This window comes from Eucalyptus grandis, chromosome 9, assembly GCF_016545825.1.
Source record: "Eucalyptus grandis isolate ANBG69807.140 chromosome 9, ASM1654582v1, whole genome shotgun sequence".
Taxonomy (NCBI): Eukaryota; Viridiplantae; Streptophyta; class Magnoliopsida; order Myrtales; family Myrtaceae; genus Eucalyptus; species Eucalyptus grandis.
Window position 1 is genome coordinate 2,894,490 of NC_052620.1, and position 72,089 is coordinate 2,966,578.

The 72,089-nt window shown below is 37.8% G+C and overlaps 2 protein-coding genes and 1 pseudogene across 2 annotated transcripts; all 3 read left to right on the plus strand.

Annotated features, from left to right (window-relative positions):
* Positions 1–2,217: 2,217 nt before the first annotated feature.
* Positions 2,218–6,243, plus strand: LOC104418082 (putative proline-rich receptor-like protein kinase PERK11). The gene is made up of 10 exons (XM_010029305.3): positions 2,218–2,576; positions 2,668–2,747; positions 2,951–3,197; positions 3,297–3,911; positions 4,001–4,249; positions 4,330–4,493; positions 4,569–4,648; positions 4,764–4,911; positions 5,295–5,444; positions 5,533–6,243. The coding sequence occupies exons 1-10, from the start codon at positions 2,396–2,398 to the stop codon at positions 5,770–5,772; spliced, it is 2,154 nt and encodes a 717-aa protein (XP_010027607.2). The 5' UTR covers positions 2,218–2,395; the 3' UTR covers positions 5,773–6,243.
* Positions 6,244–29,500: 23,257 nt separating this feature from the next.
* On the plus strand, positions 29,501–30,013 carry LOC104420108 (disease resistance protein RUN1-like). The gene has a single exon (XM_039301905.1). It carries the CDS (start codon positions 29,501–29,503, stop codon positions 30,011–30,013), a length of 513 nt encoding a protein of 170 aa, XP_039157839.1.
* A 6,402-nt stretch (positions 30,014–36,415) lies between these two features.
* On the plus strand, positions 36,416–39,540 carry LOC120286182 (annotated as a pseudogene).
* The last annotated feature ends 32,549 nt before the right edge of the window (positions 39,541–72,089 follow it).

The window sequence follows — 72,089 nt, forward strand, 5'->3', positions numbered from 1 at the left end:
GTTAATGAAGAGTTGATTTCTCTAAGCCTCTATGCTTTGTTGACTTTTGGATAATCCTTGGCTTACCTCATGCCCTCGTTACCCTTTTATTTTTCTAAATTATATTGGTTGTTATGACCTTTTATTTTTCTTTATTAGGGAGACAATGAGGAAATCGGTTGTTTTGACTTGATTTGGATAGTCAACGACACGAAATAAAAGGATCGAGCAAAAAAATTTATAACTGGGTTGTTGTAGGAGGATTGAGGTGGGTTGGAACATTTTCCATGACCTATTGTGTGTTATAGGCTATGCCAATACTGTGCTATTCTATATTAATAAATAATGCTCAGAAAAAAAATTCTTGTAAAAAAGAAATCTTTAGTTTGGTGGGAAATGCAACCTGCTTTTTTGGACATTTTTGTCATGATCAGCTTACACGGTATGGCTATAAATTGACTATAGAAGCATTTATAGTTAATGAGTAACTTTGAGATCTTTTCTTTTCAAACATTTGACTCAACTTACCATCCTAAAGTGAAGACATTAAGGTTTATTGATCAAACCTTCAATGAAAAGGAAATCTCGATGTGCTTGTTTGCACGATAAGTAGGAAGGTGCATGTGGGCAAGAGGAGAAATTGAGATACAAAAAGTAGAAAAAGTGAATTTAAAGAAAAAAAAACCCATCTATACATAATTGTTTATGTTTGATTTCTATGATGTCCATCGGGCCCGAATGGAAAGACAAATTGATAGAAAATTTCGGGACAAAGAGTGATTAATGGTGAACTTAAATGCATAACTTGTCGATCGAAAATCACGGTAATCGATTAAGGTGAGTTCATCATCATGATTCACTAATGTTGCGAACTAGCAATTGTTAATTTAAAATGGATAGCTTTACAAAGCAAAGAGAATAACTAGGCAAAGAGAATAAGGAGGAAGCTTTACACGAAAGCCACACCTTGTCATGATTATGTCCAAAGTGCAATATCATGCCCAAGCATCTTTGTCCTTTGCCTTTGCAAAGAGGGGGGGATTAGGTAACTTGAAAAGCGCTTTAAGAACATATACAAAAGGGAGAATATTGGTGTAGCCTAGGCAAGGAATCAAAGGGAGCAAAGAAAATGGGTTTGGGTCTAGAGAAATCACTTTGACCATGTGAGCCTCCAAATGCTGGCCATTGATTCACAACATTATCTCAATTGGACCACTTTTTGCTATAGGATTACTTTTGGGTCAATTTCTGCCTTTTGTTTTTAGGTAGACAATCAGATCTCAGTGATTTTTAAGAATAAAGACCACCCAAGGGGTAATTAATAAAATAAATTACTTTAATTAATTGGTCCTTTATTTATTTATTTTTCTAAAAAAATCTTGGTAGGTGAATTGGCCGAGGCTTTGTTGGGAAAGCAAAGGGAGCACAAAGCTGTCAAAGATCCCTCCTTTGTTAATCATTAAACTTTTGGCTAATAATCATGGGTTTATACATTAATTAAATCGATGAAAGCTGTCATTTTTCTTTTTCACTAGTTGTCGAAAAAAGAGCCCTCACATTAATTACAACATTAATTTACAATTAGTCAATTAATCACAACTATGGTTCGCAAGGAGGGAAATCTAAGTATGATATCATTCTCTTGATCTCACGTTGGTTTACTGCAATTTTAGTCTTAGATCCCATAAATTAATTTCTATTCCTATGTCATGTAGCAAATAAAATCTGAGTAATTTTCACATCATAAATAAATGTCACAGACGCTAATAAGAATATATAATCTTATTAAAAAGTGAAACGAAATCAGAGCACTACAATCAATTCCCGAATTAAAATTCAAGCATGTAAACAAATTTACCGACAAATCCTAAGGGAGAAAAATCAGATTATGCACCCCGAAAATTCGATATGCAATAAATGACAACAACATTAAAAGTTCACGAAATTCCTAAATTTGATCTATGGCTCGCTTGCTCTTGCTGGTCCGGCTGGACCCCACACCTAAGCGCCTCCACAATCCAGCCGAGCGGTCGATGTCCCGACCGAACCCGACCGGACTTAACGGTCAAGATCAGCCCGGTTTGCCTTCGACGCCACACGGTCATCCGTACGGAAATCCTAACCGCGGGCGCACCGCGGGGATTCACACGCGCGAAGCACCGGATCGCCGCCCGGGGGAAGCAGTTAACAGTTCTCCTCTCCCCCGTCTTAAAAACGTGACGGAAGATTCGCCTTTCACTTTCCCCGAGGCGCAGAACCGGCGGACTGCAAGTGTCAGAGCCAGCGACATTAAGAGAGAGAAATAGAAAGAGAAAGAGAAAGAGAGAGAACACAGAGAGAGAGAGAGAGAGAGAGAGAGAGAGAGCGCGGCGGAGACGACGGCGGCCGTTGGTGGTGGTGGTGGCGCGAAGGGGAGATGCAGTTGACGGAGGAGGGCGGCCCCGCCGCCGCCGCTGGGGAGTCGCCGGAGGTGGTGGTCGTCGGAGTGAGGATGGACGCGGCGAGCCGGGAACTGCTGACCTGGGCTCTGGTCAAGGCGGCTCAGCCCGGCGATCGCGTCGTCGCTCTGCACGTCATCGAGGATACATCCTCCATTGGTACGGCTTCTCCCTCCGTCCTCTCTCTCTCTCTCTGTGAGTTTGAGTTTGCTTTGACTTCTTACGGCGGCGTGCGGTGTTTCGGAAGCAGGGACGGCGTCGTTTCTCTCTCTGGTGAAGGCGTTCGATTCCGTGCTGGCGGTGTATGAAGGTTTCTGCCACTTGAAGCAGGTACAGTTTCCATTTCCGTTCGAATTCGAGGAAAATCTTGCTCAATTTATCTGCTTGTTCTGCTTGGGGGCTCGGAAAGTGAGAGCTTGGGTTTGGGTCTCTCTGCTTTGCTTTGTGTAATGCTAAGATATGGCGGTCGCTTTGGACTGTGAGAGTGCTTTTTCACTGCTTCGGTTTACGTTGTCTTCCCCCTATTTTTGTAGGTGGATTTGAAGCTTAAGGTATGTAGAGGACCGTCGGTGAGGAAAGTTTTAGTACAGGAAGCGAAATCGTACCCTTCGGCTAAGGTGGTCGTCGGAACCTCCAAGAGTAATCATACTATCCGGTCACCGGCGTCGGTTGCTAAGTACTGCGCGAGGAATTTGCCCAAGAGTTTCTGGGTTTTCGCTGTGGACAATGGCAAATTCATATTCAAGAGAGATGCAGTAACAGATGCACAATGCAGACAAGGTGTGAATTTTCCTTCCCTTTCCCCTGTTATTTGTTCTTGATCAAAGTGGTTGATTGGGATGCTGATACGTTCGGTAACTTCCACGTGTCTTGAAACAGATAATAACCAGCGCAAGTGTTATGGTCCTGCGAGTCATTGGTCGCTGAGCAGGAAAATATCCGATAAAGACGATCAAGGAAGTCACTGTTGTTTGCAGGAGTGTAATTTTTGTTGTGAGAAGAAAGCCTCTGAACAAAACTCTGCAAATTCGGCTGTAGAAGCTATTGGAGATAGCGACACGGAAGTTGACAATTCGATGGCGCTGGTGCCGTTTCAACCAAATGAAGCAGTTTCAAGGTCTAATTCTTCACATGGCCTCAAAAGTGGATGGATGTTCGTTCGGCGCATACTCTTAGGAGGGCAGCGTATAGAGGAATCTGGTGGCAAAAAGATGCCTGTTCAACAGGTATTGAGACGATCAACCACACATTCTTCTGCTATAGTCCATCCAGATCAAAAGCAGAGCTGTTCTGCTCAAAATCATACTTGCAATTTGGATGGAGAGAATGGAGCAATTGTACCAGATGGGGAGGCAGCTGCCAGTCCTCCTTCCCCTTGCAGTAGCTCTAAAGAGTTTCCTGAAGAACTTGAGGGCCTTCATGAGAAATATTCGTCTACTTGTAGATTGTTTAACTATGAGGAGCTTCTGGTGGCAACCTCTAACTTCATTCCAGGTACTTCTTTCCCCAAATACTAAAATACTGTGCAAGATTTGATGTGTTCAAATTATGAGCCGTGGATTGACCTACTTTCTTGATTTCAGAGAATATGGTTGGCAAAGGCGGTTGTAGTAAAGTCTATAGAGGATGTCTTCCTGATGGCAAGGAGCTGGCAGTGAAAATGTTGAAGCCATCTGATGGTGTAGTGAAAGATTTTGTCTCAGAGATTGATATCATTACTGATTTGCATCACAACAACATAGTATCCTTATTTGGATTTTGCTTTGAGAGCAACAAATTTGTTCTGGTCTATGATTTTGTACACAGAGGAAGCTTAGAAGAGAACCTCCATGGTATCTATCTGATCCTTCCATCAGTTACAAAATTTCACCTTAGCAACTTTTCTTGACTGCTGGCTGTGTCTTGTTTTAAGGCAATAAGAAGGATCTGCATGCATTTGGTTGGCGAGAGAGGTACAAGGTGGCTGTTGGTGTGGCTGAGGCTCTGGACTATATGCATAATGGCTGTGGTCAACCAATAATCCACAAAGATGTGAAATCATCAAACATTCTTCTTTCTGATGATTTTGAGCCTCAGGTGGTGGATGCAGACTTCTTCATTCTGTCCTATTTTGTATTATTGTCCTCACTAATGTCTGCTTTGGCCTTTCAGTTGTCAGATTTTGGAATGGCCATTAGGGTTCAAGATCTTTCTACCCAAGTAATCAGCAACGATGTTGCAGGAACTTTTGGGTGTGTATTATGTCCTCTATCCAGCTTCAGCAGTTCCTTTGTCAGTTTTTGTTACCACAATACCTGCAACTTTAGTCATGCTTCCACATGTTGCTAACATATGCTTTTATGGCAGTTATTTGGCTCCAGAGTACTTCATGCACGGCAAAGTGAGTGACCTCATAGATGTTTATGCATTTGGTGTCGTAATCCTTGAGTTGATCTCTGGTAGAAGGCCAATTGATGGTGAATGTCCAAAAGGTCTGGAAAGCCTGGTTATGTGGGTAAGTTGTTATGGTCCAAATGTTGGGCAAGACACGTACATACACAAGCTGCTTTGCATTAAAATCCTTATGATTGTATATGGGAAAATATGTTTGAAGCCTTGAGTTATTACTATAAAGCATGAACGGATTGGAGCACTTTTATACTGACATTTATATAAGCAGGCCAGTACTCTGGTACTGGAAAAATTGAACTTCCACATCAGGCCCTTATTTGATGACATGTTGACATTTTGTGGAATGGCATTTTGTTAATATGAATATGTGCAACATATCCTTTGCTGAGTGCTTCAGTGGAAAGGATATATTATATTTGCGGTGCTTTTTATGAAAATGCCTGCCGGTAGCAATTATATGAGTGGAGGATTGTTTATGACATGCAGGCAAAGCCTATTTTGAAGGCTGGGAAGGTATCACAGTTGCTTGATCCAAGCTTGGACCGTGATTATGACCCTGAACAGATTGGCAGAATGGTTTTGGCGGCAACCCTTTGTATCAGACGTTCATCCAGATTTCGACCTCGAATAAGCCTTGTAAGCACGGTTATTGTTCTACTGTGACCCCTCCTTTTCTTCAATGTATTGATGACAATTTTCTAATTGGGGTTTAAATTAATTGCAGATCCTGAAGCTCCTACAAGGTGACGAGGAAGTACGTGAGTGGGCAAGGCAACAAATTAATTCCTCAGAAGAACTTGATGAAATGGAAGGGGAAGACTCTCCTGTTAGCATCCAATCACATTTGAATCTTGCATTTCAAGATTTGGAGGATGATTCTCTCTCTGTTAGCAGCACGGATCAAAGCATGTCATCGGAGGATTACTTGCAAAGCAGATGGAGTCGCTCATCTAGCTTTGACTGACCAGCGGTCGAAGGACATACTCCATTGAGCATGGTTTGGTTGCTGTGTGATTTGTCTTTGTAAATTGATTTGTGTAGTCCTGTTGTCTCAATTTTCCACTGTTAATTTCAGTTATTACTGGGTCTTGGAAGAGAGGATTTCGCAAGTTAGGCCCCCTCCTTGACACCAGTATCACTTTTTAGCTTCTAGTCCCTGTTTTGCCGGGCTGGTTTTGACCTGACCATTGGCCTTGGTTCGGTCCAGTTGCGTTGCTAAGATGTAGCATGAGTAAGGCATCATCTTTATTCTGGTCCTCCCCGTGGCTAAATGGCATATGCTGATCCTACAATGGATTATTTGGTCAGCTTTCTAAGTGTTTTTGTGCTAAGCTTCTAACGGCTAATGATGACACCCTGTTTCCTGTAATGTGGTCGGCTAACTAGAGTTGCTAAGGCCTTGTTTGTGGGCAATGGAATTTATTAACTCTCATCATATGCAAGACAGCGGGCCATATAATATGAGTTGCTTTGCTTCTTTGACAAGCATCATTCTTTACTTCCAAGCCTCTAGGATTCGTGTCCCGTTCCTTTTGAACGTCAAGCTAGGATTACCTCATTTTTTTAATTGTACCATTGGGGCCCGAGGGATAAGAGGTCATATGACAATACGTGAAGACAATCCTAGGTTCCACAGATTGTAAGCTTGACAATGGGAATCCTTGTTCGATGTTGAAATCTTAATCCTAGTCTTGTTTCGACTCTGAAATTCCGATGTAACTTGGCTTTGTACAGTAACTGAAAAGCTCCTGAAAGTGGGGTAGCTCAAATTTTGAACTTTTGGTGAGGGCATCATACTCTGTTTGATTTGCCAGCGGTAAAGGCCGATACAATTTGAGTGTAACGGTGGAGACCTTTCTCATTAATCTATCTCGCATCTAAGTTAACCACTTTATTTTGGACGAAACTCCTCGAGACTTTCATTATATTTTCTTCATTACAAAGTATTTGCTTATCCATGCCTTTTCTAGACCTAGACACTAGAAATCACCATTTTCACTTTCGTTATATTTTCTTTCTTTACCCGGTCTAATTCTAAATTTGAGAGTTTGAACTTTCTTAATCTAACTCTTGGACCTAGATGTTTCTCTCTCCCAATTTAGATTTGGGAGTTTAATAATGTTGATGGGAATTCGATACCTTGTGCCTATCCATGTACATGATCTACACCTTTAATTTCAATGAACAAAAAATTACTCTTCCAAAAGTTAGATCTATGTTTATTCAACCTATTTTAGTTATCTCCATATGGCGATGGTGTAGAGGAAGTTGAACTTAGACGCATAGCCCCGGCTAAAAATGCTATAGCTATTGGACAAGAATTTTCGGCGTATTTTCATCATTGACGATGATAAGAAATCTAGTTATTGGCTGCAAATTAATTTGCTTGATAGATCCATTCTTATGGAACAAGTATATATTTAATTCTCGGTACTCTGTTGATTTTCCTTGTTTTTAAAATTTTGTTTTGTTTTGTATTGCTTTGATTTGTTTTGCCATGAAAGCCTATATATTTCTCATGTATTATTTTAAGCAATGATTAAAATTTTCTTTCAAAAAAAAAAAAAAAAAAAAGGCTTCCGCCGGCCCATCCGGGGGCTGGAACTAGCTTTTTCTTTTTTATGCCCTGATATTTGGAAATCGTAGAAGAGAGTATTTCAAGTTACAGACTTTTATAGACACAAAGAAACTCATTTATTTCACGTATGGGCTTAGGAATGTTTCAGATATTTCATGCTAAAATGTCAATTTACGAGAACGCACGCTTGAAAGAAAGCCAAATTGGAGAGGTTGAGAAATAAATGCAATTCGACATTGTCGTTACGTTTGGACAGACATAAAATGCAAAAGCATACAAAACTGTCGGCCTATCATTAAGGTACAAATCAAAGATGGAACGAGTTCAGTTTTGGGCCGAACTTTGATCTTGTAAGGGCACGGATGACAAACTATCTAGCTAAAAATTAATTTTTGAAGAGAAATAGAAGAGAAATAGATTTTTTTATTTCCTGAACAAAAATTTGTATTTGATAACGATGCAAAATTTATATTATTGGAATATAATTTTGTTTGATAACAACACAAAATTTCTCCTTCTTAGGGCGATGGATGGCAGTGGACAGCGGAGGCGACAACCGACGGGCAATGATTGGTGGGTGGTAGGCGGATGGCCGATGAAAAGATTTTTTATTTCAAATTTTAGATTTCTATTCTAAACCTATTTCTGGAATAATAATAAAAATGAAATAGTTTTACTAAATGGATTTCTATTCGAGAAATAAATTTGAAGTAGAAAAATTATTTTTGAAACAGAAATTCTGATTTATCATGTATCCCTAAGTGTTCATTCGAAGAATCTGAGATTGCCGCCTAAAATGGGACAGCATCCACCACTGTTACGAAATAGGGCAGAGAGTGATGAAAAGCAGCAACGGCTCTAGTTGTCGCGCATAGACCACTTCTTCGAAAATTTAAACTAGAATTAAAACCTTCATTGGTTTGCTCAACCTCAAGTTCTAGGAAGTGTTTTGGTTCTCCAAACTCTTTCATCTGAAATCCTATAGAGAGATTTGCTCTGATTCGATATATCACGTATTCATTATCTTCAATAATGATTAGGTCATCATTATAGATTAGTATCATTGAAAGCCTTTTGCCTTCTTCCTTCACAAACTGGCTTACGTCTACTAGTGCTAGTAAGTGGTCACTTTGCACAAAAAAATCATGTGATGTCCCTATGCCTTGTTTTAAATAAAATGTTTTATTGAATTCGTAGAAATAACTTGGATGAGTCTTATTCTTAAAACCGTTCTACTGCTTCATATATATTTGTCAATTTAACTCTCTACATAGGAAGACATTTTTCACATCACCGTGTCATAACTATATGACTTATTGCCAATTAGACATGTTAAAATGGGCCATACATTCATTTCTTAACCCATATTCGATTGGTTGAATTATTATATTGATTAATTATATTCAACGAATGAGTCATAAGTGAATTTAGGATGGTAAAACTTAAAAAATATGAGTGTTAAATGGGTTTATAACTTATTTAGACCTAACCCACATTTATGATTCTTTCTTCACTCTCTCCCTCACTTCTTCTTATGCTTACTCACTCCACGCTCTCATCTAAGTTTGGATGTGGGTTTTCCTCGATAAGGTTAAATATAGAAGTATTTTAGCAATATGGGTTAAGTTGAATATGCTTTACAAAATTTATATTACATGGAAATAAGTATATTTGAGTTGGACTATTTTCGATCTAACCAACTTGTTTGACAGGTCTATTGCCAGTGCTAGTGAGATTTAAACTATAGTAACATTTGCCGCTAGACTAAAGGTTTTGCCATGTGGCGCAGAACACGCTGTCGGATAAAAAGAAATTTGAAAGAAGGGAAACCATGTGTTTCACTTTTATTTATTTATTTTTCGTTTTAATCCGTAGACGCTTCCTTTTTTAATTGGATTAAAGGAAAAGATGGAAAAACATATATAAAAAGAAAATATTATATAGGCCAGACGGCGTTGAGAAGATGCAAAAGTATTAGTAAAGATAAAGAAGTCGGATTCGACAAGAGTGGTTGGGAGGAGAACGACAATTGCTCCACTTAGCGGAGCATCCTGATCAAAGTCGTCTTTTGACTCTCTCCAGCTCGTGCCTCAAGCCGTAAGCATGAATTGAAGGCCCAACGAGGCGTCCCCACGAGCGATTTTAATATTTGGCCTTTTTAATGGGTAGGTTGTAGCATAAGGCATCATCTTTATTCTTGTCCTCCCCATGGCTACATAGTATATGCTGATCCTACATTGGATCATTTGGTCAGCTTTTTAAGTGTTTTTGTGCTAAGCTTCAAACGGTCAATGATGACACACTGATTCATGTAATGTAGTCAGCTAACTAGAGTTGCCAATGGAATTTATTAACTTTCATCATTTGCAAGTCAGTGGGGCATATGATATGCGTTGCTTTGCTTCTTTGACAAGCATTATTCTTTACTTCCAAGGGTCTAGAATTCGTGTCCCTCTCCTTTGGAATTCCTTCAAGTTATGATTACTTTCTGTTTTCCTGTACCATTGGAGCCTAAAGTATTGGAGGTCATGGCAATACGTGAAGACAATCCTTGGTTCCACAGATCGTAAGCATGACAATGCGAATCCTTGCTTGATGCTGAAATCTTAACCCAAGTCTCATTTGGACTTGGAAATTCGGATGCAACTCGGCTTCTTACAGTAACTAAAAAGCTCCTGGGACTAGGTTTGGTCAATTTTTGGGAGTAACAGTGGAGACCTTTCTCATTAATCCATCTCGATATAAGTTAACCACTTTATTTTTGGGGAAACTCATTAATATTTCATTTATTTTGTGAAAGATGAATGATTTGAAAAATATTTTTCTTAAAAATGATTGTTTAGATCCATCACAAAAATGAATGAACGAAAATATTCCCATTGTCCATGAAAATATTTAAACAAAAATTATTATCGATAATGAAAACTTTTTTAACTAAGAGATATAAAATTTTTGTTTAGAAAAATACTTTGCAAACGATTCATTTTTCATAAAATAGCGGAGTCTAGCACTTTAAAATATATTTTCTTTGTCAAAAGGTAGTATTTGCTTATCCATGCCTTTTCTAGACCTTGAGTCTTGACACTAGAAATTATCATTTTCCCTGGTGTTGAACAGAGGAAAAATTGCTTCTGCTGTCCCATCTGGAGCCTAAGTAGCACCGACACTAATGTGCGACACGTGACATGACACGACATAACACGCCGATACGTCGTTTTTAAAAAAACAGAGAATTCTAACACGTTGGAACACGTTATATGTTAAATATTTTTATATATACATAATAAATTATCATTTTTATGATTATTTCAATCAAATTAATTTGAATCAAATTCATAAATAAATAAATAAATAATTTTAAAAAAATCCTAGAATGAATTTATACTAAAAACATTAATCCGCAATTTGTTAATATCATTCATTGTTTCAATTTGACAAATTCAACTCTATTTCAGTATTCATAAAATTTGGAGAAAAAATAAGTGATCTATATTTTGGACTCGCATATTAGATATAGTGGAAGACAGGAAAAAAAAATTAAGGGGTGAATTGTGTATCACGAGAAGTGGGAGGCGGAAGAGAAGAGAAAGACTAGGTTTTTCTTCTTTCTCAATTTATTATTTTTATAATTGTGCTTTATTTTTTCACATATATATATTTTGACCTCTCATTTATTGAATTTTTAAAATCATGTGTCGGAAACTCGTATATCAGAATTCTGACTCGAGTGTCAAAGAGTCTCAAGGTGTCGGATTTTTCGACATGTGTTGACCGAGTGTCCAAGAATGTTAGACAAGACATGAAAGCTCTCGGAGGGTGTCGATACTTCATGGTCTGAAGCTAGCCTTTTCTTTTTATCCCCCAATATCTGGAAATCGAGAAAGGAAATTATTTTAAGTTACAAATGTTGGATGTATGCCCTAAAGCTACTATATAATAGTTACATGTTAGGGATTTCAGTTGTACTATTATTATTATTTTTTAATTAATGGCAATGACGTATTTATTTATTTATTTTTCCAATTATTTTATATTTATGAATGATTCCACAACTAGACCTATTCTTAAGACGTCAAGAATATATGTGACGAGTTCATAGTTAGACTGAATTTTTAAATTGTTTCTGGTCAATGGATTATTGAGTAGATATTTATAATCCTATCGAGACCAGTGTGTTTTTAACTTCACCATTAAGTATTGGATACTTAAGGGAATGATGAGTCACATGTCATTGGGTATTATGATGCTTGAGTTAGAACATATATGTTTGTATTAGACAAGTTCACTGAATGTGACGCATATGGAACGATTAGCGATATGGAAGCTTTTAGCATGGTCAATGTCTAATTGTTCATACTTTGGTCTTGTGTAGATAATCCTTAGATGTGAAGCACAACGTTAACTTTGTATGTCAAACAACTATGGTTTACAGGTGCATGTAATGCCGAGTCGTTGATTTGTCTTTATACCTGATGGTCATAGTTTGTTCATATACGAAGTTGCACATGTGCAAAATATGAAATCTGTCTCCTTATTACATTCAAGGTATAATAATAGTGTCCTATGCAATTTAATTATGATACTGCATTGAAATCCTTGTCTGAAGTTGTAATTGAGAATAAATTGTTTATGTCTCAAATAAAATGCATGTCAATTAGATTTGTACATATGATCGAATTGGTGACTTGACAAATATTTCATGATCTTTATTGATCAGGACATAGTAAGATAGAGGGATTAAATTACACTGTAACCAAAACTGACAGGTTTATTATGTTCTTAAAGCATTCATACTATCTGGGTAGCCATGACATATTGCTAGATGTCAATCATGGCTTGTAAGACCCAAAGATTAATCGGGATAATTAATTCTTTTGGGAGTACTAATGTGTTAGTACAAGTCATACTACCAGCTTAGTGATGAACTTAGGGATGTCACACACTATGATAACGTGGAACAAGAGAGAAATGATGTTGTAAATATGTTTGCAATTACTGCAATCGAATTGAGTCGATTTGAAATTAAATTAAATGAGATTTAATTTAATTTGTATTAAAGCCACGGGCCTACTTTCATATGATGCACACGCATGCCCAAAGTGGATACATGTTAATGTACCCCAAATGTACATATAAAGATTATGTCATTTTTATTTTTATTATTTTTAGTTTTCTTTAAGGGGATTGATTAATTAATTAATTAATTAATTAATTAATTAATCAATATATATATATATATATATATATATATATATATATATTTTTAATTGGGAAGCTTCATGCATGAACGATTGACCGTTCATGCATGAAGCATCATGCAAGATCGTGCTTTAAGAGATGGCCCACGATCAGCAATCGTTGCAGATTCGTAAAATACTATATGAAATTCCGCAAAAAGAGTTGCTAAAAAACAGAGAGAAAAACTGTGTGCGTGTTCTTGTGATTTTTGTGTGTTCTTGTGTTTTTCAAACGTGAGAAAAAGAGGGATTCTCTCTCGTTTGGGCCGCGACTAAAAACATCAAGGATACGACGGATTGTTTCCACGAGATTGTTAGCATAATCATAGTGGTGATTATCCGAAAGTTCTCTCTTCCGTTCGACGTCCATTGTTGGTATGTCTGAACTAGAGGTCCGACGTTGGTGGGGCTCGAACTGTAGAACATCCGAACCAATTCGTATAAAGCGCGCTTCGAGGGATAATTCGTTTAACTCCCATTTTATATTCATATTTTTTATTAAAACGCATGAACAACACCTTTGGAGAATCATGTATAAAATATATTATTTTTGTTTCTGCTGTATTTTTAAAGTTTTACCTATACATGATTTATGAAACCCCACAACAGACTACTATGGACACAAAAAGATCTCATATATTTCACGTATTGGCTAGGAATGATTCATATATTTCGTGCTAAAATGTCAAATTACGAGAACGCAAGCTTAAAAGAGATCCAAATTGCAAAGGTTGAAAATTAAATGCAATTCGACATTATTGTTACGTTGGACAGGCGTAAGGAAAAGAATGCAAAATCATATAAAACTGTTCGCCCATCATTAAAGTACAAATAAATAATGAAGCGAGTTTAGTGTTGGGCCGAACTTCAATCTTGTAAGTGTTCATTTGAAGAATCCGAGAAAGCAGCTCAAAATAGGACAACAACGACTACTGTTACGAAATAGGGCAGAGTTTGATAAAAAGCAGCAACAGCTAGGGGTGTGCAACGGAAACCGCCCGAACCGGGAACCGGCCAGACCGGACCGGACCGGTCGGTTTCGGGCGGTCCTAGAGGGTCTCGGTCTGGTCTCAGGTTCCTATTTTTGGAACCGGTGACCAGATTGGTCCGGTTCCCGGTTTCGGGTCGGAATCGAACCAGATCGGACCAGACCGACCATTTATATATATATGTATATTTTAATTTCTGAAAAAATTATAGTACCCATTACCATCATATTCATTTATTCTCTCATAACTCAAAGCTAATAATCCCTCCCATTTTTTGCGTTTCTGAACTATATTCAACAGTAACAACCATCACATCAGCTTTTATTTTCCAAATTTTTGCAATTCTCCTCACTTGCCTTTCCCTCTTGAAACCTAAATGGCTAAATCCCTCTCTTTTTTTTTTTTGTTAGTTTCTACTTTAATATACAGTAACCATCATATCAACTTCCATTTTCCCAATTTTTGTGATCCAACTCGGCGGTAATTCGATTCAACTTCCATTTTCCCAAACCCTTCCTCCGCGCAACATCATCATCTCTTCGCTCTTTCCCGTCTCCCGTCGCGGCCCGACGATTCCCAAGGCCCTCTCATTCTTTGAGGTGAGTCTCGAGTCCCATCCTCGATCAACTCTTTTGCTCTGTTTTCATTGCCGCGTGGCTTGGTTGTTTGATCATTTATACTCTGTAGTCCCATCTTCGTGTGTTTCCGACATGCGATTGTGCTGTATTGATGTCGCATTTGGGGGGGCGGTGGGTGATTGGATTTCGTCTCCTCTGCGCATTTTGGTGTGGGTGCACGCCTCGTTAGGGGATTTCAATCTCTTGGCTCTCTGTTGAGATTTAATTCTTCATGTCTTGATGAAAGATGGGTTGGTGTAACTCTATTATTTGTGTTGGTTGTGTTTTGTGGACAGTGTTGCTATATTAGGCGCCACCGTGACCTATATCTTCTGTTGTCGATGCTCAAGCGAGTTGCTGAACCACTGGATTTTGTCGAGCTGATTCGAAGAAGAGAGGGACAAAATTTATGCTTTGGATCAGTGTTTCTTCTTTATATGTTTTTTTTTTGTTTGTTGATTATTGATGTTTTGTTGAGTCCCTTTTCTATTTTAGGATTATGATGTGCGATTTTGGAATCCCATCGTTAAGATTTTGCAAAGCTTAGTGGGTTTTGTTGGATGTAATTGAATGACGTCTCCTGTTCTAGAACTTTTGCAAGTAATAAAGAGTGCATTTGTTTGTGCTTTTGGTTGGATGTTACGTGGTCGTTCAACTGGTCTCTGAACATGACCCATTTCTGTTTTTCATCTTTTGTAGTGAATAAGGCGAAATGTTCTTTCTTTGTGGTCTCTGAACATGACCCATTTCTGTTTTTCCATCTGTTGTAGTGAAAAGGCGAAATGTTCTTTCTTTGGAAGATCTCACCTTTCTTTCGATTCTTTGTAGCACGTGATTGTCTGGTGTGTCTTGTTTGTGATGGCTCTGGAGTGTCATTGCTGATGAGTAGAGTGAATGGATGTGTAGATTCCAGTGGGGGGTAGTCATAGTTGAGTGCTGGAATTCTTGGTCAGCTTGTCTACTGAATCGAATGGGATTGCTATGTGCGTGAGTATTGCTGGTGCATAGTCGTTTTCAAGTTCGTGCGCTCGATCTAGTGTCCCCCAATTTGCTTTCACTCGGTGATGAGGAGAACTATTGTTTTGCCGATGCTCGTTCGGCTAGTGTTGATCGAAGAGTAGCTATATTGCCTTGTGAGTTGTGAATGAATGGGCGTGCTTGTTGGTGTCCGCTTGCCATGAATTTTATCTGTTCCAAACTTGATTTTGTTAATTCTTATCTGGCATAAGACCGTGCCCCATTCTTTCTCTTCAAACGTGGAGTAGATATTGATATCCATTTTGTTGGCTTGGCTTAACATATCTTGACCTTGGTTTTGATCTTATTCCTTCCTCCCTTTTTGGAAGAAAAAGTATCACTTTGGCTATTGGAAATTTGCTCTTGCTCGAGGTGCGACTTAATATTTGCTTAATTTTTTAGTATCTATTTTGATAGGTATAGTTATATGATAAATATGGACATGGCATTAAGAAGTAAGGCTGCAATCATATCTTTAGTATCCCTATTGTTGTAAATGAATATGATGGTTTGATGGCTCATTATAATGTTTTGTTTGATTCGGGTGATCTATTTATATGTCAATGGAAGTGGATCAATCAAATGATGATATGAATCCTATGATGGACTCACTAGAACATAAAGGTAAAGAAATTGAAAACCTCGAAGTGGCATTCAACACAAACAAGGTATCTAATGCTTGTCTTTCTAGTGCAAAATTGAGAAGGAGAAAACTATGGTGATTTGCAATTATTATGGGGCCAAGTATATGTACTCTGTTGATAATGGTACTTCCGCTATGTTGAAGCATTTGAAAAAGTGCAATAATCATCCTCACAACATAGATAAGAAGCAAATTTTTTTCACCCCACATAGAGCACAAGGGATAACAATGGAGCATACTAGTACTGATAGTAGTGCAACTGTCTTATCAGCATGGGAATTTAATCAAAATCGTTGTAGACAAATGCTTGTTCGAATGATCATAACGGATTAACTACCTTTTTCGATGGTTGAGCGTGTTGGATTCCGAGATTTTATTAATCAGTTACAACCTCTCTTTCATCACATCTCACGATTTACAGTGGCTAGAGATTGCATAAATTTATATCTTTGTGAGAAAAAAAGTTTGAAGACTTTATTTGGCAAGCTTAAGTCTAGGATTGCACTCACAACTGATACATGGACTTCCATCCAAAATTTGAATTATTTATGTCTTACCGCACATTTTATTGATGACGACTGGAAACTGCACAAACAAATATTCAATTTTGTGGTGATGCCTAGTCATAAGGGCAAGGATATCGGGAAAATGATTAAGAAATGCATCTATGAATGGGGAATAGAGAAAAAAGTGTCCACAATCACTGTGGATAATTCTAGTTCTAATGATGTTGCAATTGGTTTTTTAAAAGGAAAATTATCAAGAGCTAGGCTATTGATCTTGGAAGGTGATGTTTTACACATGAGGTGCACGGCTCATATTTTAAACTTGATTGTGAAGGATGGATTGACTGAGGTACATGATTCTATTATACGTATTCAAAACGTGGTTAAGTATATGAGAAGTTCTCCCATGAGAGCTAAAACATTTCAAGGTTGCATTGAAAGTGCGAGGATCACTTATAAGGGTTCGGTTTGTCTTGATGTCACAACTAGGTGAAACTCTACTTATCTCATGTTGGATACTACTTTAAAATTTAGAAAAGCTTTTGAAATGATGGAAGAAGATGATCCTTCTTTCTTAAGTGAGCTTGACTATGACACTCCTACATATGAAGATTGTGAATATGCCAAAATTCTTTCAGTATTTTTAAAGAAGTTTTATGATGCCACCAACAAGATGTCCGGGACTCTATATATCACTGCGGATGATTGTTTCAATGAGATAGCAACTTTATATAAAACTTTGAAACAAGCGGAGAATGTTTCGGATCTTAGTTTGAAAGTTTTGGGTGCAAAGATGAAGGAGAAGTTTGACAAATACTATGGGAGTTTTGAAAAAGTGAATATGATGGTGTTGATCGCGGTGATATTTGATCCAAGAAGAAAGATGAGCTATGTGCGGTATTATTATAGATTAATCTATGATGATAGTGTGAAAGTTGATGAAATGTATGATAAGGTGAGAATTGCCCTGGAAAGATTGTTTCATTTTTATGAAAAATCTCATCTTAATTCTTGTGATAGAAATTTGGGTATTAATATTGATAGTAGTTGGGATCCTGATAACCATGAGGAGGGTAAGAAGGATGATCTTGATTTGGTTGAGGATTTCAATTCAGACAAGGCATTTGATATCTTTCTTCGCGAGGAGAAAAAAGTGTCGGCAAGTAAGCTATCTAAGCTCGATAAGTATCTTAAAGCCGAACGTGAAGAAAATCGTGATCTTGACCTATTGAAATCCTTTCTTTAATGGCTCGAGATATTTTATCTATTCTTGTAACAACCGTTGCTTCGGAGTCGACTTTCAGTACATCTGGTCATGTGCTTGATGGCTTTCGAAATTCTTTAACTCCTACAGCGGTTGAAGCTTTGATTTGAACTCAAGATTGGTTAAGAAATGCTACCATGCCGATTAATGTTGAAGAGAGTGCATTGAGAATGCGGAAAGATTTGAATGGGGTAAGTCATCAATGTATCTTTTTATCTTGTAATTCTTTTTTATATCTAATCAATGAATGCTCTATTTAATATTTTGTTTTGTTAGATATGAATGATGTTCATTCAGAGCTTACCGGTAAATAAAGTTTGCAAGTTCAAGTGGAAGAAATATATGTGGTGAGATTTTTTCGTTAATTATTTGAGTTCAATTAAAAGTAATTCTACTTTAAAACTAATGTTGAGTTATCATATATACTTATTGCAGGACTATTAACAAGTTTTGGGCTCTTGAATTTGATCATATTTTGCTTGCTTGAACAAAGAATCTATTCCCCTCGGGCCTTGCAACATTGAGTGATTCGGCGAGATGTATGGAGTTTGGTAATTTAATGTTGAATCTCTTGTGCTAATTTTGAAATTTGATTATGTTTCTTATTCCATGGAGGGTTTGTTCTAGATTAGTTATGACCACTAATGGATGGTATTGAACAATGGCCAAACTATGTGTTGAATTTTTGTTGAGTTCGGATTCTGTTTTTCTTTTGCTTTTTGCCTTTCTAATAATATTTATGTTCATGAGAATGGAGGTGAGTGTGAAATATGTTTGGAAATAAAAACTTCTCTGATATTTCAAATTTGTGTGGATCTTTAGCTTATTTTTTTGTTTCATAACAGTGCAAGGACATAGGGTATGATGCATGATATTAATTTTTGTTTCCACAAAGTTGACGTTTTAATTTAATAGGGCGTCACTTTGTTGGTCACAAAGTGAATAAAAAAACTTGACCAGATCATAATCTCATGCATTACTTTACTAGTAATTACTATTTATTTTTTTGTTAAATGAAATGAAAATAAGTGATGGTTCTCAGTTCCAAGACAGCTAGTCCAGTCCACGGTCCAGAAAAGTGGGAACCGGTCCGGTTCCTGGTTCTTGGGTGGAACTGACAACCGGAACCGATCACCCCTAGCAACAGCTCTGGCTGTTGCGCCCACATCACTTCTTCGAAAAATTAAAACTAGAATTAAAACCGGTTTTTAAAAATACTATTAAAAAATTTTAAAAATTTCTTTTGTTTGGCAATAAACGAAAAACCTGAGCAAGCTCTTTTTCCATCGTGTTTTTCCATATTGGTTCTTTAGGTTTTCATGAGCTGGCTCTTTATCAGTAATTCCATCTGATTTTACCTATTTGTGCGGCTTAAAGAATTTGGAGAACTAAAACACTTTTGGGGACTCATCCCAAATTTCTCTAAAAGATCTCGTGCATGCTTTCGTTGACATATGTATGAACCTTCATTGGTTTGCTCAACCTCGAGTCCAAGGAAGTGTTTTCGTTCTCCGAACTCCTTCATCTAAAACTGCACAAAGAGGTTGGCTCTAATTCAATATATCTCATTTTCATTATCTTCATTGATGATTAGGTCATCAACACATATTAGTATCATTGCAAGCCTTCTGCCTTCTTCCTTCACAAACTGGCTTGGGCCTACTGGCGCTAGTGAGTAGTCACTTTGCACCAGAATTCATGCGATGTTCTTGTACCTTATTTTAAATAAAGCATTTTATTGAATTTGTAGACATAACTTGGATGAGTCTTACTTTTAAAACCGTTTTGCTGCTTCATATATATTTCTCGATTTAAATCTCTACATAGGAAGACATTCTTTACATCCATGTGTCATAACTTTATGCCTTATTGCCAAGTAGATATGTTAAAATAGGTCATACACCCATTTCTTAATTCATATTTGATGGACCGAGTTATTATATGGGTTAATTATATTTAGTGGATAAGTCATAAATGAGTTTGGGATAGTAAAATTTAACATAACATGAATATTAAATGGGTTCACAACTTACTTAGACCTAATCCATATCTATGATTCTTTCGCTCTCTCTCTCCCTCACTTCATCTTGTGTTTGCTCACTCCACGCTCTTATTTTAGTTTGGATATGAGTTTTCTTAGATGAAGTTAAATATACAAGTATTTTAGTAATATGGGTGAGTTGTATATAATTTACTAAATTTGTATTACATGGAAATGAGTCCATTTGAGTTGGACCATTTTTGATCTGACCCACTTATTTGACAGATCAATTGCCAATCCTAGTAAGATTTAAATTATAGTAACCTTCGTCGCTAGACTAAATGTTTCGCCATACCCTAGCTTGCACAACTATGGCATAGAACACTCTGTCAGAGAAAAATAAATTTGAAAGAAGGGAAACTATGTATATAGTCTTTTTTTTCTTTTTTAAATCCATAGACGCTTTCTTTTTTAATTGGATCAGAAGAAAAGATGGAAAAAATATAAATATATAAAATCTTATATAGGTCAGAGGGTGTTAAGAATATGCAAAAGTATTAGTAGAGATGGAGAAGTCTGACTTGACGAGGATAGTTGGGAGGACAACGACAGTTGCTCCAATTAGCGGGGCATCCTGGTCAGAGTCGTCTTTTGACTCTCCAGCTTGTGCCTCAAGCCGTAAGCATGAATTGAAGGCGGCCCAATGAGGTGTCCCCAAGAGCGACCTTTCTTTTCGGCTTTTTTAACGGGTAAAAGGGACAAGAAGTATGGCCGGCCGAAAGATTCGATTGCAAGCGTTTCACACCTACGGCCAAAATGTTTGGATGAAGTCATAATTACTTTGTATTACTCGGACTCGAATGTTCAAGATTGAAGGATCCATATTGTTGCAGCCCTATTGAGATTTTAACAGTTGAAAAGTCTCTTAATACTAAAAATGCTATAATTGGGTAGAGCAACACAACATAATTTATTTATAAGTTCACTCATAATGCGATTTAAATTCCTAATCTCAGAGATAACACATTTGCCCTTAAACCAACCATCTTGATTTTTTTTTTTTTGGCATTTAGGACATCCAACTTGTTTTTGGAGAATGACACAGCGAAATGATGGGTTTTAACATATTTGATATAAGTTATTTTTGGCTATTTCTAGCATATATTTGTGCTATATTTGATCAAGGGAGAATGAAAAAGGAGAGAAAACACCTGAAATTTTAAAATTTTCCACTTAAATGTCCATTCGTGACATAGCCTTAGTGTCCATCAAGTGCATAAAATACCAAAAATAGGAAAATTTTGAAAATTAAATTAAATAAAGAAATGGCAGCATGAATTTCTAAACTTAATATTCAATTTAACAGGTATGTACGATAGAAAAATTAGAGAAAGAAGAGTTTGTAAATTATTTACATATTTGGAAATTTCATTTCATTTTTAGTTTAGAATATGCGAATATTCAAAAGTTCAATGTTCTTTAAGTATATTTTCAGTTGAACGTTTTCAATAATTAAGCTTTAACTTGAAACTATCTTTCCGAATCTATTGTTTGAGATTAGCTGTATGTTTGAGATAAATAGATATCAAAGTAAGAGTAACAACAAGAACCATAAAACTTAGTTAGCTCATTTAATTTTTTAAATTATATATAATCCTGAAGTATTAGGAAATATAACAAGATATTTTTCAAATAACTATATTTTTTTTCTAAATTAAGTGGGTTTGTTTGTCCATTTCATTATCTGTCCACTAAATGATTAAAATAATTTATATTTTAGTTTATCTAGGATAAAGCCAAATATCTTTAGTTTATTCCATTTCACTTTATTTTTGGTTGACATGAAAATCTTTTATCCGGTGCAACTTTCGCAGTTCGCATGATTATATTGCTTATGCGAAGTTAGAAAAATCAAAATCTTTTATCTATAAAGCAAAACCTAGTTTTTTAAAATATATTTTTAAGATATGTCTTATATCAGATTTGGTATGAATATCAATCACCATATATGAATCTCTAGATTCCAATTTATGGCAATGAGCCAAACAGGGAATTCTTCGAGGGCACATAACTATTTTTATATAAATTGCATCCGTTTGGATAAGTTTTTCATGTCATTCGGAAAGTTTTTAAATTAAATTCCATGAATATGTCTTTCGGGGATACTGCACTTCTGTACAATTCTTCAGAGTTCTTCATTTTCTGCTTTTGGGGATGAGGCGTGAGTTTTTTGGGACCTATTTGGGAGTCACTAATCTCTGATCCAAGGCGGGTTATCTACATTTATTAGTTACCAAGGAATTTGATGGAAAGTATATTTATTGATTAGTTAGGCATAATTTTTTTTAAGATTTGATTGTACTTTTATAATAAACTTTAAAATTTGATTATATTTTTTTAAAATTTTAAAATTTAATTACACTTTTTTCTTAAGTGCAGTGCATACCATCATTTCATTTTTTTTAAAATAATTACTAATATCACTCTCTCTATGCTAAATTTCAACATTGTAGTGACATTAGTAGCTTACTACCTAGCCATGTTAACTAGTTGTCATTTAGCCTGCCATATTAACCTCTTTAGCTGAGCCTACACCATGGCCACGTTAGCCTATTATCGGAAGGCCTGCACACATCAATTGATTATCTCTTCGGCAGACCAAACTGTTCACAAAGCTTGTTAGGACCTGTATTCTACCATCGGTTAATTAGGGTTGTGTGACAACCTTGTTTCTATTTCAGAAACAAATTTTCTATTCTAAATTTATTTTTGGAATAAAAATCTATTTAGTAAAATTATTTCATTTTTCTATTTATTATTCCAGAAATAGGTTTAGAATATAAATCAGAAATAAAAATTTTCTATATTTTTATTTCTGGAACATAAATGAGAAATAAAAATTCTTCTCATCGTGTGCTCCATTCGTCGCTGCCGACCACCGTTCGCCGATTGCCGGCCGCCGCCGCCACCGGTCACTCGCCGCCGCCGCCGTTCACCGCCACCAGTCGCCGGCCATTGGTCGCCGACGGCTTTGTGTTTTTATCAAACAAATTTCTATTTTTAGAGTAGAAATTTTATGTCGTTATCAAACGGTTATTTTTATTTAGAAACTCATAGAGAAATAGAAATAGAAAAATCTATTTTTTTTTTCCAGAAATCTATTTCCGGCAAGAATGGTTATCATTCGCGTTCTTAAACTACCAATTCTTCACCAAGACACGTCGCATTTTTCAGATCTTCCTTCCATATTATAGTTACTTTTTTAGGAATGTTAGTGATAATTAAGATATTTCTTTTTTTCTTTATATCTCTCGATATTGTGCTTATATGTCATTTTAATATTCATATATATTTCTTGATTGAACTCTCTACATAGGAAGACATTCTTCACATCCATGTGTCATAACTTTATGATTTATTGCAAATCGACATGTTAAAATGGGTCATACACCCATTTCTTAACTCATATTTGATGGGCTGAGTTATTATATAGGTTAATTATATTTAGTGGATGAGTTATAAATAAGTTTAGGATAATAAAACTTAAAATAATATGAGTGTTAGATGGATTCACAACTTACTTAGACCTACCTTGTATCTATGATTCTTTCTTCACTCTCTCTCCCTCACTTCATCTTGTGTTTGCTCACTCCACGCTCTTATCTCAGTTTGGATATGAGTTTTCCTAGATGAGGTTATATATACAAGTATTTTAGTAATATGAGTTGAGTCGGATATGGTTTACTAAATTTTTATTATATGGAAATGAGTCCATTTGAGTCGGACTATTTTCGATTTGACCCACCGTTTGACAGATCAATTGTCAGTCCTAGTAAGATTTAAACTATAGTAACATTCGTTGTGACATTCTGATTTTCGACCTTACTTTCGACTAAATGAAATGGGCTTTTCATCGACGCGCCTATGGTCTTTTTCTCTGAGTTGGCCACTCATGAGATAACTAGTCTATCGGGTGAAGCCGTTAATGAATCTAAATGCAACAGATTTGAGAATTTGACCGGAAACTGACTGCTTGACCGTGCTAATCTACAAGGGTCAATAAGGCACCGTCAGAATTGATTAAAGATCGGAGATAGGTCATTTTTATAGAGGCATGCAATTAAAGTGTGGGTGATTCCACCTAATTGCAAAAATTTTGTTAAACGACATTAAACCGATTTTTCTATCGTTTCTGTACCATGTGCCTATATTTGAAACCTTGAAACTTTTACGACAACTGAGAGTCGCTTATAAGTTGAAGATACACAATGTGACTAAAAAATAATTGACCATGGGTCGATTGCGCTAAAAATTCGTAAAAGCTACCCGGTGGGTTAGGTAATGCTAAAATCGTGTCAAGTTGAAATTAACCACAAAATTGAATCCGATTTCAGAAATTGAAAGTTTTGTTATATCACGATTTATTTTAGGAACGTCAACTCATGATTTGAAATTTTTTTGGCAAACCCGAGTTTTTGGCAAAAATCAAAGTTTTGCAAAATTTGACCAGTAAATTCGAAAGCCCATTTTTTAGTGCGCTTTCGAAATCCAAGTTGGTTCAATTGGCGAGGGAAAATTATGGAATTGAAGTGGGCACCTACCTTGGCAAGTTGGCCACTTAATTGGATTATTTTGGAGTAGATTTGACTTGAAATTGAAAGGGAAATGTCCAAATTCGTAGCTATGGGGGGCAGCAACCTTTTGGACCACTTGGGTGGCTTCTAGGGGAAGTTTTGGAGGGAATAACGCTATTGGACTCAGCCATGGACTTTGGGGGCCAAGTGTTGAATGGTATCTTTTGGAATACTTTTGAGGTCATTTGGGCCCCCCTCAAGCTGTAGCTCTCTTCTTCTTCTTCCTCAGCTTCTATTCCTCCATGGTTGCTGTTTTTGGAGCTAGAAAACTAGAGAAAACTAGCAGAATATTAGCAGCACTGAAGCCAAGCCGCCGCATGCTATCCAAGCGCCGCCCAAGCCCATCGGAGCTGCTCGACCATGCCCGTGCGCCCGCGAGCTTGTCCGCCACGTCCCGCGCATCTAGGCCATCATTTGCCGTCCATCAGGCCATGTCGCAGTCGTGCCAGTCGCCTTTGTTGCCATTCCAGCCGCCAGAAACCATCGCCGTTGGCCCCTGCTCGCGCCACTGTTTTGCCGTGTCGTTTCTAGCCCATGCTAGCCGCTCGTCCAGCCCGTTCAGCCAGCAAGCGGAAGCCGAAGTTTCAGCAAAACCTGAGACTTCATGGCCTGTTTCCGGACCCTTCCAGACCTCCCTTGGTGCCGCCATAGACACGGGTCTTCATCACCTTCGCGTCTTCATCGCCGTGAACCTATCAGCTCGCTAATCTGGTGAGTTAATTCCCTAATCCTTGATTAGGTTGTTAATTGAACTTAAGGGGTTAGTTTAGTGTTGATTCGCTTAATTAGATTAGTACTAAGTGAGATTTGCCTTAAAATGGATTAATGATAAGATAGAATGTTTATATTAGCCTTAAGATGAATTAGTGTTTATCTAATTAGTGAGATTAGCACTAATGAGGAGGGATTAGTCCAATTCGGTAGACTTTCTTCAGTTCTGATTTCTGGACCCTCGTCGTTTGCCATTTTTATGGATCGAAATGTGTTAAGATTTTGGAGTCAATTCCTTCTTGAGAAATGTTTTAGACATCTTCAGCTATGACATATATTTTAATAAAAATTTTTAGAGATATAAAAGTATGAGATTTTATCTCCGTCATTTGCAAACAAATTCTCAGACTGTGTTGGAATTTTTGACCTTTTGAGATTCTAGGAATTTTTATTAACTCTTAGAGTTATAATTTCAAAATTGTTTCTTTACAAAAGTTGTTTGTTACATCTTTTTTTTAACATACTCAAATTTCAGATCAAATGGACAAGTTTTGGGTCTCAAATCAAACTGATTTTAGAAAATATACTTTCTAGAAATGGACCCAGTTTTTGTACCGGATTGAGTGATTTACTGGGTTTAATCTAGAAGGATATGGGTTAAGGTGTCTTCATACAAAATATTATTTTATGTGTCATTTATAACATGTTCAAATTGGGGAATTTTCCAAACTCGTTTGATTAAATTTCTGGATTTAAACTCGGAGACGCACGAGTGAACCGTTTCTACCGGTTAAGACCGGTAGTAGTTTTGGTGATTGTTCTTGATGCTATGCTTGCTGAACCATGCCTATTTGGTGATGCGGTTGCTTTGTGATATGGTTAGAAGTGATGCATGATGAGGCGCGATGATTGTGCCATGGTTGTGATTTATTGTTATTTTTTTTATATGGCAACTATTGAAAGATGTTGAGATGTGTTGAGAAAACCGAATGGTTGTGAATAGGTAAAGGATTAAGTGTGCATGATAGTGAAATTTCATATGAGCCACCTCTAGAACCTTGTACCATTGCTTATGATAGTTGAGAACTAAGTGCTATACGACAGCGTGACTTCATGGGAGCCATCTCTAGTTCCTTGAGCTATTGCTTATTATAGTCGAGAACTAAGTGCTACACGACAATGCGATTTTGTGGAAGCCACCTCTAGTACCTTAAGCTATTACTTATTGTGGTCAGGGACTAAGTGCCACACAATATCGAAACTTCATGGGAGGGGCACCTCTAGAACCTTGAGTTTGAAATTAGAGTTTGAATATTGAGAGTGAATATCGGGTGTGGATTGAACCACCGATATGAGTTACCCGCGCCTGGTTATGAGACGAAATTGTGTGGCATAGAATGAGACGTGTCATAACGATTTGGCCTTATAATCGGGACTCTTGTGAATTATTTGATGAGTGATATGATGTGTTCTAGTTCTTGAATGCATTTACTGTATGCATGCGTTTTATGTGATGCACTAATGTGCAAGAACATGCTGAGGCGAGGTAAGTTCTGAGTGGTGCATGTTTAGGACGCACTTGAGTGAATTCCTGTCCTAATCGGGGTTTAGAGTGTTGACTCACTGAGATTTATTCTTACCCCGTCGTGGTTTACAAGTTTTCAAGTCCTTAGTCTGGAGATATTGGAGGGTGTCGTGGAGGATCCCGAGCCAGAGTCGAAGTCCTTAGGCAAAAGTATTAGTAAAGATGAAGAAGTCGGACTTGACGAGGATGGTTGGGACTTGGGAGGACAACGACAGTTGCTCCAATTAGCGGGGCATCCTGGTCAAAGTCGTCTTTTGACTCTCTAGCCCGTGCCTCATGCCGTAAGCATGAATTGAAGGCGGCCCAATGAGGTGTCCCCACGAGCGACCTTCCTTTTCGGCCTTTTTAACGGGTAAAAGGGACAAGAAGTATGGCCGGCCGAACGATTCGATTGCAAGCGTTTCACACCTACGGCCAAAATGTTTGGATGAAGTCATAATTACTTTGTATTACCTGGACTCGAAAGTCCAAGATTGATGAATCCATCTTGTTGCAGCCCTATTGAGATTTTAACAGTTAAAAAGTATCTTCATACTAAAAATGCTATAATTGGGTAGAGCAACACAACATAATTTATTTATAAGTTCACTCACAACACTATTCAAATTCCTAATCTTAGGGTTAACTGGCGACACATTTGCCCTTAAACCAACCATCTTGATTTTTTTTTTTTTTTTTGGCATTTAGGACACCCAACTTGTTTTTGGAGAATGACATAGTGAAATGATGGGTTTTAAAATATTTGATTTTTATAAGTTATTTTTGTTTATTTCTGGCATATATTTGTGCTATATTTGATCAAGGGAGAATGAAAAAAAGGAGAGAAAACACCCGAAAGTTTAAAATTTTCCACTTAAACGTCCATTTGTGACATAGCCTTAGTACCCATCAAGTGCATAAAATACCAAAAAGAGGAAAAATTTGAAAATTAAATTAAATGAAGAAAAGGCAGCATGAATTTCTGAACTTAATATTCAATTTAACAGGTACGTACAATAGAAAAATTAGAGAAAGAAGAGTTTGAAAATTATTTACATATTTGGAAATTTCATTTTAGTTTATAATATGTGAATATTCAAAAGTTCAATGTTCTTTAAGTATAATTTCAGTTCAACGTTTTCAATAATTAAGTTTTAACTTGAAACTATCTTTCCGAATCTATTGTTTGAGATTAGCTGTATGTTCGAGATAAATAGATATCAAAGTAAGAGTAAGTACAAGAACCATAAAAAATAGTTAGCTCATCTAATTTCTTTTAATTATATATGATCCTGAAGTAATAGGAACTATAACAAGATACGTTTCAAATAACTATAATTTTTTTCCTAAATTAAGTGGATTTGTTTGTCCATTTCACTATCAGTGCACTAAATGATTAAAAAATATATATTTTAATTTATCTAGGATTAATCGATAATGCCATATATCTTTAGTTTGTTCCATTTCACTTTCTTTTGGTCGACACCAAAATCTTTTATACGGTGCAACTTTCGCCGTTATATTGCTTATGTGAAGTTAGATAAAATCAAAATCTTTTATCTATTAAGCAAAACTTAGTTTTTTTTTTAATATTCTTTTTTTAAGATATGTCTTATATCAGATTTGGTATGAATATCAATCACCATATAAGAATCTCTAGATTCCAATTCATGGCAAGATAAACTACAATATGAGCCGGACAGGGAATTCTTTGAGGGCATATAATTATTTTTATATAAATTGCATTTGTTTGGATAAGTTTTTCATATCATTCGGAAATTTTTTAAATTAAATTCCTTTGGATATGTATTTCTGGGGATATTGCACTTCTGTACAATTTTTCAGAATTCTTCATTTTCTATTTTTGGGGATTAGGTGTGAGTTGTTTTGGACTTAGTTGGGAGTCAACTATTCTTTGATCTAGGACGGGTTATCTACACTTATTAGTTTCTAAGGAATTCGATGGAAACTATATCCATTGATTAGTTAGGCATAAATCTTTTTAAGACTTGGTTGTATTTTATGACAAATTTTAAAATTTGATTATATTTTTGAAAATTTTAAAATTCAATTGGACTTTTGTCTTGAGCGCACTAGATGCACGTTGCACCCAAGTGCACACCATCAGTTCATTTTTTTTTTTCTTCTAATAATGACTAGTATCACTACATTGTGGTGACAATAGTAGACTACCACCTAGCCATGTCAACTAGTTGTCATGTAGCCTGCCATATCAGCCTCTTTAGCTGTTCCTACACCATAGCCACGTTAGCCAATTATCGCGAAGCTTGCACACATCAATTGATTATCTCTTCAGCAGACCAAACTGTTCGCAAAGCTTGTTAGGACCTATATTCTACCATCGGTTAATTGGACTACTAGTTCTTCACTAAGACACATCACGTTTTTTAGATATTCTTCCATATTATATAGTTACTTTTATGGAAATGTTAGTGATAATTAAGATATTTTCTTTTGTTCTTTATATCTCTTGCTATTGCGCTTATATCTCATTTTACTATGCATATCTCTAACTAGTTATAATTAAAATCATAATATTTTGTTACTTTAAATATTTACCTAATAAAGTTTATAAAGAGGCTCAAGTATTCTTTATCAGGAGACATACAAATGTGTGCATAAAAAAAAAAAAAAAAAAAAAACTCAATTCTCTTTTCCATATACATATATATTTTTTTTACCTTGGTAAATCTGCACAGTTTTCATAGCAAAAATAAATCTATTTTAAAAATGTGGACATGGGGCCCTTAAACAAAACCTCCTACCCATTTGTTATAATATTCCTAGAAAAATGCAAGGAAAGAGACTTTGCCCCTCTTCGCGATTGGCACTTCTATAAATCCTCCCGAGGTCACACTTGAAAGCAAGAGAAAAAAAAACTAAGAGAGAAGAATCATACATTTCTCTTAAAACTGAGGTCCAGTAGGAGGATGATGAGAAAGAGGGACTCATCGTCGGGTGGAGGTGATGGTGGTGAGACATCAAGGGCTGAATTTGAAGTTTTCTTGAGTTTTAGAGGCTCAGACACAGGCCTGACTTTTACAGATTGTCTCTATCACTCAATGGTTAGAGCTTGGATTCGTGTGTTTAGAGATGCTGAAGAGATCAGAATAGGTGAAGAGATTGGAGGAGAGCTTCTGCGTGCAATCAGCTCGTCTAAAATCTATATGCCAATCTTCTCTAGAAATTATGCTTCTAGTGCATGGTGTCTTCGTGAACTTGCATACATGTTGGAGTGCTGGAGAAATAGAACAAATGACAAAATGATCATTCCCATTTTCTATGACGTGGATCCCGATGATGTGAAGCTGAAAACTGGATTGTACTTTGAAGCTTTGGAAAAGCATGGTGACAAGTTTGGTTGTGATCAAGTGCAGTGTTGGAAGAAGGCTGTCATAGAGGTTGCTCGCATCAAGGGATGGCACTTGAAGGATCAAGGGTAAGGGTTTAATAGTCATGTTACACTCTTAAATTTATATTAATCGAGCCTTTCTATCTGTAAAAGTTGTCTAACCAAGTCCTAACATTAAATTTTAATTCAGTCAAATGCATCTGATGTGGATGTCTAACGACCTTGGAGTATGATATGAACAATATTTTTCAAGGTCCAAACTGAAGTGCGCGTTAGCAAAGAAAGAGATTATCGGAGACGAAGATGATTTTTTATTTTATTTTATTTTATTTTATTTTATTTTATACATTTCCACGTGTCCACATTCACAAAATGTTGAACATTGTCCACGCTTGCGTAAGTTGAATTTGGCGCTATGTAATGCTGGAGAGTTTTGATTAGACAACTTGTACTAGTATAAGAACTAAATTAGAAAAAACAAAAGTATAAGGATTTGGCAAGAAAAAGCATGAAAGTATTTCCAAAGTTAATAATAACAAGTACCCTATAATATACTACGCAAGAAGTTCTTCAATTTTGAAATATAGAGAATTACAATGAATGATTGAATGAAGTCCATTTCAATTTTAATGAATATGATTTACAACAAGTAAGTCGGTAAATTGTTAGCTGAAATAAATTCCCTCACATTATGGTAAGGTCACCTCAACATAAGGCCTCCAATCATAGCGGTATTTTAAGGTAAAAAAATTAAGGAAAATATTAATTTCCCCATTAACGAAGAGTTAAGTCATTTTTAAGATTCTAAGAATATATATGTGCAGTCAAGAAAATATGTATTTTGTTTCCTTTTCCTTAGGAAAATAATCCTTTATTAGGTCAAACCTTGCAAATGCACAAATAGACCGAGTTTTGTGTTATTAATATTCCTCAACTTGATTTTCCATCAACTATCTGTCTCAAGATCTTTGTCTAATATGGCAGACATGGTAAAATCATCAATCATATTATTGATGAGGTTTTGACCAAGCTAATGAAAGGAAAGAGAAATCTCCCTGATCATATAGTCGGATTTCATGATCATGTGGAAGCCATCATCAACATTTTAGATGAAAATTCTCGTGATATTCTTTGCCTAGTAATCCATGGAATGGGCGGTATTGGTAAGACAACTCTTGCTGGGGTTGTCTTTAACCAAATCTCTAATCAATTTTGTGGTTGTAGCTTCCTCTTCGATGTTCGTGAATTTGCAGAAGGTGGTAAAATTGTTGAGTTGCAGCATAAGTTACTATCAGAAATCCTCCACCTCAAATCTATAGAGGTGTATGATTTTAGTATGGGTATTAGTATGATTAAAGAAAGATTCCATGAAAAGAAAATTCTCATTGTTCTTGACGATGTGGATAAGTGGGACCAGTTAATGAAATTAGTAGGAAATTGTGATTGGTTTGGCCTTGGAAGTAGAATCATTATTACAACTAGGAATATCAATTTTTTGCCTATCGAAGAAGAGGAGAACCAAGAAAATAAAGTCTTTCACATCTATGAAATGAGGGAATTGGATCCTTGCTATGCCCTTCAACTTTTCAGTAAGCATGCCTTCCGAAGGGACTCTCCTCCAGTTGACTACGCAGATATTTCACATGAAATTGTTGCCAAAACAGGGGGACTTCCTTTGGCTCTCGAGGTTATCGGTTCCTCACTTTACTACAAAAGAAAATCGATTTGGAAGGAAACTCTAAAGAAGTTAAATTTTGTCCCCAAGCAGGAAGTCCTTAACAAATTAAAGATAAGTTATGACATGTTAGAGGATGATCAGAGAGAAATTTTCCTTGACATTGCATGCTACTTCATTGGTGAAGAAGCAATCTATCCATATTATATGTGGAAAGCTTCTGAGTTTTACCCAAAATGTGCAATACTCTTCCTTACACGGATGTCTTTAATCAAGATTGGGGATGACGATAGATTGTGGATGCATAATCAATTAAGAGATCTTGGAAGAGAGATTGTTCGCCAAGAAGATGTCAAAATGCTTGAAAATCGCAGTAGGTTGTGGCTTCCCAAGAGTGCCTTGGATGTTGTTCAAACGAGGAAGGTACGTAAGTTCGGTCGCTGTTTTCTTCTTAAAAAAATATACACGCAATGCAATTAGCCCGAGTTACACTGAATTATTTATTTCTTCTATCTTTCCTTTTGTTCCCCCTCTATTTCGTCAATACATAAAAGCAGGCGCCTCCCCACGCAAGGGTGGAGTCGAAAGCATGCATAATTGCATATTGCCACATTTGTACAAGATAAGGTATATGCGCTTTTGTTACTGACTTCAATGTCAGCTTGTGCTTTTTCTGTTCACTAGGGAACAGATAATGTGGTGGCCCTCAAACTGACACGAGTTTTTGAAGAGCAGAGCTTCACAAATGATGGCTTTTCAAAGCTTCCCAATTTAAGGCTGTTGGAATTAGAAGGGGTGGGATTTGCGGGTGACTTTAAAAAAAATTTCTCGAAGGTTACCTGGCTGTCTTGGCATTTTTGCCCTCCGGAGTTCCATGCGACTAATCTATGTTTCAACAACTTAGTAGTGCTTAAGCTTTCAAATAGTGACATTAGTGAAGATTGGGCTGGATGGGGACCATGCCTGGTAATAAATCATCTATACAAATTTTCATTGTGACTTTCTAACTGACCTTAATAGTTACCTTCCTTCGATGCTAATTCTTAGTCGTTTTACAGGCGAACAAGAACTTGAAAGTTATACATCTCACCAAGTGCACAACCTTAAGAAGGACTCCTGACTTCTCTAATTGCTCAAATTTGAAGATATTGGTGATTAAAGATTGTATGCATTGGCTAGTTGTCGATAGCTCTATCTCTAAACTAAAGTTCCTGAAGTACTTGGAAGTCTCTGGGTATTCTCACTGGATCTCAGAGGTGTGTGAAGAAAAAGACTTAGACTTGTTTGCGGTATCTTCCGCATTGGGTGGTCTAAAATCCCTCTCAACACTAAAGATAGAGGGGATGCATGTTCGAGAACTTCACCATTCGATTGGAGAGCTTGTGGGTTTGAAGTATTTGTCTTTAGTAGGTTGTAGAATGCTTAGAAAGCTTCCAAACTCCATTGGAGACTTGAAATCATTACTTGAATTGAATTTGGATGACACGGGAGTCACAAAATTACCAGATTCTATTGGACATCTCAAAATGTTGAGAAAAATGAGCCTAGCAATGACTCGGTTAAAGGAGCTACTAAACTCGATAGGAGGGCTAGAATCATTGCTTGAGTTAGTTTTGGATCAGACAGATGTTCCAGAATTACCTGCTTCTATTGGAAATCTCAAAAGATTGGAGTTTCTCCATCTATCCTGGAGTGAATTAAGAGAGCTATCAAAGGCAATATGGATGCTGGAGAATCTCAAAGTGTTGAACGCAAGAGGTTGTCAAAATCTGGAGGGAGAAATTCCAAGTGAAATAGGGGGACTATCTTTTTTGAGAATGCTAGACTTATCGTGGACCAAGATTAGGAGATTGCCCGCAGCAATGGAGCATCTTTCTTGTCTCCAAGAACTACATTTGCAAAGCTGTGATGAGTTGGAAGGGCTGCCAGAACTTCCTAGGAGTTTAACAACGTTAGTGTTTTCATCTAAACTATCATGGATAGTCCCTGACCTCTCAAACCTAACAAACTTAGTATGTTTGGACATATGTGGCGGCACTTATCAGTCCTCCAAATTCACACAAGGATATCCAAAGATAGAGTGGATTGGGAGATTACATAAACTGGAGTTCTTGAAACTATCTCATGCAGATCTCACATTTCCTGCAACTGCAATTGATTTGGCTCTTCTTTCTCGGCTTCAGGTTCTTTACATGTGTTGTGGAGACACTCGAGTAATAACAAGACTCCCTTCCTCTCTCATAGCATTGTCGTTAGGAGATGTTAAGTCCTCGATAGGAAGGCTACTCTTTTCCAACCAAAGAAATTTGTACAAATTAACACTCTCTAGATGTTGTCTAAGAGAGATTCACATTGATGGGGTCCTTTGGCAACTAGAGAATCTCCCTCGTTTGTCGGTGGTCCATTGCAATTCACTTGTGAGGCTCTCCAGTTTGTCAACATTAAATGGGCTTCAGAACCTGTATGTGGATTATTGCCCGCAGCTAATCGAGATCCAAGGGCTTGGTGAATTAGAATCGCTGGAATATTTGCTAATTAACAAATGTGACTCCATGGAACAATTACCTGAACTATCAAAATTACAGAACTTGAGGAGCTTGATCGTCTCCAATTGTGAGTCACTGCAAGGTTTGGTTAATCTGCGTCTACCCAACACGTGTGATCTCACCATCCAAGGATGCCGGAGGTTAGATGACTTTTTTGGCCCTTATGAGCTTTACAAACAAGGGGTGAATACTTGGTGGTATTTCTGAGCAATGCAGCTGCCTATAGCAGTCTCTAGAAAGAATCATCTCACTCAAGTCCAAAAATAATGTATTTTGAGTGGCAATTTGTTTGTAGGGTCTTTCCATGCGCTAAAGTTTGATTAGATTGTATCCGATTTGTGATGTGCATGTTCATCTAAAGTTTCAAAGAATTGAAGCGTTGATAGCCTTGATCGACTCCCCAAATGTTTAAAAATTCAAACTTTGTGTGCCTTCGTTATCTTGATATCTGCTTTAGAAAATATTCAATGGTATGAGCATGTCACGTCATCCGTTCATGTGGTGCGTATTTACCAATGAGATACCAACACGTGTCCCATGAACGGAACCCACTGGAAAATGAAAGGGCTGCTTGTCGGCTGGCTCAGCTCAGCTGCAGAAGAAAGGACGGGTCAGGGGTCAATAAATGCGCAATACTCTCGCTCAAAATATTTCTCAATCCTCAATTGAATTTTCTGGGTTCTCTCTCCTCGTAAAAAACAAAGAACGACCAAGACTTCCTTTGTTTCCTTCTCTGTACATCCCACCTCCTCCGCCTTTGTCTCCGGCTTCAGCTTTGCCTGCCTAAAAGCCTCGCCGGTCATCGGCCTCTGGCATCCTCCGTCTCTGGCATCTACTTGTCCTCTTCGTCCCGTCAGCCTCCGCCACGAAGACATTGGCCTTTGGCAGAAGGGAGGCGGCCTCGGTCTCGTTCCCGAGCGGCACTAGGCTCCCTGCCACTAACTAGGCGTTGTTCCTCACGCTGGGGTGCTCGGTTGCGAGGGAAATCTCGGCGGACCTGGGCGGGGTCGACGTCGCGGAGAAGAAGGAGAGGCGTGGGCTGGAGAAGGATTCCCGCTTGCTGTGAAGGAGGTACGTGAACTGGTTGTACCAGCACTGGGAGCTAGGGCTTTTCCTGGACATGAGCTGGATCGGCTTCACAAACGAGTTCATGGAGGAGATGGAGCCCCAGTTTAGGCCGCGTTCAAGGCGATAAAGGAGCTGGAGAAGGGTGCGATGGCGAACTCGGACGAGGGCTGCATGGTCGGGCACCATTGGTTGAGGAAGTCGGAGCTCGCGCTGACCCGATCTTGAAGGTGTAGATTGAGAGCACGCTCGACGCTGTCTGCAATTTCGCTGCTGACGTGGCCAACGGTAAGGTTAGTTCTAAATTTCCATTCGTTGTTGCTCTCCTTGTTTGCTATTGTAGTTGCCTATGTCAGATTTCTGGTAAATGTGAACATTGTCTTAGTCGTTCTAGACAGCGTGAGCTGAGGATAAATTGAAGTGGTTTCTGGTGGAATAGATGGAGAGCTCATTTACGAATTAGTCACTTGAAATGCCTGTGTATGGAAATCTCCTACTTGTTAGCTAGGTTCACTCCTATGTGGAGGAAGCCCAATTAGTTGCAAGCCCAAAAAGGGCTTGAGCTCATATAATAAGTTATATGAGGAAATAGGGTTTCTCACTATCTATATAATAAACACAATGAGTTGCAAGCCTAAGCTGGCGTTGGAGGTCGATTCGTGGTCCGATTGAGCTGAAATTTTGTCAGCATGTTCGTGGCGCAATTTTAATCGAATCTGAACGGTTTGATTTTCGTTTGAAGCTCCATACATCAGGTTTTTTGTGGATTGATCAAAATCTGCGTTTTTGGTCAGATTTATCCTTGATCTCTTGTGAAGTTCATGTGTATTGTCAAGAATTATGTTCTTGAGGTGTTTGCTGCTATGTACCTCTAGTATTTGCTAGAGAAGAACAATTTTATTAATAGTGAAGATTTTCAGGTGGACTTCGGTCTCGTGGTTTTTTATCTCCTCACATCAAGGAGGTTTTTCACGTAAAAAATCGTCTTGTGTTCACGTGCTTGGTATTTATTTTACTCTACTATATCGATTCCTATTAGGTTTACACAAGAGGGAAGATTATTTTATTCCGCTGCGTTGATTCGATATTGTTCGAATTATTACCATCCTCCCATCACTACTCTGAGATGCAGTAGTTCCAAAATGACAATTTAGAAGATTCCGATTAATGAATGTGTATGAAAAATATCTTTTTCCGTTTGATCTCCATGGGCAATACCTGGGCTGTGTACTCCGAGACGCAGTCAGGTATTAGCTCTTCTAGTATGCATTATTGTGTATGAAAAATATCATTTTCCGTTTGATCTCTCTTATTGTTCTATCGATATGCTTTTGTTCCTTAGGAAGCAATAGTCTTGCCTCCATGTATTGCCCTTGCTGTGCGTCCTAGGCCTGGTGTGTGGGAGTACATTAGGGTAAATATCCACGTTCTTGTTGTTGAGGAGTTGCAAGTGACCAAGTTCCTTCATTTCAAGGAAGAACTTGTCGATGGAAAGTAAGTCTTTCTTTTTCCATTTTTGGCTTTTAACACCACATGGATGCTAGCATACTTTGCTTTTGGCGGAAGGACTGTAGGTTACTCGAATTTGTGGATTGTTGGCAGTCATGGCATTACATCGTGAGATCTATAATATGCAAATGAATGTCGCTTACTCTGTTGCAGTTTGAATGGAAACTTTGTGCTTGAATTGGACTTTGAGCCATTCACCGCCCAATTTCCCCGCCCAACTCTTTCGAAGTCCATTGGAAATGGAGTGGAGTTCCTCAACTGCCACCTTTTGGCAAAGCTCTTCCATGACAAGGAGAGCTTGCACCCTCTGCTTGAGTTCCTTCAAGTTCATTGCTACAAAGGAAAGGTAAGCCCATGGGCAGATAACACTCATCTCACTCTCTCGGATCTACTTCCTATGTGCCGCGTGTATCACTCAATTGTATTAACAAGATTGTGTAAATGACAACTCAAAGGAAACATTGCGACGTTCACATAACTTCATAACTGTTGGAAGGACAGTTCAGAGTTGCTCATATTTTAGATGCATGGACTGAATCCTTTTTTTTTCACAAACAATTACTTGAGACTCATTTATGCTGATCTGTGATGCATAACATGATGGTCAACACAAGAATTCAAAATGTCTTCTCGCTCCAACATGTCCTGAGGAAGGCAGAGGAGTACCTCTTTGCCCTCAAACCCGACACACCTTACTCACAGTTTGAGCACAAGTTTCAGGAATTTGGGCTAGAGAGGGGCTGGGGCGACACTGCCGAGTGTGTGCTTGAAATTAATCGGCTTCTTCTGGATCTACTTGAGGCTCCCGATCCATGCACCCTTGAGAATTTTTTGGGAAGAATCCCCATGGTCTTTAACATTGTTATCATGTCGCCTCACGGTTACTTTGCCCAAGACGATGTCCTCGGATATCCTAATACCGGTGGCCAGGTCATTAATCGTCTCAAATCTTGATGTAGCATCTCTTGCCAGTATTTCTACATGCAATTCCATCATCATGCGTTGTTCACATTTTGTAGGTTGTGTACATCTTGCACCAAGTTCGTGCATTGGAGAGTGAGGTGCTTCAACGTATCAAACAATAAGGGCTGGATATTACTCCTCGGATCCTCATCGTAGGTTCTTGCTTTTTTACTGATATTAGAATAGTTTTTTGCTGGCCAATTCAACTAACTTGTTATGTTTGTTTTGTGTCCTGCCCCTTTTGGCTGCAGGTCACTCGTCTTCTTCCTGATGCAGTAGGAACCACCACGTGCAACCAGCATCTTGAAAAGGTTTTTGGAGCATAATACTTCCACATTCTTCGAGTTCCCTTTAGAACGGAGAAAGGGATGGTGCGAAAGTGGATTTCACGATTTGAAGTGTGGCCTTGCTTGGAAACATACACCGAGGTATATTAGCTCATAATATTATACTTTGCAAGGATTTCTTGTTGACATTCCAATCTTTCGTCATATAAAGACTAACCTTATCTTCTCTCATTAGGATGTCGCCAATGAAATTGCTGGAGAACTACAAGGCAAGCCCGATTTGATCATTAGCAATTACAGTGATGGTGACATTGTTGCTTCTTTGCTGGCCCATAAGTTGGGCGTTACGCAGGTTTGTCCTTTCCTAGTTTTACTCTCTATAGCGGCACTATGATTAATCAAAGACCAAATGCTAAATATTAGTTTCTTCTGATTTATTATGCAATGCATGATAGCTCATGCCCTTGAGAAGAGCAAATACCCGGAATCTGACATCTACTGGAAAAAGTTCGAGGAAAAATATCGTTTCTCTTGCTAGTTTACAGCAGATCTCATAGCCATGAACCACACCGACTTTATAATCACTAGCACCTTCTAGGAGATTGCCGAGAGGTAACTGATCTTTCTTTTAGATGTGGATTCATGCTAAAATGCTCCTCCATCCACCGCAATGTGCTAAACTGCTCATATAATTATATGGTTTCAGCAAGGATACGGTTGGGCAATATGAGAGTCACACCGCTTTTACACTTCCTGGACTGTACTGAGTCGTCCATGGCATTGATGTTTTCGATCCCAATTCAACATCATGTCACCAGGAGCTGATATGAGCATTTATTTCTCCTACACGTGGAGAAGCGGAGGTTGAAATCTTTCCATGCTGAGATCGAAGAACTTCTGTTCAGCGATGTGGAGAACAAGGAACACCTATGAGTTTTTGGAGTTTTTTTCCCCTCCCATACTGGACTTGGACCTACATTAGCATCCTGTGTTTTGAATGATAATGTTCAAGCTCAAACAAAAGCTGACATGGATGTGTTGGTTAATGTCAAAACATATGCGTATTGAAGGATCGGAACAAGCCAATCTTGTTCACCATGGCAAGACTGGACCGTGTCAAGAACTTGACTGGGCTGGTCGAGTGGTACGGAAAGAACACCCGCCTGAGAGTGCTGGTCAACTTGGTTGTGGTCGGTGGTGACCGGAGGAAGGAATCTAAGGACTTGGAAGAGCAAGCCGGGATGAAAAAGATGTACGGGCTGATTGAGACGTACAATTTGAACGGCCGGTTCAGTGGATCTCCTCCCAGATGAATCGGGTGAGGAACGGAGAGCTTTACTGGTACATCTGTGACATAAGGGGAGCATTTGTGCAGCCCGCTCTCTATGAGGCTTTTGGACTGACCGTGGTGGAGGCCATGACATGTGCATTGCCGACCTTTGCAACTTGCAGTCCTGCTGAGATCATTGTGCACGGCAAGTCTGGATTCCACATTGATCCTTATTAGGGGGATCAGGCAGCGGAGATCCTCGCGGACTTCTTCGAGAAGTGCAAGGTGGACCCGAGCCACTAGGACAAGATCTCACAGGGGGCGATGCAGAGAGTCGAGGAGAAGTAAGGATCGGGATTCTTGTTAGGTTCAATCTTTGATAGGGAAAAAGAGCACATTTCAACTTGTTCAAGAAATAAGTGGGTAACATGTGGTGCTTTGCTTTTGGCAGGTATACATGGAAAATTTACTCTGAGAGGCTGCTCAACTTGACGGTGGTGTACAGCTTCTGGAAGCACATCTCGAATCTAGACTGTCTTGAGAGCTGCCGCTACCTGGAAATGTTCTATGCCCTCAAGAATTGGAAATTGATAAGAGACTCAGCTTCTCATCATATCATGAGCGTGATAATCTGCACGCATATTTTGACTCCTTGTTCGGATATTCACACACTGCTCCTTTGTCTTGACAGGCTGAGTCGGTTCCCCTTGCCATTGAGTGAGTTAGAGGTGAACTAAAGGGCAGATCTCAGGAGGCAGACAGCTCCAAATTCTCTCGAGAGTTGAGGAATAATTGCCATTGCATTGGATTGGAAGAGAGCCCTTTCTTTTGCTTTTCTTTTTGCAACTACTTTCGTCAATCTTTCTTTTGCTTCTTTTTACTGTGAATGTATGTTGGGTTAGGTTCTTCAAAAAGTCAATTCAATGAAATTTCCTTCTTCTTTTTCCCAGTGTCCCCTCAAATTACCTGTCGTCTTCCACTTGTAAGTTCACGTTCAACCATTTTCCTTCGCTTTTAAGCTAGCAATGTGCATCTACGTGTTACTCGGATCAGCGATGGTAGTAGTCCCTTGGATATAGCACAAGACTATCCAAAAAAAAAAAATTGCCAAGGCAAAATAAGTCTTTTAAAATAAATCACAAGGAAAACTTGTATACCCTAATTGACTTTGTTCCAGTCAGCTGTACACATCTGACCTATGGAGAGAGGACAATCAATACAAAAGAACAGGAGGTGGAGAGAGCTTGTACTGTACAATTTAATGTTGATTCCGTTATTTATACACGCATCCACGCAACACGCTCTGTCAAAATTGCCTTCTATTTTTGAGGCATTCTATTTCTATCTACACCTTCATGAGTAAAAGAAGAAAAAAACCGGCGGAGGCTAAAACCATCTCCCATCACCGATGCGCCTACCCAGAAATAGAATGCAGAGAGTTCCATACCCTCCAAATCGTGCATCAATCCACTAGTCATGTAGCTACTTCCGTATGGGTCTTGTAAGTTCCTTTTTCATGACGGCTTCTCTTGGGTAGAACATAATTGCCAGCACCAAAGAGAATGTAAGGCCCCCTATCCTACCGAATGGTTGGAAAGGATGAGTCCCCGTTATCCAAAGGGGGAAGTTGGGGTTGTAGATCAAAAAGCCACCTGACTGGAGAGTGTAACTTGAGACTAATATCCCTGCGCGGAGCCCAATTGGAACACAAAGGCTACCTTCACTGATTTGTTGAAGCCTGGCCAAGCTTAGTGATAAGAGCCACAGCCCAGGTACTGCCCATGGAGACCTAAAATGCAGAGGATAAGTCAAGTATCTTTGATGTTGACTCAAAGGGAAGATCATGTCAAGCAAATTGATCAAGTGCATGACGGAAACATGAACCGAGGTTCGAAACGTACGCTTTAACCTAAAAGAGAAAGGATGAAAGATCAAGCTAAGAAGAAAGAACGTTGTCCTCATTGTAGCTGCTAAAGAATGTGACATGACACTAACAGATCTAAGCCTTTCAAGAAGGCAAGTTTGGCAAGTCATAAGTTTGCCTGCATCGTCAGAATGTTTATTATGTAAACATCTCTCAATAAAAAAACAAAAAATTTGCAAGCATGTTCAATCTAGAACCAAGATTTCAGTATGAACAGGTTAGCATTGTTGCATGATTACTTTAAAATAGAAAAGGGTGGTCACCAAGATACAACCTGATTTCCGAGTGCTGATTTACTTGTCATATTTTGAGTAACATGCTGTTCCTGGCCCCAATAGACATTTTCCCACAACAAATGAAGAACAGAAAGCTGAAGGAGAAAATCCAAGGACAACAAGGAGTCAAAAAGTTGGAAGGAACGTGACTTAATTAAAGCAATGTACCTCTGGAACAGGTAGAATGCAAGCCCTGACAAAATAATTCCCGGGTGATATCCAAGATCAGCAGCAATGTCTTCAGTTAACCATGATCTGAAAAGCAGCTCTTCCACAAGGGCAACAGAAGTTGCCATAACAACACCTCGACCGAACAAGATGAGAATTTACCCATATGACTTGAGCCTTGTCATGGCATCTAAAGACGATGAATGAAGACTTGGAGGCCAAGAAAAACTCATGCAACCTAATAATGAATTAACATACTGTATGGACAAAACAAGCAAAATTCCCCCAACCAAACTGCTCAAAAAAGCTTGGATCTGCAAACAAAAAGCTGAAATGAGCTCATTAAGAAGAAATCCCTAGGAAACATCTCATGCATCGCAACTCTAATGAAGTAAAGCCAGTGAGCACCACAGAAGAATTTTTAAAAAGAGAACGAACTGCAATGAATCTTAGGTCAGTAGCAAAGGCATATAAGAAGAGACCAAACAGCTGGACTTGTTTGAACCACATTATTCAAGCTCGTGATGTTCAACTCGCTGCATTAGCTTTTCAAATGGAACTTGAGTTTACTAAAATTTGCTTTGAATGGTATGCAAGCCAAATCTAGTATTTAGTGACTGTTATAATATGTCAATGGCTTTTATTATGACATTTACACTCTGTCCATGGTCTCTCTCTCCCCCCTCCCCCCAAAAGCACACACTATTTTTTGGATTGGGTTCCCTCACTAATCATCTTTTCATCAAAGTTTGTGTTCTTGTTCAACTCTGCTCTAGTTAGTATCTTTAAAGAGAACATGAAACTCAACGACTTGTCGGTGAAACTTCTATAGGCAGGGGGAAAAACTTGGGACCAAAACCTATTTTGCAAATTCCAATCCCATTTCATGAAAGGCCTTATGTACTTCCAATAAGCCATTTCTGGTTTCAGGATTGCCACCACTTTGTAGGACAGGAAGTAACAATGAATTACTATATATTCTTCTAATCTGCATAAAGGAGAGATCACAAAGCAAAATACATGCAGGCATCTTTGATTTCACAATAATAGGGTAGAAGAGAGCTTAGGACCAAGGTGCGCACTATGATGGTCAATTCTAAGACGGATTTGTGTTGTCAATGAATCTAATCTGCCAAAAGTAAAATTGAGATATCATCTATACCGTCAAAAGTAAAAAATGTAAGAGTTTTCCTTATGTGGACTACAATAATTGAGATTGTAATTACCGTTTTACGGGGTTGGTCTAATAAGGTAAGGTATAAGGTTTTCTTAATGGTCGAATATAGGCCTGGTATTGTGTGGGCCGAGTTGAGCCCGGCCATGATGAGAGGGTCCATCCAAAACTCTATAAACAACACTAAGGTCCCTCCTATAACCCTCATTCTTCCAAAAACTCTCTCTCACCTCACATAAGGCAAGCTGTGAGTGACGGTCTCATCGAGCTAGGAACCGAGGGTCATAGAGGAGAAGATCTTCAGCGTTAAAGGCTTGGATTGCCATTGTTTTGCTCCAAGAACTATGAATTCAAAATCAAGTACGCAAATCTTCGCCTTTTCCTTTAGAATGTTCGAGTTTCTAGCTATGTCGATCTTGGGGAGCCATTCTGACGGCCTACATTTGGTATTAGAGCAGGCATAAACTAGAACTCGAACATAGGGAATTTGCCCTGTTTTGAAGAATTTATCCATTGAAACTTGATTTTGACTGTATATTCGGATTCATTTTGTCGAGCCGAGTGTTTTCATGGGTAGCATGTCTCCGACGGAGGCCAAACCTGCTGTCTATACCCATTTTGGACTTGACTCAAGCTCGGAATGTTTTGCTTACTTTTCATGAATTTTGATCTGGTAAAAGTGAATTTTGATTGTATAAATGGCTTCTACTCTTCCATACGAGCATTTTGGTGGGTGGAACATCTCTAGACAACACCGGAAACGGCCTCACATGCCACCACGCGCCCAGGCGGTGCTGGGAGTTGGCGACACGCGCCGCCGCGTGGCCTCACGCGCGCTCATGTGTGTCGACGCTTGGACTGCCACGCGGCCTCATGCGTGGATTGCTTTAGCGGTGATGATGTCATTTGTGATGTCATCCTGCCAACTTCACCACCGCCATGGACAGGTGTCCATGACGACGTCACGTAAGTCGCCTTACATGCCATCGCCACATGGCATGTGACGTCACCGATGACATCACCACGGACCCGACCTGATGTTGACCGGGTCGACCTGGCCCAAGTTGATCGAGTTGACCCGACTTGAGTTGACCAGTTGACCCAACCCGGTTGACCGTTGACTGGTTGGGCCGTTGATCGGTTCGACCCGTTGACTGATCGAACCGGTTTCAAGACGACAGCTTGTGCCGCTCAAGCGCCACACACTGTAGCTACGCGTGAGGGTGCGTGTGACGTGTGTTTGGTGCGTGATTGATGTGCACGTGCTCATATGTGAATTTTCTATCTTGTGGTGTATTTATTTGCATTGTTTGATGCCTTTAAGGATGTGAAAATGCATGTGAAACCCTAAGGTACGTGATTTTTGGGTCATTTTTGAAAATGAGCCATGTATTTCTCTATGGTTTTGGAAGTGCGTTGTGAGCTCACATATATATCATCACATAAAGATTGTATAGAGCATTAATTCATTGATAACATGTATAATGTTCAGCATGTATTACTGAATGGAGCAATGCAATTAGCATGACTTGTGATTTTAGTGACAAACAGCCTTTGTCATCAAGTCTAAAATCACATTTGAAAGGTGAATGTGAGTTATAAAGTTATATCTCTAATATGAGAGAATTTCAATGATTCAGTTTGGTTATGACCGCCAAAGTGGCACACTTGATTGGATTTGAAAAACATCGGTCTCATATCGTAATAGGATGTCTCCTGTTCTGATGCATGTTTATACTCCCAAAGGAGGTAATTATGTGTTAGTTCATGGAGGAATGCATGCACAATATATGGTTGTGGAGTGACTGACCCTAGTGGTTCATACACCCAAAGGTGGTGAATTTGCGAAAGGTCAGAATATATTCTCATGACCGCTGTCATGTGGAGAGTATGCAATTGTATGTTATGTATTCTGCCCAAAGGTGTTTATATAATGATGTGTGTAACTCTCAGGATGTGTACTTATAAGGTTTTCAAGTTACACAATACTCACATGGTGCCAATTATATATGCTTCTTGTTATTAAGTTACATTATATGTAATGACAACTCCATTGTGATTAAGATCCCTATTGGTCAAATTTTAAGTAGTGAAGAGGATTTTTTGTTAGGGATGGATGCTGGTAAATGTTCATATTACTATTGCTTTGAATAAACTGAGAATCTCACTGTTAGTTATATGGAATTAGAATGTATTCATTGCTGCTTGGAAAAGGGCAATTGAATTTGTCCATCATCCATAAAGGATTCCATTTAGGAATATTTGAAAATGGTTACCAGCTGACTACATTACTAAAAGGATGATAGAAGCCCTAGTGACTTGAAATTGTGTCTTGTCTATTACCGATATTGGTATAAATGCAAGAACTCTTCAACATAAGGTGTGATGGTTCTAATGTGGTTAAAGATTACGTCCTAATGATGGTAGATTTAAAGTCCGGAATCATACTCATAAGGGAATTCATAAAACTGCCGGTTATTTTGACAATCTGATCTCAAGATAATACATTTTAAAAGAAGTGGTGTCATTTACTACTATTGTAGAAAGAAATGATACATAAAGATATTGTAATGATATAAAGCTTGATTGTCCAAGCATGAGTTAAGAGTTAATAATTCATTAACATTCATTTATGAATTCAATTCCTATCAAAAGCCTCATCTAGTTTTTGCTGGCTAAATAGCGGTGCAACAAATTATGTTGTTTACCATAAAGAGATTCATAAATCTAAGGAATCCAGATCAAAATGAATCATAACTCATCATGAAAAACCACATTTAATGTCGTTTTAGTGGGAGATGTTGTTTTGACTATGGATACTAGTTAACATTTGACGTTGAAAAACACTTTAATGTACCTTCCTTTAGACGGAACCTAGTTTCGTATCATGTCTAGAAGTGTATGGCCATTCTTTTGAGATAAAGAACAATGTTATTTCAATGTTTTATAAGTCAAATGAAGTTGGATGCTATAATGGGTCAAATGAATTATACCAATTATGTTCACTTCCCAAGGATATGCACCTCGTTTTTATAGTTGGAAATGTTGTTTCCAATAGATATTTACATAAAGAACAATCTTAAACATTGCGGCATAGATGTCTTGATCATATGTATAGAGAAAGAGTAGACAGATTGATAACGTTGACATTTTGTCTACTCTAAAATGTTATCTAAAGACTTGAGTAGACTATAGTGAAAGCAAGATGATTAAGATAAGGAAGAAAACTGCAGTCTGAAGTTCTGAATTATTAAAGGTCATTCACACCGATATTGGTGACCATGTATGGTAAAGTTGTATAGAAATATTGATGACTATTTCCTTTTGATTAAAGAAAAGTTTGAATCTTTGGATAGATTCAAATTCTTTTGGATTAAAGCCAAGAAACAGTTGAGATAAGTCTTAAAGATTGTCAGATATGACCACAGTGGTGAGTATTTTGACAAATATGGCAATGCTGGATAGCTTAAAGAGCCATTTGTCAAATATTTAGAAAGATTCTGGGATGGTAACTTAGTTTACTATATCCGAAAATCTTGGAACAAATTGGTGTGGCCAAAAGGCGTAATTGCACTATGATGGACATGATAGTGAGTATGATGACTAGGACTAACTTATCAAGTTTTCTATGGGGCGAAAAGTCAATTATGCATTAAACCGTATTACTACAAAATGTGTTCCATTAACTCCCTTTTGAGTTGTGGATTGGACGTAAACTTGACTCGAATCATCTTAAGATTTGGAGCATCTTATAGAAGTTTGGTTATATAATCCAACATTAAATAAGTTGGAATCTAGAACCACTCGGTATCTTACCTAGATCATTTGAAGGGATATCAAGTTTTCAAATCCCAATGGAGGTGCAAGAGTTATGGAATCAAAGATAGGAAGTCTCTAGAGTTCAATGAAAATGCAGAGAATAGTTGCTCTTAGACTATTAAGGTAATTGTATGGTGGGGACCATTGTGTCTTTGTCTTTTCCTATACAGACAATTGTGGAGTCTTTTACACCACATATTAAGCTTGTGAGGTTCAGGATATTGTTATTGATACGATTTCTAATGAAGTTTCTCAAGTCTCTTAAGTGCAAGATAAAATTATAGTAGCTCCACTCAAGAGATCTATTACAGAAAGATGTTCAGTTATACCACTATATTATATAGTCTATTTGTAAGAGCATGATTACGATATCTGCTACGTGATCGATCTAGTAACTTGTATATGTAAATGTTGTTTCTTGTCCTCAGTCTGATATGTGGTTAGACATAATGAAAAGATGAGATGCAATTTATAAAATGTGATAGTGTTTGGGAGCCTATGGAATTGGTTGAGGGTCACAAGCTCATTCGTTGCAAATGAGTGTATGAGACTAAGAGAAATTTCAAGGGAAACAATGAGAAGTTTAAACTCAAATTACTAGTATAAGGTTTCACTTAGAGAGAAGTTTAGTCTTTTCTAAAGATTATTTCAGAGTGAATATGGTATTACTAGCTCAATTTTATATAGAGTTACATTAGATAGATGATTCTAACTATGTTTCTCAATGAATACCTTGGTAAAGAAGTCTATGTGGTATAACCCAAAGGTTTTGCAACGGATGATTCGGATAAGTTTGTATATAAACTAAAAACCCTTATTTATGGCCTTAAGAAAGTTTGTAGATCAGACGATGCTTGAAGTTTTATAGCATTATCACTTCATTTAGTTTTGCTGAAAATAAAGTAGATCAGTGTATATACTACAAGGTCAGTGAGAGAAAATTTAGTTTTCTCATATTCCATGTAAGTGATAACTTTCTTGCGCTAGCAATATTGGATTACTGCATAAGATAAAATAGATATTGTCGAGGAATTTTGACTTGAAAGATCCTGGTCAAGTACCTTTTTTCCTTGGCATTGAGATCTATAGAGATCGTTCTTGACGTATGTTAGATTTATCTCAGATTACATATGTTGGTTGTATTTTGAAAATATTCAATAAGCCATGAGTTACTGTTGTTGTTAAGACTGATAGACTGAATATCTGGCATTGTCCTTGTTCAAATTTTATTAAAATCCAAATGAATGATACACTCTATGCTAGTGAACTTAGAAGTGTCATATAGGCTTAAGTCCACATTAGACTACATATTACTTTTGTGACAAGATTTTTTGGGCAGATATCGGTTAAGTCTAGGACATGATCACTGGATTGCTATCAATGAGGTTTTGAGATCCTAAAAAGGACAAGAAAACTATATACTGACAAATATGTTCAGGATCTAGGGCTGGTAGGATATTCGAATGTAGATTTTACTAGCTATAAGGATAACAAGAAGTTGATAACATAATATATCTTTGTATTAGCAGAAGGTGAGGTATTATGACAAGTGTTAAACATAAATTTATGTTATCCTTTACCATATAAATGGAGTTTATAGCATGCCTTTTAGCTGCTACTCAAGATATTTGACTTCAAAACCTCATTAGGGAGTTGGCTATGTTTGATATTATGAATAGACCCATACGGTTGTATCGAAACAATAACTCTTTGGGTCTCGAGGGGTCTAGATATATGACGGTCAGGTTTTTGACCATAACGAAACGATATAGAACGGTGATACTATAATAGAACATATTTCCACAGATGATGTGATTGTAGACCCACTAATTAAAGATTTTCACCCTTGTGTACTTGAACGATGTGTCATGAACATGGGCTAAGGAGCATCATTAGATGCTGTTGTTTAGTGGGAGCTATTTTGATTTTGCTCTAATAAAACTTATATATGTTGCACATTCAATAAAATGTTCATGAATGTGTGGTCACCATATTGAATTGATTATATGTAATGAAAATCTCAAGGTATTATGTAAGCCTTGAGTGAAGACTGGGGGCATCTGGTTATCAGCCTTGAACATATGTCTTGATTATATATAAAGAAATATTGACCATAAAGATAAGACATATGTTGGTTTATTAGAACCATAAGGATATTCTCTAGTGGCACATCCGATTTTCCAGTGACACTTAAGGTAAGAGAATAGTAGCCGACAAGGGAGATAACACATAAGGTATTACTTTTTATGAGGTGTTATCCGTTTGTCACACAATCATATTGAATCCATATCAATAAAGTTGAAAGCATTTATAACCATGGAAAGCTCTGTATGAATACATGCAGTTACCGGCATGATTCGATATTGGAGACTTTATGGGGTAAGATTGGCTATTAAGAATTGCCACTAGATCAACATAAAGGTGCACAATAAAGTACAGTCTCAATTAATATAGCAAAAGTGGGAGAATGTAAAAGTTTTCCTTATGTGGGCTACGTTAATTGAGATTGTAATTATCGTTTTACGGGATTGGCCTAGTAAGGTAAGGCATAAGGTTCTCTTAATGGTTGAATATGGGCTTGGTATTGTGTGGGCCGAGTTAGGCCCGGCCCGTGATGAGAGGGCATGTCTAAAACTCTATAAATAGCGCTAAGGTCCCTCCTCTAGCTCTCATTCTTCCAAAAACTCTCTCTCACCTCACATAAGGCAAGCTGTGAGTGGCGGTCTCATCGAGCCAGGAACCGAGGGTCATAGAGGAGAAAATCCTCAGCGTTAAAGGCTTGGATTGCCGTCATTTTGCTCCAAGAACTATGAATTCAAAATCAAGCACACAAATCTTCATCTTCTCCTTTAGAATGTTCGAGTTTCTAGTTATGTCGATCCTAGGGAGCCGTTTTGACGGCCTACAAAAAAATTGCTAACACAAGGTATTCACCCAATGTGCCGAGACTCATAACTGAACATTCATCCATAGCTTGTAACTTTACTTAAATCTGATGTGCAAAATCTAAAATTTACTAATGCTTTTCAAATACCAAATCAAAGGATGAAGACAAAAGACCTAAGTACAATTTGATCAACCAAAGTAGATCTTTTTTCATTGCGCATAAGTGATCAAGTAGCATATATTGCTCCAAATAATGGAGGAGAAATGTGAGCGGGAAGAATACAGGGAAGGGAGTTGGATCATTCTCATATCTATAGTGATGAACTTGCAACGAAATGCCCGAAGTGGAATGACATCACGACTAATCCAAGTAGGAAGAATAGCATTAAGAGAACTGTTCACTTGAGGGAAGAGTTGCCAAGACTTGAGAAATAACTTTAACTAGTAGAAACGGCAAGAAAGGACGAAGACAAACAAGCCACCACCAACTCATCTACTATGTCTAAAGACACCTTCAATGGAGGATTATCGGGACCCAATGCCTCTGCAACAAACCGTGGCCCATGATTGATCAATGGAGGATTATCTAGCTTTCTATGTCTTTATTATCTTGATCTCTGCTTTGCCTTGTTCACGTTGTTTGCTTCCTTGTCTCCGCAGTTTAAAGCAACTAATCTTGCACTTCCTATTCTGCTTACAATATCTTGTACCTCTCTAATTGGTTCAAATCATGGCCCGATTTTAGGAAAGCTGTTCACTACAATGATTCTTACAACCATCATCAAGTGGAGGTAAGCAAGTCATGCCTCTTCTCATCCCCTGGTGTCACATACTGGGCAACCAGTTGATTACTGTATCGACAGATTGTTCTTGATGTCAATCATCAATTGTATTTGGTTCCTGTGAAGCTAGTTTGCCTACGGCTGAAAATGCCTTTGAAGACTGTTCCATTCAAAATTTAGCCTGTTCCTAGATAAGAATCACAATATTCCATCAGTAACACATCAATGAGAGTTTGGGTGTTCGTCTGATTTAAGTTAAAATATGTTAAATCTGGGGGCACACATTACTTACCGCTCGTTCCATGCATGCCATGTAGAGCTGAATGAGGACCTTTAGCCATTCTCGTGCAGAAGGATCTACTCTCCTTACAAAGCTCTAGCAGGACTTGATATTGTGATAGAGATGTAAAGCCCATTGACCTTGATGCGATTTGATTCTTTTTATTTTCAGAAACGCCCCTTACTTTACCTTCGAGATTGTGCTTATGGCAGCTAATTGTGAAGTATAATGCCTAGGTAGGGAGAGAGCTGTATTCACCGTCAAGTGAATGTCTACCATTTTGAGTATGCAAATAGGAATGCTTGGAGGTCGTCCTTTTAGAGGATCATTAGGCAAAGTCTTTATTTGCCATGTCTGATAGATACACTAGAGAAATATGCATAAAATGAAATGTTATTGATCCAGGAAAGTAACCTTGATTCCTCAAGATATAGAAAAATCTGAAACACCAGAGAAGAATGAATAAACTGAAATGTAATTGACTACCAGATTAATTAATGTTGAAGAGATGACACTTATATCTGCAGGGTGTCTAAACTCGATGACCAAGTAAAAATTATAATGGAATCTAGATCATGCTTATCTAAGGATATTCTAATCAAAATGAAAATTACATCTCATAATAGAGACACCAATCCTAATCATATCTAATATAAAATAAATAGCAAAATAAAACTAATCAACCAATTTTTATTTTTATTTTGAGAGAACAAACTTCACAAAATCTTTTGTTGGCTATCCAACATCAGTTCCCTCAACTTGAAAAAAAAAAATGGGAAAAAACTACCAAAAACCCCAAATTTACCATAATTTTTTTTTTGTGACATGAAAAACTTCAAACTTTGCAAATTGTGACATATTTATCCCACCAAAAGCATTTTCATCTTTTTTTCCCCTCTTCTTTCTTCCCTTCGCTAGCCATGGCGAAGCCGGCGTTGGGTGAGGGTTGCCCTAGCCGCTCTTGCTGGCGTCAAGCGAGGATGGCCCTTGGGCTGGGTCGGGCGAGGGGCAACCCTCGCCAGATCCCGGCAAGGCCGTCCTTGCCGGATCCGGCGAGGTTGCCCTCGCCCGACACAAGCGAGGGGTGCCCTTGTCGGCATCTGGTGAGGACAGCCCTCACTCGACCCAGCCGAGGGTCGCCCTCACCTAGCACCCGCTTAGCCTAGGTGAGGGCAGCCCTCACTGACTCGGCTTCTCTCGCCAACTTCGCCATGGCCGGCGGGGAGAAGAGAGAAGAAGAAGAAGAAGAAAAAAAAGTAAAAGATTAAAATGCCCTATAGTTTATGGTAAATAAATCACACGGATATAAGTTCATGATTTTTTGTGTCACGAAAAAAAGTTTGGGTAAATGTGTCACGGTGTCAGAGTTCGAAGATTTTCATGTCACAAAAAAAGGTTTGAGGTAAATTTATCACTTTGGGCAAAATTTGGGATTTTTGATGGTCTTTTCTCAAAAAAAAAAAAAAAATTGACCTCGAATTAATATTTGGATGTGCTAATCCACCTAAAATGGACTAACTTAACAGCCATGAGGGGGTGAATTGGCTGATATACGGCTTTTAAAAATCCTTTGGTGCAAAACCGCGTATAGAGGATAAAACAGCATTTGTAGACAAAATATGGTATGCAGATCAAATATCTTATATCATTAGAAATGTGAAAAGAGTAAGGGATAGAGGAGTTTGCAAAAACACTATTTACAGTGATCACGCCAATGTTCTGTCAAACAATACACTCGGATTACACAGTTTTCCCCTCTGCCATCTTCAACGCTCACTTTGCCACATGTTGGAGACTTCACATGGGTCAAAGTGGTCGTTGCATGAGCCGCTGTTCACAGCTCAAAATGTCTTTTTACAGCTAATAAGGGTTCGTTTAGTAACCATTTTATCCCTGAGAATAATTTCTACTCAGACAATCAATCTTAAATTTGCAAACCAAAAACAAAATCAACAAGTAATCTAGCCCACGAGGTGATGTGTGACGGCTATATGGAGATAAGAATAACATTTCTTGTATATCTCTGAAACTCTGATGCGGAATAGGAACAAGATACATTCATACTTCTGGTTCGTACTTTAAATTCATATCCCCCTGGTGAAAAGCCGCAATTTCTTCCTTGAAGAATTTAAGCAGATCCTCAATGCTCACGACAGATTTGTCGGATTTGTCTTTCACGTGAACTCTAACCTGGAGGATAAGGAAACAACACGACTGCATCCCACAAGCCATTTAAATTCTCAAGAGGGTAACTGATGTAGTTGGGGACGTAAAGAGTTGGCTAAAGGGCGAAAACAAATGCTGGAACTGAGACAAATTAAAGCTGGAACCTAAACGTGATCTGCTAGGGGTTAGAGAAGCCAATATTGTCCATTGAATGGAAAAAAGTCAACCAAGTGACTTAAAGGCCTATCTATACTAGGGTTTAAGATGATCTCAACCCTTGATTGAACAATTAGATTGGATAGCCCCACGGAAAATCGAATTAGTGGTTGTGGAAAGGGCTGAAGATACTTTCTATTAGAGACTCAGTCTCTAAGTCCTCGCTATCCAATAACAATTCGATGGAAAATTGGCTTTCGAAAATTGACATGAAAAAAAAAGATTCTTTCTTTTCAACAAACCCTAGTCAAAAATGGAATAGGTAGTCCTCCGATTGTTTCACAGAGACAATACTTAGACAGTAAGAATTAGATCAAATGGGAAATAAAAGGATGTGATAGATAACGATCTATCTTGACATTCTATTTTTCATATTTTTATACCTTGTCTAAAGATAAAGACAAGAAAAGATATAATAGGTCTTATTATTCCTACATCTTATAAACTTATAATCTCAACCACCCAACCTCGAAGTCACATGATTATGACATGACCTACACTATTCCCCTCGGCTGCATTTGGTCTTCAGATTTTTAGCCAAGATAGAATTAAAAAGGATATAATATGAAATATAGGGATTTGCTATATTCTATCAACTGTTCGATAAATTGTAATAATAAAACCGGATATTTTCATTTCCTATACTACCCATTGCTTTGTTGACATATTGATAAATCTTCATTGGTTTGCTCAACCTCAAGTCCTAGAAGTGTTTTAGTTCTCCAAGTTCATTCGTACAAAACTACATGAAGAGATTGATTCGATCATATCCAATGAGGGAAAGTATTAAAGAAAAGTTGCTCCGCCTCTTTTTACTAGAATTCTAGATTTCTCTAGGGTACCCCATTCCTCTTACTGTTTCCATTTTTCTTGTGTCAAATTAGGAGATATTTTATAGAATAGTGTAGAATCGTATGGCTAATAATTACGTCACAAGTAGGATTATCGGTATTCTATAAGACTAGATTTGATGGGCTAGATATAACTTTGCATATGATAATTTTTATTTTATTTAGCATTTGAAGTAATGTGAAATTCGAATATAGCCTGGATATAGTGCGGATAAAAAATCCCACATAAAGAATTTATAAAAAAGGAAAGAAAAAGAAAAGTAAATTTTACAATCTGGGCAAAAGCTTCTGTTATCCCTGTCGCCTTCGCCCTCTCGCCTTCGCCTTCTCTTCCCATCATCTCTCTCCCTCTTCTTCTTCGACCAATTTCTGCTCTGTTCATATTCACGACTCAACCAACACCACACGAAGACAAGAAAGTCTCTGAAAAATCCCCAAAACCCACTCTGCTTCACCCCGATCGGTGATCAAGGTTTTGATTATGGTCTGAATTTTTTATGCCTACGAGTACGGCTCTAGATTGCATGTATACACAATCCTCGCTCTCTATGGCTTCTACATGTACCTGGAATTGGAGCTCGTGCTCGCCATCTACATCGCCCCGGCTTGTGCCGCCCTAGGGCTTGACTTCGCGTGGCAATTCGATGAACCCTGCCACAGGCCCTTGCGGCAGGACTTCTGGGCCAGCGGAGAAACCTTATGATCAACAGCATTCTACGGTCCAACCTGTATGACCCAGTGCAGCAATGCTCGCACCCCTTGTCCAAGGTGGTGGCGAGCGTAGGCGATGAGTCGTGAATAGTTTTCACGACTTACATGATTTACTTTTAATGTAATCTTATAAATCAAACACTAATTTGAATAATATTTATTTAAATCCATGTGAGATCTAGACGTTAATAAACGTTGGATGAGATATTTAAAATCGTCAACAAGTCTTCTTAGGAGGTCTGGCACACAAAAGCCACCGCCCCCTCTTCTCTTCTCATCGGAAAGTCTCCATTGAAGTTTACTTTCGGCAGTCCGGGCTCCGGGGGACTCCAAAACAGGTTCGACCCAGTAAGTGTCTGCTGGGTTTTCCAAGATTGTTGACCCCGGACTCCAAAACAGGTGCTCAATTGACTCTAGGACTCCACCTTTGCCCAAGGTACAACCATGGCGTGGCTCGACTTTGCTAGACGCTATGCAAGCTTGCCCTCATCTAGCCAATCATTGAACCTTGACCAGCCATTGATGAGGGCAACGTCAATGCTGACCGCATTATTAAAACATTATTAAAATTTGTCAACGTCAATGCTGACCGCATTACATAGGACGTCCAACGTCTATGTTGGTGATTTTCAGGCAAAATTGACTGAATTAACTGAATTGATACAAATGCAAAATGTTTAAGACTCGGTTAGCAAAACAAAAAGATTTAGAACTGAACTAATATAATTGCAATAAATCTATGACCTTTTAGTAATTTTTCCTTTATACTTTATGACTTGAGGATGCTATCACGTCATATTTTTCTAATATTCCTGTTATTTTCGTGGTTGGTTATACCTTATAGTATCACTTCAACAATGATAATTCTTTTGTATATCCTTGTAGCCAATAGTCACTAGCATTCTTTCAGAATGATAAGTCATCTCAAATTATCACAAGTTCAAAATGTCCAAGTGTTTTTAATATTTCATGGGAAATCGTGAACTGAATCGTAAATTCCTTTTTTCTATCTTTCGTTAATTTATCTTAACGGTCATGACTTTGCTGGGGAGTTCGTAAATTTGAGTGTGCAAATATGGTTAGTAGGAAATATAAGTTCTTACAAACTTTAAAATGTTCAAGATGTGAAAGTTGGGAGATCATCACTCCAAACAACGACCGATACAAAGGAACAGATATTGTAAAGGTGCTAGGATGAATTAACTGTCAAGTTTGTATATCGACTTTAGTTATCACGAAATTATATGTAAATATCCACGCATCATGTGTGCATATACTAGGTAAAACTGGGGGGAAAAAGCAAAGAGTTGAAGAGATTGAGTTATAATATTATTTTGATGCTTGGGAGAGATGACTATAAAATATTAAAGAAAAAGGTCTAAAAAATTCTAAATCTATTGCGTGAGTGCTAATTTAGTCTTAAAGCTTTTTAACTTAGCGTCATTCAATCATTGTGGCTATTTTTTGGTTGGGCATTGTTGACGTGGATGTCGGCCAAGTTTTGTGACACTTTTCCCTAATATATTATGTTGATCTAAACATCTATTTTTATGCATCTTTCACTACAAATAAAATAAGGGTATAGATGAAAAAGAATAATTCTTTTAATAATAAACTAATCCCTTGAAATCGCTTCATATTCAAACGGATAGATTTGAGGAGATTTTAGAAAGCAATACGACTCCACCAATCCTGCATAGTCTTTTCTTATTTTCTTCCTTCATCTCTTTCCCAAAATAAGGGAATCTGAGAATTGCTAGAAGAGACGATTTGCAAAGGGCAACGAGTCATTGGGATAACTACCTTCCCAAGAATCTTAAAATAGGTTGATCACGAAAGCAGTACGATAAAGAAGAGAAGGACTTGACCACCTCCTTGTCTTCAATGTATTGCTGACAATTTTCCTAACTTAAATTGATTGCAGATCCTAAAGGTCCTACAAGGTGACGAGGAAGTATTTGAGTGGGCAAGGCAACAAATTAATTCCTCAGAAGAACTTGATGAAATGGACGGGGAAGACTCTCCCGTTAGCATCCAATCGCATTTGAATCTTGCATTCCAAGATTTGGAGGACGATTCTCTCTCTCTCTCTCTTAGCAGCACGGATCAAAGCGTGTCAGCGGAGGATTACTTGCAGAGCAGATGGAGTCGCTCGTCTAGCTTCGACTGACCACCGGTCGAAGGACATACTCCATTGAGCATGGTTTGGTTGCTGTGTGATTGGTCTTTGTAAATTGATTTGTGTAGTCCTGTTGTCTCAATTTTCCACGGTTAATTTCAGTTATTACTGGGTCTTGGAAGAGAGGTTTTCGCAAGTTAGGCCCCCTCCTTGACAACAGTATCACTTTTTAATTTCTAGTCCGTGTTGCCAGGCTGGTTTTGACCTGACCATTGGCCTTGGTTCGGTCCGGTTGCATTGCTAAGATGTAGCATAAGTAAGGCATCATATTTATTCTTGTCCTCCCCATGGCTAAATAATATATGCTGATCCTACAATGGATAATCTGGTCAGCTTTTTAAGTGTTTTTGTGCTAAGCTTCAAACGGCTAATGATGACACCCCGTTTCTTGTAATGTAGTCAGCTAACTAGAGTTGCTAAGATCTTGTTTGTGGGCAATGGAATTCATTAACTTTCATCATTTGCAAGACAGCGGGGCATATAATATGCGTTGCTTTGCTTCTTTGACAAGTATTTACTTCCGAGTGTCTAGGATTCGTGTCCCTATCCTTTTGAATTCCATCAAGTTAGTATTACCTCCTTTTTTTTCTGTACCTTTGAGGCCTAAGGGATAAGAGCCATTCCTTTTTTTTTTTTTTTTTAATAAAGCATTGGGGCCAAGAGGGCATGGCAATACGTGAAGACAACCCTAGGTTCCACAGATTGTTAGCATGACAATGCGAATCCTCTGCTCGATGCCAAAATCTTGATTCAAGTCTCATCTCAACTTCGAAATTTGGAGGCAACTCGGCTTCTTACGGTAACTGAAAAGCTCCTGGAACTGGGGGAGCTCAAATTTGGAACTTTCGGTGAGGGCATTCTATGTTTGATTTGCCATCGGTAATTTGAGAAGAAGTCGATGCAGTTCGGGGTAACAGAGGTGACCTATCTTATTAATCTATCTCGCATCAAAGTTAATCACTTTATTTTGGACGGAACTCATTAAGACTTTCATTATATTTTCTATGTCAAAAAGTAATTGCTAATCCATGCCTTTTCTAGACCTTGAGTATGGACACTGGAAATCATTTACATTATATTTTCTCTTCTCCTGGTCTAATTCTGAATCTAATTGTTTGAAATCTCTTATTCTAGTTCTGAATCTAGAAGTTCTTCTCTCCCAATTTAGATATGGGAATTTAATAATGTTTTTGAGGATTCGATATCCCCATGTTTTATCCGTTTACAGGTCCTTCGTTTCTAGTTTCATCACAGGAGCTCTAACGTCTGGCTAAGCTACAAAAAATTGCTCTTTCAAAAGTTAGATCTGTGATTATTCACCTTATTTTGATTATCTTTGTACGGCGGTTATGTAGAGGAAGTTGAACTTGGGTGCATAACGCCAACTAGCAATGTCATAATTATTAGAGAAGAAATTTCTAACGTGTCCTCATCACTAATGATGAAACGAGATCGAGTTATTGGCTGCCAATTATTTTATTTGTTCTTCTGAAATGAATATATACTTAGCCCGGTGCTGTATTGATCATCCTTGTATCTTGATTTAGCTTTATTATGTACTTCTCATATATCCTTTTGAATAATGAATATAATTTTTTTACAAAGAAAATGCTTCTGCTGTCTCATCTGGAGCTAGCTTTTTCTTTTATGCCCCAATATTTGAAAATCGAAAAAGAGAGTATAAAACTGTTCGGCCCATCATTAAGAGGTACAAATTAAAAGGGAAGCGAGTTTAGTTTTGGGCCGAACTTCGATCTTGTAAGTGTTCATTCGAAGAATCCGAGACAGCAGCTCGGAATGGGACAGCAACTACTACCGTTATGAAATAGGGTCGAAGGTGTTGAAAAGCAGCAATAGCTCTGGTTGTCGCGCACACACCACGTCTTCGAAAAATCAAAACTAAAATTAAAACTGGTATTTAAAATAACATTAAAAAATTGAAAATTTTTCTTTTGTTTGATGACATACGAAAAACGTTTTTTTTTCCCTTTTTGATTGAGGACATACGAAAACTTGAGCTGGTTCTCTGTCCATTGTGTTTTCCTATGCTGTTTCGAAGGGTTTTCATTTTTATGAGCTGACTGTTTGTCTGTAATTCCATCTTATTCGACCTATTTGAACGGCTTAAGGAGCATGGAGAACCAAAACATTTCAAGATCCCAAATTTCTCTAGGAGATATCGTGCATAATTTTGTGGACATATAGATAAAATTTCATTGATTGGCTCAACCTCAAGTCTTACGAAGTGTTTTAGTTCTCCAAGCTCATTTGTTTGAAACTGCACAAAGAGATTGGCTTTGATTAGATATCTCATTCCCATCATATTCGATGATGGTTAGGTCATCAACATCGGTCAGTACTATTGCAAGCCTATTGAATTCTCCCTTCACAAACTAGAGTCTACTGGCGCTACTGAGCAGCCACTTCGCACCAGAAATTCTGCAAGCTTCTTGTACCACGTTCTCGGGGCCTTTTTTTAAACGATAAAGCATTATATTTAATTTGCGGAAATAACTTGGATGAGTCTTACTCTTGAAACCGTCTAGCTGCTGCATATATTTATTTATTTATATTTCTCGATTTAACTTCAAATCCATTTGTCATAACTTTTGTGACTTGATTGCTGCTAGTGCTAGTAGACTTGCACTATAGTTACCTTTGTCTTCGGCTAAAGTTTTCACCATATTCTAGCCGATACTTCTGACATAATTTTCAAGCAACTAAGCGTGCCTTATAATTGGAGTATTAGCATAAAATTTTATCTGCTAAGTCAAGACTTGTGTGGTACAGTTGGCAGTGGCAATATCATAGCACCATGGATGCTAACAAGCTGAGAAAGTGCAAGATAAAAGCTGGTGAGGTGCTCTAACTTCTTGCAGTGACTGTTGAAGATAAGTTGTTATAGTGCATCGAGAGCACAAAGACTTGGCCAAGGAGGTGTAGAATGCTTTGATGGTGTTGTTTGTGAGGACGAACTATGCCAAATTGCAATGGTTGGAGAATGAGATACTTTCAATCTCAAAATCAAATATGACAGTGAGTAAGTTTTTCTCCAAAGTTAAATCTTTTTGTGAAGAAATTTCAACGTTGAATCTTCATAATATTTTGGCACTACAAAGTACAAAGATTTGAAAAGCAGCTCAACATGATCGCTAAATCCACATTGAGAAATGAGTAATCGGTGAGGGAAAGTATTAAAGAAAAGTTGCATCGCCTCCTTTTACTAGAATTCTAGATTTCTCTTGGCTACCCTATTTCAGATATATTTTATAGAACAGTGTATAATTGCATGGCTAATAGATTCATCACATGTAGGATTATTAGTCTTCTATTATGTTGGATTTGATGGGCCGGATAAAACTCCGGATATGATCATTTTTATCCTAATCGATGTTTGGAGTGATGCAAAATCCGAATATAGTTCATATAAAAAAAAATCTCACTTAAAAAGTGAGATAGACTCGGATAAGATTTGAAATTTGAAAAAAAATTAAAAAGGAAAGAAAAAGAAAATTCAATTTTAAAATCTGGGCAAAAGCTTCTGTTATTCCTGCAGATTTTGCCCTCTTTTCCCATTCTCTCTCCCTCTTCTTACTTGTTTCTGCTTCGTCCACACTCACGACTCACCCACCCTGAAATATCCCCAAAACCCACTCTGCTTCCCCCGAGTGGTGATCAAGTTTTTTATTACGGTCTCAATTTTTCACGCTTATGATTACAGGTCTAGATTGCATATATACACAATCCTCGCTCTCTATGGCTTCTACATGTACTGGGAATTGGAGCTCGTGCTCGCCATCTACGTCGCCCTGGCTTTGTGCCACCCTAGGGCTTGACCTCGAGCGGCAATTTGATGAACCCTACCTCAGGCCCTCACCGCAGGACTTCTGGGCCAGCGGTGGAATCTTATGATCAACAGCATTCTCCGGTCCACGGTGTATGACTCGGTGCAGCATTGCTCGCACTCCTTGTCCAAGGGTGGTGGCAAGCCTAGGCGATGAGTCGTGAATAGTTTTCATGACTTCTATAGTTTATTTTTAATGCAATCTTGCAAATCAAACAATCATTTGAATATTATTTATTTAAATCAATGTTATATCTGGACATTAATAAATATTGGATGGAATATTTAAAATCATCGACAAGTCTTCTCAGGTGGTTTCGGCACACAAAAGCCGCCGGGCCCCTCCTCTCTTCCCATCATAATGGCTCCATCGAAGTTTGCTTTCGGCAGCCTGGGCTCCGGGGGACTCCAAAACGGGTTCGACCCAATAAGCGTCTGCTGGGTTTTTGAAGATTGTAGACCCCAAGCTCCAAAACAGTGCTCAATTGACTCTAGGACTCCATCCTTGCACAGGGTACAATCATTGCGAGGGTCGACTTTGCTAGAGGCAAGGCAAGCTCACTCTCACCAATGGCTAATTGAGGTCCGATGACTGGCATGAGGAAGAAGGGAGGAAAAAACAGAGAAAGATAAAAAAGAAAAAAATATTCAAAAAATATTAAAATATTATCGAAAATTGTTAATGTCAATGTTGACCAGGCTATATATGATTACTAGCGAAAAAGTCGGCGATTTTTGTTATAATTATGGTTAATGGATCAATGAATGCCAATAAATTAAGATACGTCTTTTCTATTCACGTATCTCTTTTGGATTTATGAATTTCTTAAACTTTTATGTTCACGTATTCATTGAATTCATGAATTTCCTAGATCCATGTATCTTTTAATTTATGTATTTATTGAGTTCACGAATCTCTTGAATTCACGTATCTCTAGATTCGTGAATCTCTTGAATTCATGTATCTCTTGATTCATGAATTTCGTGGATACATGCGTCTATTTAATTCATATATCTCTTTTATACGTGAACTAAAAATCTCTATAAATAGATGGGAGCACAGAGCTTCATAACAGTTTTTGGTTTTTCCGACTCGATTCCAAAAGGCTCTGATACACTTTTCTACTCTTCTGATTTTTCTGAGTGTGCTGGTTCAATTGAACGGTTTAACTAAGTCCTGTTTGCATAGTGCTAATCCAAACAGGTTCGAGGTGTTGTATCTTGGGAGGCATAGTTCGTGAATCTGCGGAGCACCATTGGCAGGAACTAATTGCCTTAAGGAGATTCAGATATTCGTACCTCACATCCAATTTCATGTTCTGATTGCAACAAATAGTTTGTGTTTTCTTTAGAGTATATTCCAACAATCATAAGGCAATTATCTCACTCACTATTTGTTGTTCTTGTCAGATTATTGAGATGGCTGGAAACAACCAAGTGCCCCTCAATGTCCCAAATGTTTCTGGAGACGTTCCTATGGTCGATTCGACCGTTGCCATGGAAGATGTTCAACCCTCAGGGTTTGAATTTGTAGCAGCCAATGCTACAGGCCCTTGGGCTAACACCAATTTTGGTGGTGCGGGTACAAGTCATACGACTGGTATGCCTAGAACTGTTTTTTAGAACAGTACAAGCCAAATGGCTTTTGGCTCCGTTTTTGGAGGGATAGTTCAATGAACTTTGCCTACTGTGATGGCAACACCTCCAATTACAGCTAATGAGAAACCAGAGAAATTCACCGGAGTGGGCTTTAAACAGTGGCAGCAAAAGATGTTCTTCTATCTGACCATGCTCAATTTGACGAAATATTTATCGGAGGTGTGCCCGATAATTAGTTCAAATGAGCAAGATGTCACGATGTTCGGTGCATTGGAGGCTTGGAAGCATGGGGACTTCTTATGCCAAAATTATATCCTTAACTGTTTAGTGAATTCTCTTTATAATGTTTATTGTAATATTGAATCTGCTAAACAGTTATGGGAGTCCTTAGAGAAAAAAATACAAAATTAAGGATGCTAGCACCAAGAAATTTGTGGTTGCCAAATTCTTGGACTACAAGATGGTGGATTCTAAATCTGTCATGAGTTAGGTTCAAGAATTGCAATTAATTCTGAGTGACATCTCGGCTGAGGAATGATACTTAGTGAATCATTCCAAGTGGCAGCCATGATTGAGAAACTACCTCCGGGCTGGTCAGACTTCAAAAATTATTTGAAGCACAAATGGAAGGAGATGAGCCTTGAAGATCTCATTCTGCGCCTTAGAATCGAGGAGGACAATAGAAGGAGTGCGAACCCTTCTTCTGAGCCAAATGCCAACGTTGTGGAATCTTCCAAATCCAAGCAAGATAGAAAAAGGAAGATGTCTTTTCAAGGAAAAGGCAAGCAGAAAGAGCAGTTCCAGAAATTCTAAGGGATGTGTTTTATATGCAACAAGTTTGGCCATTGTGCTAAGGATTGCAAGAAGCGCCCGAAAAAAGGCAAGAACGAAGGTGCAACCCAGCAACTGAATTTGACAGAGCATGACAATATTGAGAGACTGTCTGCTGTGGTAATGTTTGAAGCATCTTTGGTGTCGAATACTAATGGCTGGTGGCTAGACACGGGTGCCATAAATCACATCTGTGCAAATAAACACATGTTCTCATCTTATGAGAAGGCTGAAGAAGATGAGAAGCTTTATATGGCTAACTCTACATCAGCAAAGATCGCCGGAAGAGGAAAGGTGATCCTGAAGTTTACATCTGGCAAGGAGGTCGCCCTACTGAATGTGCTGCATGTACCAGATATTCGGAAAAATCTAATTTCTGGCCCTATACTTGTCAAGAAGGGTTTCAAAGTTGTATTTGAATCTGACTAGTTTGTACTTTCAAAAGGAGGGATGTATGTGGGGAAATGGTACTTGTGTAATGACCTGTTTAAGGTCAATGTGGCTGGTTGATGTAAACTCAAAGTATGTGTACCCAAAGACTATTAATAAATAAAAGTCTTTAATTTACACTGTTGTGTCTCCTTATCTATGGCATGGTAGATTATGACATGTAAACTATGGTACAATGAAAAGAATAGCAAACTTGGGATTAATTCCAAGATTTGAGTTGGATGCCCGTTACAAGTGTGAGACATGTGTTGAGGCCAAGTTTGCCAAGAAACCTTTCAAATCCATTGAAAGAACAAGTGAACCTCTACAATTAATCCATAGTGATCTATGTGATTTAAAGTTTGTAGAAAGTAAAGATGGAAAGAAGTACTTCATCACATTTGTGGATGATTGTACTAGATTTTGCTATGTTTACTTACAAACTAGCAAATATGAGACTATGAGCATGTTTGTCAAGTATAAAAATGAAGTTGAAAACCAACTTGATAAATGAATTAAAGTGCTTAGGTCTGATAGAGGAGAAGAATATAGTTCAATCAATTTGAAAGAGTTTTGTGCTAGTTTTGGAATAATTCTCCAAACGACTGCACCTTATACTCCACAACAAAATGGAGTTGCCGAACGATTGAACAAGACATTAAAGGAGATGGCTAACGCCATGCTTTAAGTTCAGGTTTACCTCGAACTTGTAGAGGGAGGCGGTTTTAACTGCAAATTATATTCTTAATAATATACCCCACAAAAAAGCAGGTAAAACTCCATACGAGTTATGGAATGGAAAGTTGCCATCCTACAATTTTCTAAAAGTGTGGGGGTGCTTGGCCAAGGTAGCGATTCCTCCTCTGAAACAAACTTGTTTGGGACCTAAAACGGTGGATTGCATATTCATTGGTTATGCTCAAAATAGTAGCGCATATAGATTTTTGGTGCATAAATCTGAAAATGCGGAAATTCATGTCAATACAATCCTAGAATCAAGGGATGCCGAATTTTTTGAGGATATATATCCTGCAAAAAGAAATCAAGGAGAACTTTCTCAGAAAAGGCTTAGAGAATCAGAATCTGAGAATGATGAAGTTGTGGCCAAAGAAGCCGAACTTCGAAGGAGTAAAAGGTCTCGAATTGAAAAATCTTTCGGACCTGATTATTTAACATACATGTTAGAAGGTGAGCCCCAAACATATAAAGAGGCAATGTCATCTCCAGATGCTCTTTTCTGGAAAGAATCTATTGACAATGGAATCCATTCTATCCTAAGTAACCATACTTGGGAATTGGTTGATCTTCCACCTGGAAATAAACCAATTGGATGTAAATGGATTTTCAAGAAAAAACTAAAAGCTGATGGTTCCATTGATAAGTACAAAGCTAGGCTTGTAGCCAAAGGGTTTAGACAAAAAGAGGGTCTTGATTACTTTGATACTTATTCACCTGTCACAAGAATAACATCTAAGGATGTTGATTGTTATAGCTTCGCTATACAATTTGCAAATACATCAAATGGATGTGAAAACTGCATTCTTAAATGGTGATCTCAACGAGGAGATTTATATGAAACAACCTGAAGGGTTCAAGGTCAAAGGACAAGAACACAAAGTGTGTAGACTTGTCAAATCATTGTATGGACTTAAACAAGCTCCTAAGCAATGGCATGAGAAATTTGACCGGGTAATAATTCAAAATGGGTATAGAATCAATGAGTGTGACAAATGTGTGTACACTAAATCCACTTCAGTTGGATATGTACTTATTTGTCTATATGTAGATGACTTATTAATTCTTGGAGATAACATTGAGGTCATCAAAATCACCAAGAACATTCTCAAGAAGAACTTTGAGATGAAAGATTTAGGTGTTGCAGATGTTATACTCGGCATCAGAATTCTAAGGAATTCCGATGGCTTAGGTTTAACACAATCTCATTACATTGAAAAGATATTTGAGAGATTTAAAGGATTTGGCATTAAAGATGCAAACAATCCTTTTCTTCCACACCTAATTTTAAGAAAGAACACTGGAAATAGTGTTAGACAGCTAGAATACTCTCAAGTAATTGGCAGCATCATGTATATCATGAATTGCACTAGACCGATATTGCGTACTCGGTAAGCAACCGAGTAGATATACCAAGAACCCGTCATGAGGACCGGAATGCTTTGATGAGAGTATTAGGATATTTAAAAAAGACAAAAGACTATGTTCTACAATATAGCAAATATCCAGCTATTTTGGAAGGTTATTGTGATGCCAACTGGATTTCAGATTCTGATGAATCGAAATCGACTAGCGGATATATGTTCACGCTAGGAAGTGCTGCAGTGTCATGGAAATCCTCTAAACAAACTCTAATAACACGCTCTACAATGGAATTGGAGTTTGTTGCTTTGGATAAAGCTGCTGAAGAAGCAGAATGGCTTCGACAATTTTTAGAAGATGTTCCAATGTGGCCAAAACCTATGCCTGCAATTTGCATACACTGTGATAATCAAGCGGCAATTGCAAGGGCGCATAATGTGATTTATAACGGTAAGTCTAGACATATTCGTCGTAGACATAACACCGTAAGGCAGTTGCTCTCAAATGGAATCATTTCTATAGACTTTGTAAAGTCAAAGGAAAATATCGCGGATCCGCTGACAAAAGGTTTGTCAAAAGAGCAGATAAACTGCGCATCGAGGGGAATGGGTTTAAGAGCCTTAACCAACTAAAGAGATTCCAGGGTGGAAACCTAACCTATGCGATTGGAGATCCCATGGTCTAGGTTCAATAGGACAACGCAAATTTTGGAAACTCTAGTGTAAGCACTGTCTCCCATTCCTATGATGCAACAGTGCTTTCCTACAGCGTTATTAAGGGCACGCTATGCGTTTAATGATTCCTATAACTTGGAATATAACATCCAAGTAAGATATGGTAGGATATATTTAATAGTAATGCACCTATATGCGTGGAGCTGGCCGACTCTATGAAAATCTTTAAAGGCTAGATTTTCTAAAGCACACATGAATCCCGAGAGGTTCAGGGTCAAAAGAATGAACACAACCGAGAACCAATCTTGAATTGGAAATACTCTGTGTGAGGTTTATTGTCTAGGCTTACACAAACAAGTGGCGATTTAAGGCTTAGTCCATCAACTAGTTAAGTAAGTCCGATAGGCTTTCACTAAAGAATGTTCAAGGTGAAAGCTACCTATCTTGATGCAGTGTATTTCAACAGGTATGCTCAGATTCCTTCAAGTCAAAAATGTTTTGTTGATCCATTAATGTGGGGGATTGTTATAATTATGGTTAATGGATCAACGAATGCCAATAAATTAAGATACGTCTTTTCTATTCACGTATCTCTTTTGCATTCATGAATTTCTTAAACTTTTCTATTCACGTATCTATTGAATTCATGAATTTCCTAGATCCATGTATCTTTTAATTCATATATTTATTGAGTTCACGAATCTCTTGAATTCACGTATCTCTGGATTCGTGAATCTCTTGAATTCATGTATCTCTTGATTCATGAATTTCATGGATACATGCATCTATTTAATTCATGTATCTCTTCTGTACATGAACTAAAAATCTATATAAATAGATGGGAGCACAGAGCTTCATAACAGTCTTTGGTTTTTCCGACTCGATTCCAAAAAGGCTCTGATACACTTTTCTACTATTCTGATTTTTGTGAGTGTACTGGTTCAATTGAACGGTTCGACTGAGTCCTATTTGCATAGTGTTAATCCAAACAAGTTCGATGTGTTGTATCTTAGGAGGCATAGTTCGTGATTCTGCGAAGCACCATTGGCAGGAATTAATTCCCTTAAGGAGATTCGGATATCCGTACCTCACCTCCAATTTCATGTTCTAATTGCAACAAACAGTTTGTATTTTCTTTGGAGTATATTCCAACAATTTTCAGCCAAAATTGGTTGGATGGATTGAATTGATACAAATGTAAAATATTTAGGACTCAATTAACAATAACATAATTGCAATAGATTTATGATTTTTTTTGGTAACTTTCACTTCATATTTTTATGACTTTAGGATACTATCACATAGTATTTTTCTAATTTTCTATGGTTGGTTGTACCTTGTAGTATCTCTTCAACAATGATAATTCTCTTGTATATCTAAGTAGTCAATAGTTACTAGCATTCTTTTAAAATGATAGGTCATCTTGAATTATCGCAAGTTCAAAACGTCCGGGTGTTCTTAATTTTTCGTGGGAAATCGTGAATTGCATCGTAAATTTCTTTTTTCAATCTTTCGTTAACTTATCTTAACCATCATCACTTTGCTTTGGAGTTTGTAAATTTGAGTGTGCAAATATGGTTAGCACTCACAAACTTCAAAATGCTAAGATGTGAAAGTTGAGAGATCGTCACTCCAAACAATGACGATGCAAAAAAAGAACAATTGATATTGTAAAGGTACAGGGATGAATTAACCGTCAAGTTTGTAAATCGGCTCTAGTTATCACGAAATTATATATAAATATTCATGCATCACGTGTGCCTATACTTGGTAAAAGAGGGGGAGAAAAAGCAAAGAGTTGAAGAGATTGAGTTATAATATTGTTTTGATGCTTGAGAGAGATGAATCTAAAATATTAGATTTAGAAAAGTCATAAATCGATTTTAATTGTGTCAATTTAATTCTAAACCTAATTGTATCAATTTAGTCATAAATCTTTTGACCTATAACTAATTCAAGCTAATTTTGGTCAAATATTGTTGATGTGGATGCTAGTCATGACTAAATTAGCACCATCAAAATAGGCTTATGATTTTTCTGACATTTTTTCTTAACAAATTATGTTGATCTAAACATATATTTTTACACATCTTTCACTACAAATAAAATAAGGATATAAATGAAAAAGAATAATGTTTTTTTAGTAAAAAGCTAACCCTTGAAATCGCCTCTTTTCTTTTGTTGGTAAAATCGCCTCAAATTCAAACGGACAGATTTGGGAAGGTTTTAGGAAGCAATATGATTTCACAATCCTTCTTAGTATTTTCTTATTGATAAATGATTGTGTGACAGTATTTAATGTACTGTGAGAATAATACTTTATTCTAGATAACAAAAAATCAAATTACAAATAATTATATATTTTTGTGGAACTCACTTTTTCAAGAATTTGTTGCTTATAATAAATTATTATTCTCATGGTATTCCAAATACTATTATGCTAGCAAAGCCCTTTCTTATTTTCTTCCATCTCTTTCCTTAAAAAAGAACGTCTAAAAATTGCTAGAAGAGGTGATTTGCAAAGGACAATGAGTGATTATTGGAAAAATTACTAAAAAAGTCATAAACCTATTGTAATTTTTCCAATTCAATCATAAACTCTTTTTTTTTTTTTTTGTCAATTCAATAATAAACCTTTTATAATTATAACAATTTAGTTTATTTAGTCAATTTTGATCGGCCGATGCTAACATGAACAATATGTTAATAATATTTTTTTTTTCGAATTTGTTATTAATTTTTTCTTTTCTTTTTCTTTCTCTTTCTTTTTTTCTCCTTCTTCATCCTCCCTCTAGCCGACAGCGAGAGGCAAGCGTCAAAAAGGCGACAAGGCCACGACCTGCTCATGGCTGGCGAGGCTCACCTAGGTAAGAGGTCATGTGAAGTCTCGCCCTTCGAGTGGCCTCTAGTGAGGCACCACCTTCACTAGATCCAAAGAGGTCGAGCCTCGTCCAACCATTGGTAGCCTTTGCCAAAGGCCGCAAGAGGCCCAATGCCGATGAGGGACTGCCGACCTACCTGGCAACCGGCTGGAGGAAGGCGGAGGAAGTGAAGAAAAAAAAGAAAAAAGAAATTAAAAATTAAAAATATATATTATTTAAATATTGTACATGTCACTGTTAAGCGGAAAACTAAATTCACACAATTACAAAAGGTTTGGGATTGAGTTAAAAAAATTGCAATATGTTTAAGATTTTTTTGGTAATTTTCCCAATAACTACCTACCCAAGAATTATTCATCTTGTGGGGAATCTTAAAATGACTTAATCGCAAGAGTACGATAAAGAAGAGAGGGACGTGACGAGGCCTTTGTCTGGAAAGAGGGCCGGGGAGTCGAGATCCTTATGTCGCGAAAAGAAGATGGCGGAGATTGTGCCGTGAACGAAACGTTGAAATAAGTTACCGCGGAACCGGCAAGACAAAAAAGAAGTGGGGCTTGACACAAGGACTTCGGACCCCTTGAGAACAACCCTCGTTCCAATCGGAGGGCTCTCCTCAATCAAGTCGTCCTTTGCACCGTCTCCAACTTTGAAGCCATTGGCTTGACTTAAAAAGGCGTCGCTCTTCTTTCCAACGCGTGCAGAAAAGGAACCAGTTCAGCCCTCTCGACACGGCTTTGGAAATGGCCCTTCCGATGAGCTGTGTCCGCAAGAGCCACCTTTCTTTTCGGCCTTTTTCTTCTTCTACAGGGGAAAAAAAGACACGAAGGGACTGACAAGTCTGACATTCGGGCGGGGTCACAATTACTTCGTATCATCTGTTGCTCGAAGGTCCAACATTGGCGTGCCTATCGTGGCCAATCTCTAAAATTTTAGTAATATATTAAGTATAAATTTTAATTTTTTATCAAAATAAAGCAATCTAAAAAATAGATGCCTAAAAAAAAAGAAAACACAAATAATTAAACAAACTTATTCTCTGAGTGCTAATACAAAGGAATTTTTTTTATATTTTAAAAATACAATGCTGAAATAACCATTAAATTTATCATATACAAAGAAAGATATTGATATTATAAAGTAAATGTAACAGTCACAAAAAATAGATGATAAAAAATAAAAGAAAACACAAATTACTAAACAAACTTATTCTCTGAGTCTAATACAAAGTTTTTTGATATTTTAAAAATACTTGAAATAACTTTTAAATTTATCATATACAAAGAAAGAAATTGATATTATAAAGTACAAGGATAATGTAACTGTCAAGTTTATATCTTAAGATTAGCTATTGTGATATTATATATAAAAATCAATGCATCGCATGGGCATGATACTAATTAATAGAGAAAAGAAAAGTGAAGAGGTGAAAATAGTGATTTATTATGGTGTTTCGATGTTAGCGAGTGATGCATTAAAAAGAACAAATTATGACCAAAATATCTTTTTTATCCATCTTAAACTATAAATAAAATTGGAGTATAAATGGGACAAAATATTTCTTTGTGTAAATAATACATTAATTCCTTCATGTTTATGGGATGTTTGGAAGAGCATTTGGGTAAAGTCTTTGCATAAATGCAGAGGACTTTAGGTTGAATGATTTTCACTAAATATAAAAAGTGTATAGAAAAAACAAAAAAGAAAGATTGCAATAAGTGACAGTCCCAATAAAAAAAAAAAAAGAGAAAAAAGAAACGGTGACAGTTGTAACTCGGGCAAAAAACACATTGCGACAATGACCCCAGCTCCGGCAGTGACCGACGCCTCGGCCTTGTGACCTCAGGTGAGCTAACTTGGGACCATAGGGCCTCTGATGTCCCGCACCAATGGGTCGCTAAGATTGCACGATCCTAGGTGAGCCAATGTCGAAGTCACATGAACCTAGGTGACGGGCTGCCGATGCCGACCATTGGGGCTCTAACCTTATGCGCTCTAGACGAGCTGATGCTAGAGTTGCATGATCCCAGGTGACGGGTCATTTTGGTCTTGTGACCTTAGGCAAGCAAAATCTGGACAAAAGGTGAGTATCGCGAATATTAAATCTAAGAAACTCCAGCCACTTCCTCCGTAAATCCAGATTTGCAAAATTGAGGTCAGCGCGACCCTTGGCAATGGCAGCTAAAACGCGACCATCAACCATTTTCGCTTGAAGTCGTGTAGCCTCATGTAAGGTGCGGTCGTGCAACCTAAGCCTCCTTCGGCGACTATCAGCGACAATTTGGACCAACATGGTTTGGGAGACGATTGAGTGCAAAACAAGAATACGAAAGTGTTAATAAAGACAAGATTGGAATGGAAAAATTCATTAACTCTAGCTTCTAGTGTTTCGAAAATACTGGAATGCCAATGCTGGTACGAACTGGCTTTGAGATAAAAGTTTTTAGAAATGTGTCGCCTTTGCCAAACCAGCTTTCAAATTATTTGAACAAACACATTTGCATTTGGTGAAAGGTTTTCAAGAACTCAAAGTTCCTCAACAAAGTATTACCAAACCTACTCTTAGAAGGATATCTTGGGAGAGACTTATGAACCAATGTATTCCTCTAATCCTTCCCAGTCTTTTCTTGTTTCCTTCCATCCAAAATGCAATTGATTTTTAGATGATTTGCATTGGGCAAAGAGTGACAGCGATAATTAGCCGAAAAGAACTCTGTCTTAAATGAAAACTTATAATAAGTTACCATGAAAACAATGACATAAAGAAGTGGGACTAGACAAGAAATTGGTGGGGGAGGAAAAACAACCATGGACAAGGACTTCGCACAGTGCCCATTAACTAGGGATACCTGGCCGACAAGTCGATTAACAGATATTGTGCGAAGCACAAATCAACTTAGTAGGAATCTTTTGAAGTTCCATCTCCTTACTTAGGCATGGGCGGCTACTAGCCTTCTCCCAAAAGAGGATGTGGAGTCTACATTTCCCATCAGAGACCCCTTGATTTCTTCCACACCTAAGAGGAAATATCCTCGAAATTTACACTTCAAAGTTCAAACAAAATAGTT

What these genes read in the sequence shown, in the direction of transcription:
- LOC104418082 (XM_010029305.3), top strand. Translation starts at nt 2,396, where the DNA reads ATGCAGTTGACGGAGGAGGGCGGCCCCGCCGCCGCCGCTGGGGAGTCG. An exon ending in AACCTCTAACTTCATTCCAG is followed by an intron (nt 3,912 to 4,000) that starts GTACTTCTTTCC and finishes TCTTGATTTCAG; the next exon opens with AGAATATGGTTGGCAAAGGC. An exon ending in CTGATGATTTTGAGCCTCAG is followed by an intron (nt 4,494 to 4,568) that starts GTGGTGGATGCA and finishes TTGGCCTTTCAG; the next exon opens with TTGTCAGATTTTGGAATGGC.
- LOC104420108 (XM_039301905.1), top strand. Translation starts at nt 29,501, where the DNA reads ATGATGAGAAAGAGGGACTCATCGTCGGGTGGAGGTGATGGTGGTGAG.